The sequence below is a fragment of the Tachypleus tridentatus genome, unplaced genomic scaffold (genome assembly GCF_004210375.1).
Source record: "Tachypleus tridentatus isolate NWPU-2018 unplaced genomic scaffold, ASM421037v1 Hic_cluster_2, whole genome shotgun sequence".
NCBI classification, from domain to species: Eukaryota; Metazoa; Arthropoda; class Merostomata; order Xiphosura; family Limulidae; genus Tachypleus; species Tachypleus tridentatus.
The window spans coordinates 52,865,416-52,937,504 of record NW_027467782.1 but is presented as its reverse complement, the minus strand read 5'-3'; the positions used below and the strand labels follow the sequence as shown (position 1 = coordinate 52,937,504).

Genomic DNA, 72,089 nt, shown 5'->3' with positions numbered 1-72,089 from the left:
AATAATGAATGTTAATTTTTTAAAGTAACAAAACAATGCTAATTATTAAAAGTAACTTTTAGAAAGTAACAACACAACGTTAATTATTAATAGTAACTTTTTTTAAAGTAATAACACAACCTTAATTATTAATAGTAACTTTTATAAAGTAATAACACAACATGAATTATGAGTAGTAACTTTTATAAAGTAACAACTCAACGTTAATTATTAATAGTAACTTTTATAAAGTAACAATACAACCGTAATTTTTAATAGTAACTTTTAGAAAGTAACAATAGAAAATGAATTATTAATAGTAACATTTGTAAAGTAACAACACAACGTTAATTATTAATTGTGACTTTTGAAAAGTAACAACACAACATGAATTATTAATAGTAACTTATATAAAGTAACAACACAACGTTAATTATGAATAGTAACTTTTATAAAGTAACAACACAACGATAATTATTAATATTAACTTTTATAAAGTAATAAGACAACATGAATTATCATTAGTAACTTTTATAAGGTAACAACACAACATTAATTATTAATAGTAACTTTTGTAAAGTAACAACACAATGATAATCATTAATAGTAACTTTTATAAAGTAACAACACTATGTTAATTATTAATTGTGACTTTTATAAAGTAACAACACACCATGAATTATTAATATAACTTTTAATAAAGTAATAACACAACGTTAATTATGAATGTTAACTTTTTAAAGTAACAAAACAATGCTAATTATTCATTGTAACATTTTATAAAGTAATACACAACATGAATTATTAATAGCATCTTTTATAAAGCAACAACACAACATGAATTATTAATAGTAACTTTAATAAAGTAACAACACAACGTTAATTATTAATAGTAACTTTTATAAAGTAACAAAACAATATGAATTATTAATAGCAACTTTTATAAAGTAATAACACAACGTTAATTATTAACAATAACTTTTATAAAGTAACAACACAACTATAATTATTCATTGTAACATTTTATAAAGTAATACACAACATGAATTATTAACAGCATCTTTTATAAAGCAACAACACAACATGAATGATTAATAGTAACTTTAATAAAGTAACAACACAACCTTAATTATTAATAGTAACTTTTATAAAGTAACAACCAAACATGAATTATTAATAGTAACTTTTATAAAGTAACAAAACAATATGAATTATTAATAGCAACTTTTATGAAGTAATAACACAACGTTAATTATTAATATTAACTTTTATAAAATAACAAAACAACGTTAATTATTAATAGTAACTTTAATAAAGTAATAACACAACGATAATTATTAATAGTATCTTTTATAAAGTAACAACACTATGTTAATTATTAATTGTGACTTTCATAAAGTAATAACACACCATGAATTATTAATATAACTTTTTATAAAGTAACAACACAATGCTAATTATTAATATTAACTTCAATAAAGTAATAACACAACGTTAATCATGAATGTTAACATTTTAAAGTAACAAAACAATGCTAATTATTAAAAGTAACTTTTGGAAAGTAACAACACAACGTTAATTATGAATAGTAACTTTTATAAAGTAAGAACAGAACGTTAATTATGAATGTTAACTTTTATAAAGTAACAACACAACGTAAATTATGAATAGTAACTTTTATAAAGTAACAACACAACGATAATTATTCATTGTAACATTTTATAAAGTAATACACAACCTTAATTATTAATAGTAACTTTTATAAAGTAATAACACTATGTTAATTATTAATAGCGTCTTTTATAAAGCAACAACACAACATGAATGATTAATAGTAACTTTAATAAAGTAACAACACAACGATAATTATTAATAGTAACTGTTATAAAGTAACAACACAACCTTGATAATGAATAGTAACTTTTATAAAGTAATAACACAACGTTAATTATTATTAGTAACTTTTATAAAGTAATAACGAAACGTTAATAATTAATAGTAACTTTTAGAAAGTAATAACACAACGATAATTATTAATAGTAATTCTTATGAAGTAACAACACAACGTTAATAATTAATAGTAACTTTTATAAAGTAATTACACAACGTTAATTATTAATAGTAACATTTATAAAGTAATAATTCAACGTTAATTATTAATAGTAACTTTTATAAAGTAACAACACAACTTTAATTATTAATAGTAACTTTTAGAAAGTAACAATAGAAAATTAATTACTAACAGTAACTTTTATAAAGTAATAACACAACATGAATTATGAGTAGTAACTTTTATAAAGTAACAACTCAATGTTAATTATTAATAGTAACTTTTATAAAGTAACAATACAACCGTAATTTTTAATAGTAACTTTTAGAAAGTAACAATAGAAAATGAATTATTAATAGTAACATTTGTAAAGTAACAACACAACGTTAATTATTAATTGTGACTTTTGTAAAGTAACAACACAATATGAATTATTAATAGTAACTTTTATAAAGTAACAACACAACGTTAATTATGAATAGTAACTTTTGTAAAGTAACAACACAACGATAATTATTAATATTAACTTTTATAAAGTAATAAGACAACATGAATTATCATTAGTAACTTTTATAAGGTAACAACACAACATTAATTATTAATAGTAACTTTTATCAAGTAACAACACAATGTTAACTATTAATAGTAACTTTTATAAAGTAACAACACTATGTTAATTATTAATTGTGACTTTTATAAAGTAACAACACACCATGAATTATTAATATAACTTTTTATAAAGTAACAACACAACGTTAATAATGAATGTTAACTTTTTAAAGTAACAAAACAATGCTAATTATTAAAAGTAACTTTTAGAAAGTAACAACACAAGGTTAATTATTAATAGTAACTTTTTTAAAGTAATAACACAACCTTAATTATTAATAGTAACTTTTATAAAATAACAAAACAACGTTAATTATTAATAGTAACTTTAATAAAGTAATAACACAACTATAATTATTAATAGTAACTGTTATAAAGTAACAACACAACCTTAATTATTAATAGTAACTTTATAAAGTAACAACACAACCTTAATTATTAATAGTTACTTTTATAAAGTAATAACACAACATGAATTATGAGTAGTAACTTTTATAAGGTAACAATACAACATTAATTATTAATAGTAACTTTCATAAAGTAACAACACTATGTTAATTATTAATTGTTACTTTTATAAAGTAATAACACACCATGAATTATTAATATAACTTTTTATAAAGTAACAACACAATGCTAATTATTAATAGTAACTTTTAGAAAGTAACAACACAACGTTAATTATCAATAGAAACTTTTATAAAGTAACAACACAACGTTAATTATTAATAGTAACTTTTTTAAAGTAATAACACAACCTTAATTATTAATAGTAACTTTTATAAAGTAATAACACAACATGAATTATGAGTAGTAACTTTTATAAAGTAAGAACTCAACGTTAATTATTAAAAGTAACTTTTATAAAGTAACAATACAACCGTAATTTTTAATAGCAACTTTTAGAAAGTAACAATAGAAAATGAATTATTAATAGTAACATTTGTAAAGTAACAACACAACTTTAATTATTAATTGTGACTTTTGTAAAGTAACAACACAACATGAATTATTAATAGTAACTTTTATAAAGTAACAACACAACGTTAATTATGAATAGTAACTTTTATAAAGTAACAACACAACGATAATTATTAATATTAACTTTTATAAAGTAATAAGACAACATGAATTATCATTAGTAAGTTTTATAAGGTAACAACACAACATCAAATATTAATAGTAACTTTTGTAAAGTAACAACACAATGATAATCATTAATAGTAACTTTTATAAAGTAACAACACTATGTTAATTATTAATTGTGACTTTTATAAAGTAACAACACACCATGAATTATTAATATAACTTTTTATAAAGTAATAACACAACGTTAATTATGAATGTTAACTTTTTAAAGTAACAAAACAATGCTAATTATTCATTGTAACATTTTATAAAGTAATACACAACATGAATTATTAATAGCATCTTTTATAAAGCAACAACACAACATGAATGATTAATAGTAACTTTAATAAAGTAACAACACAACCTTAATTATTAATAGTAACTTTTATAAAGTAACAAAACAATATGAATTATTAATAGCAACTTTTATAAAGTAATAACACAACGTTAATTATTAATAATAACTTTTATAAAGTAACAACACAACGATAATTATTCATTGTAACCTTTTATAAAGTAATACACAACATGAATTATTAATAGCATCTTTTATAAAGCAACAACACAACATGAATGATTAATAGTATCTTTAATAAAGTAACAACACAACCTTAATTATTAATAGTAACTTTTATAAAGTAACAACCAAACATGAATTATTAATAGTAACTTTTATAAAGTAACAAAACAATATGAATTATTAATAGCAACTTTTATGAAGTAATAACACAACGTTAATTATTAATATTAACTTTTATAAAATAACAAAACAACGTTAATTATTAATAGTAACTTTAATAAAGTAATAACACAACGATAATTATTAATAGTAACTGTTATAAAGTAACAACACAACGTTGATAATTAATAGTAACTTTTATAAAGTAATAACACAACGTTAATTATTAATAGTAACTTTTATAAAGTAATAACGAAACGTTAATAATTAATAGTAACTTTTAGAAAGTAATAACACAACGATAATTATTAATAGTAAATGTTATAAAGTCACAACACAACGTTAATAATTAATAGTAACTTTTATAAAGTAATAACACAACGTTAATTATTAATAGTAACATTTATAAAGTAATAACACAACGTTAATTATTAATAGTAACTTTTATAAACTAACAATAGAACCTTAATTATTAATAGTAACTTTTATAAAGTAACAATAGCAAATTAATTATTAATGGTAACTTTTATGAAGTAAGAACACATTTTAATTATTAATAGTAACTTTTATAAAGTAGCAACACTACCTTAATTATTAATAGTAACTTTTATAAAGTAACAACACAACCTTAATTATTAATAGTAACTTTTATAAAGTAATAACTCAACGTTAATTATTCATAGTAACTTTTATAAAGTAACAATACAGCCGTAATTTTTAATAGTAACTTTTAGAAAGTAACAATAGAAAATGAATTATTAATAGTAACATTTGTAAAGTAACAACATAACGTTAATTATTAATTGTGACTTTTGTAAAGTAACAATACAACCGTAATTTTTTAAAGTATATTTTATAAAGTAATAATACATTAATTATTATTAAAGTAAACGTTCATAGTGCAAGCATAATTGTTATAATTAATATAAAATTTTAGAAAGATGTATCTCAGGTCTGATAACTTTTTTATTGTAAGTGATTATTTAGTTTTAATTGAATAGAAGATAATACTCTGATGTATGTTTATGATAGTGTTGTGATGTATGTTGATAATTTTGTTGTGATGTATGTTGATGATACTGTTGTGATGTATGTTGATAATACTGTTGTGGTGTATGTTGATACTGTTGTGATGTATGTTGATAATACTGTTGTGATCAACATACATCACAACAGTATTATCAACATACATCACAACAGTAACATCAACATACATCACAACAATATGATCAACATACATCACAACAGTATCATCAACATACATTACAACAGTATTATCAACATACATCACAACAGTATTATCAACATACATCACAACAGTATCATCAACATACATCACAACAGTATTATCAACATATATCACAACAGTATCATCAACATACATCACAACAGTATTATCAACATACATCACAACAGTATTATCAACATACATCACAACAGTATTATCAACATACATCACAACAGTAACATCAACATACATCACAACAGTATTATCAACATACATCACAACAGTATCATCAACATACATCACAACAGTATTATCAACATACATCACAACAGTATTATCAACATACATCACAACAGTATTATCAACATACATCAAAACAGTATTATCAACATACATCACAACAGTATTATCAACATACATCACAACAGTAACATCAATATACATCACAACAGTATTCTCCTCAACATACATCACAGCAATTGTTATTAACATACATCACAACAGTAACATCAACATACATCACAACAGTATCATCAACATACATTACAACAGTATCATCAACATACATTACAACAGTATCATCAACATACATTACAACAGTATTATCAACATACATCACAATAGTATTATCAACATACATGACAACAGTATTATCAACATACACCACAACAGTATTATCAACATACATCACAACAATATCATCAACATACATCACAGCAGTATTATCAACATACACCACAACAGTATCATCAAGACACATCACAACAGTATCATCAACATACATCATAACAGTATTATCAACATACACCACAAACAGTATCATCAACATACATCACAAACGGTGTATCATCAACATACATCACAAAGCAGTATTATCAGCATACATCACAACGGTATCATCAACATACATCACAACAGTATTATCAACATACATCACAACAGTATCATCAACATACATCGCAACAGTATCATCAACATACATCACAACGGTATCGTCATTAGCATACGTCATCACAACGGTATTATCAACATACATCACAACAGTATCATCAAGCATACATCACAACAGTATTATCGGCATACGCATCACAGCGGTTATCATCAGCATACATCACAACAGTATTATCAACATACATCACAACAGTATCATCAACATACATCACAACAGTATTATCGGCATACATCACAACAGTAACATCGGCATACATCACAACAGTAACATCAACATATATCACAACAGTATAATCAACATACATCACAACAGTATTATCAACATACATCACAACAGTAACATCAATATACATCACAACAGTATTATCAACATACATCACAACAGTATTATTAACATACATCACAACAGTAACATCAACATACATCACAACAGTATCATCAACATACATTACAACAGTATCATCAACATACATTACAACAGTATCATCAACATACATTACCACAGTATTATCAACATACATCAAAACAGTATTATCAACATACATCACAACAGTATTATCAACATACATCACAACAGTAACATCAATATACATCACAACAGTATTCTCAACATACATCACAACAGTATTATTAACATACATCACAACAGTAACATCAACATACACATCCGCAACAGTATCATCAACATACATTACAGCAAATAGTATCATCAACATACATTACAACAGTATCATCAACATACATTACAACAGTATTATCAACATACATCACAATAGTATTATCAACATACATCACAACAGTATTATCAACATACATCACAACAGTAACATCAACATACATCACAACAGTAACATCAACATATATCACAACAGTATAATCAACATACATCACAACAGTATTATCAACATACATCACAACAGTAACATCAATATACATCACAACAGTATTATCAACATACATCACAACAGTATTATTAACATACATCACAACAGTAACATCAACATACATCACAACAGTATTATCAACATACATCACAACAGTATCATCAACATACATCACAACAGTATTATCAACATACATCACAACAGTATCATCAACATACATCACAACAGTATCATCAACATACATCACAACAGTATCATCAACATACATCACAACAGTGTTATCAACATACGTCACAACAGTATCATCAACATACATCACAACAGTATTATCAACATACATCACAACAGTATCATCAACATACATCACAACAGTATTATCAACATTTATCACAACAGTATCATCAACATCATCACAACAATATTATCAACATACATCACATCACAACAACAAAGTAACATCAACATATCACACATATAATCATACATCACAACAGTTATTATCAACATACATCACAACAGTAACATCAAATACATACATCACAACACTCACACAGTATTATTAACATCAACAACATAACATCAACATACATCACAACAGTAATCATCAACATACATCACAACGGTATCATCAATTTACAACATCATCATCACATTACCACAGCATTATTATCAACATACATCACAACAGTATTATCATCACAACAGTGTTATCAATCACACCACAACGGTATCATCAACATACATTACAACGTGTATCATCAACATAGTATTATCACATACATCACAACAGTATTATCAGCATACATCACAACAGTATCATCAACATACATCACAACAGTACGGTACATCATCAATCATACATCATCACAACGGTGTATTATGGACATACACCACAACGGTATCCATCATCAACATACATTATCACAACAGTATCATCAATTATCAACATACATCACAGTAGTATCATACACCACATACATCACAATATCACAACAGTTATCAACATACATCACAATTGTTACAATCAACATACATCACAACAGTATTATCAACATACATCACAACAGTATCATCAACATACATTACAACAGTATTATCAACATTTTTATTACATATTTTACTGGTAAATCTCTACTTTCCTTCTTCTGGTAAACTATTACGTATTTTTGCTGGTAAATCTCTACTTTCATTCTTCTGGTAAACTATTACGTATTTTACTGGTGAAATCTCTACTTTCATTCTTCTGGTAAACTATTATGTATTTTACTGGTGGAAATCTCTACTTTCATTCTTCTGGTAAACTATTGCGTATTTTACCTGGTAAATTTCTCTTTCATTTCATTCTTCTGGTAAACTATTATATATTTTACTGGTAAATCTCTACTTTCATTCTTCTGGTAAACTATTACGTATTTTTGCTGGTAAAATCTCTACTTTCATTCTTCTGGTAAACTATTACATATTTTACTGGTGAATCTCTACTTTCATTCTTCTGGTAAACTATTACGTATTTTACCTGTAAATCTCTACTTTCATTCTTCTGGTAAACTATTATATATTTTACTGGTAAATCTCTACTTTCATTCTTCTGGTAAACTATTACGTATTTTGCTCTACTTTCATTCTTCTGGTGAAATCTCTACTTTCATTCTTCTGGTAAACTATTACGTATTTTACTGGTGAATCTCTACTTTCATTCTTCTGGTAAACTATTACGTATTTTACTGGTGGTAAATCTCTACTTTCATTCTTCTGGTAAACTATTACGTATTTTACTGGTAAATATCTACTTTCATTCTTCTGTAAACTATTATGTATTTTACTGGTGAAATCTCTACTTTCATTCTTCTGGTAAACTATTACGTATTTTACCTGTAAATCTCTACTTTCTTTCTTCTGGTAAACTATTATATATTTTACTGGTAAATCTCTACTTTCATTCTTCTGGTAAACTATTACGTATTTTACTGTAAATCTCTACTTTCATTCTTCTGGTAAACTATTACGTATTTTACTGGTAAATCTCTACTTTCATTCTTCTGGTAAACTATTACATATTTTACTGGTGAATCTCTACTTTCATTCTTCTGGTAAACTATTACGTATTTTACTGGTAAATCTCTACTTTCATTCTTCTGGTAAACTATTACGTATTTTACTGGTAAATCTCTACTTTCATTCTTCTGGTAAACTATTACGTATTTTTGCTGGTGAAATCTCTACTTTCATTCTTCTGGTAAACTATTACATATTTTGCTGGTGAATCTCTACTTTTATTCTTCTGGTAAACTATTATGTATTTTGCTGGTGAAATCTCTACTTTCATTCTTCTGGTAAACTATTACGTATTTTACTGGTGGAAATCTCTACTTTCATTCTTCTGGTAAACTATTGCGTATTTTACCTGTAAATCTCTACTTTCTTTCTTCTGGTAAACTATTATATATTTTACTGGTAAATCTCTACTTTCATTCTTCTGGTAAACTATTACGTATTTTTTACTGTAAAATCTCTACTTTCATTCTTCTGGTAAACTATTACGTATTTTACTGGTAAATCTCTACTTTCATTCTTCTGGTAAACTATTACGTATTTTTTACTGGTGAATCTCTACTTTCATTCTTCTGGTAAACTATTATGTATTTTACTGGTGAAATCTCTACTTTCATTCTTCTGGTAAACTATTACGTATTTTTTACTGGTAAATCTCTACTTTTATTCTTCTGGTAAACTATTACGTATTTTACTGGTAAATCTCTACTTTCATTCTTCTGTAAACTATTACGTATTTTACTGGTAAATCTCTACTTTCATTCTTCTGGTAAACTATTACGTATTTTACTGGTGAAATCTCTACTTTTATTCTTCTGGTAAGCTATTGCGTATTTTACCTGTAAATCTCTACTTTCCTTCTTCTGTAAACTATTACGTATTTTACCTGTAAATCTCTACTTTCATTCTTTTGGTAAACTATTACGTATTTTACTGGTAAATCTCTAATTTCATTCTTCTGGTAAACTATTACATATTTTACTGGTGAATCTCTACTTTCATTCTTCTGGTAAACTATTACATATTTTACTGGTGAATCTCTACTTTTATTCTTCTGGTAAACTATTATGTATTTTACTGGTAAATCTCTACTTTCATTCTTCTGGTAAACTATTACATATTTTACTGGTGAATCTCTACTTTCATTCTTCTGGTAAACTATTACATATTTTACTGGTGAATCTCTACTTTTATTCTTCTGGTAAACTATTACGTATTTTACTGGTAAATCTCTACTTTCATTCTTCTGTAAACTATTACGTATTTTATTGGTAAATCTCTACTTTCATTCTTCTGGTAAACTATTACGTATTTTACTGGTAAATCTCTACTTTTATTCTTCTGGTAAACTATTACGTATTTTACCTGTAAATCTCTACTTTCATTCTTCTGGTAAACTATTACGTATTTTAGCTGGTAAATCTCTACTTTCATTCTTCTGGTAAACTATTACGTATTTTACTGGTAAATCTCTACTTTCATTCTTCTGGTAAACTATTACATATTTTACTGGTGAATCTCTACTTTCATTCTTCTGGTAAACTATTACGTATTTTACTGGTGAATCTCTACTTTTATTCTTCTGGTAAACTATTACGTATTTTACTGGTAAATCTCTACTTTCATTCTTCTGGTAAACTATTACGTATTTTACTGGTAAATCTCTACTTTTATTCTTCTGGTAAACTATTACGTATTTTACTGGTAAATCTCTACTTTCATTCTTCTGTAAACTATTACGTATTTTACTGGTAAATCTCTACTTTCATTCTTCTGGTAAACTATTACGTATTTTACTGGTAAATCTCTACTTTTATTCTTCTGGTGGCTATTACGTATTTTGCTGGTAAATCTCTACTTTCCTTCTTCTGTAAACTATTACGTATTTTACCTGTAAATCTCTACTTTCATTCTTTTGGTAAACTATTACGTATTTTACTCGTAAATCTCTAATTTCATTCTTCTGGTAAACTATTACATATTTTACTGGTGAATCTCTACTTTCATTCTTCTGGTAAACTATTACGTATTTTACTGGTGAAATCTCTACTTTTATTCTTCTGGTAAACTATTACGTATTTTACTGGTAAATCTCTACTTTCATTCTTCTGGTAAACTATTACGTATTTTACTGGTGAATCTCTACTTTTATTCTTCTGGTAAACTATTACGTATTTTACTGGTAAATCTCTACTTTCATTCTTCTGATAAACTATTATGTATTTTACTGGTAAATCTCTACTTTCATTCTTCTGGTAAACTATTACGTATTTTACTGGTGAATCTCTACTTTTATTCTTCTGGTAAACTATTATGTATTTTACTGGTGAAATCTCTACTTTCATTCTTCTGGTAAACTATTACGTATTTTACTGGTAAATCTCTACTTTTATTCTTCTGGTAAACTATTACGTATTTTACTGGTAAATCTCTACTTTCATTCTTCTGGTAAACTATTACGTATTTTACTGGTAAATCTCTACTTTTATTCTTCTGGTAAACTATTACGTATTTTACTGGTGAAATCTCTACTTTCATTCTTCTGGTAAACTATTACGTATTTTACTGGTAAATCTCTACTTTTATTCTTCTGGTAAACTATTACGTATTTTACTGGTAAATCTCTACTTTCATTCTTCTGATAAACTATTATGTATTTTACTGGTGAAATCTCTACTTTCATTCTTCTGGTAAACTATTACGTATTTTACTAGTAAATCTCTACTTTTATTCTTCTGGTAAACTATTACGTATTTTACTGGTAAATCTCTACTTTCATTCTTCTGTAAACTATTACGTATTTTATTGGTAAATCTCTACTTTCATTCTTCTGGTAAACTATTACGTATTTTACTGGTAAATCTCTACTTTTATTCTTCTGGTAAACTATTACGTATTTTACCTGTAAATCTCTACTTTCATTCTTCTGGTAAACTATTACGTATTTTACTGGTAAATCTCTACTTTCATTCTTCTGGTAAACTATTACGTATTTTACTGGTAAATCTCTACTTTCATTCTTCTGGTAAACTATTACGTATTTTACTAGTGAATCTCTACTTTCATTCTTCTGGTAAACTATTACATATTTTACTGGTGAATCTCTACTTTTATTCTTCTGGTAAACTATTACGTATTTTACTGGTAAATCTCTACTTTCATTCTTCTGGTAAACTATTACGTATTTTACTGGTAAATCTCTACTTTCATTCTTCTGGTAAACTATTACATATTTTACTGGTGAATCTCTACTTTTATTCTTCTGGTAAACTATTACGTATTTTACTGGTAAATCTCTACTTTCATTCTTCTGGTAAACTATTACGTATTTTACTGGTAAATCTCTACTTTTATTCTTCTGGTAAACTATTACGTATTTTACTGGTAAATCTCTACTTTCATTCTTCTGGTAAACTATTATGTATTTTACTGGTAAATCTCTACTTTCATTCTTCTGGTAAACTATTACGTATTTTACTGGTGAATCTCTACTTTTATTCTTCTGATAAACTATTATGTATTTTACTGGTAAATCTCTACTTTCATTCTTCTGGTAAACTATTACGTATTTTACTGGTAAATCTCTACTTTTATTCTTCTGGTAAACTATTACGTATTTTACTGGTAAATCTCTACTTTCATTCTTCTGGTAAACTATTACGTATTTTACTGGTAAATCTCTACTTTCATTCTTCTGATAAACTATTATGTATTTTACTGGTAAATCTCTACTTTCATTCTTCTGGTAAACTATTACGTATTTTACTGGTAAATCTCTACTTTTATTCTTCTGGTAAACTATTACGTATTTTACTGGTAAATCTCTACTTTCATTCTTCTGTAAACTATTACGTATTTTATTGGTAAATCTCTACTTTCATTCTTCTGGTAAACTATTACGTATTTTACTGGTAAATCTCTACTTTCATTCTTCTGGTAAACTATTACATATTTTTTGCTGGTGAATCTCTACTTTCATTCTTCTGGTAAACTATTACATATTTTACTGGTGAATCTCTACTTTTATTCTTCTGGTAAACTATTACGTATTTTACTGGTAAATCTCTACTTTCATTCTTCTGGTAAACTATTACGTATTTTACTGGTAAATCTCTACTTTCATTCTTCTGATAAACTATTATGTATTTTACTGGTAAATCTCTACTTTCATTCTTCTGGTAAACTATTACGTATTTTACTGGTGAATCTCTACTTTTATTCTTCTGGTAAACTATTACGTATTTTACTGGTAAATCTCTACTTTCATTCTTCTGGTAAACTATTATGTATTTTACTGGTAAATCTCTACTTTCATTCTTCTGGTAAACTATTACGTATTTTACTGGTGAATCTCTACTTTCATTCTTCTGGTAAACTATTACGTATTTTACTGGTGAATCTCTACTTTTATTCTTCTGGTAAACTATTACGTATTTTACTGGTAAATCTCTACTTTCATTCTTCTGGTAAACTATTACATATTTTACTGGTGAAATCTCTACTTTCATTCTTCTGATAAACTATTATGTATTTTACTGGTAAATCTCTACTTTCATTCTTCTGGTAAACTATTACGTATTTTACTGGTAAATCTCTACTTTTATTCTTCTGGTAAACTATTACGTATTTTACTGGTAAATCTCTACTTTCATTCTTCTGATAAACTATTATGTATTTTACTGGTAAATCTCTACTTTCATTCTTCTGGTAAACTATTACGTATTTTACTGGTAAATCTCTACTTTTATTCTTCTGGTAAACTATTACGTATTTTACTGGTAAATCTCTACTTTCATTCTTCTGGTAAACTATTACGTATTTTACTGGTAAATCTCTACTTTCATTCTTCTGGTAAACTATTACATATTTTACTGGTAAATCTCTACTTTCATTCTTCTGGTAAACTATTACATATTTTACTGGTGAATCTCTACTTTTATTCTTCTGGTAAACTATTACGTATTTTACTGGTGAAATCTCTACTTTTATTCTTCTGGTAAACTATTACGTATTTTACTGGTAAATCTCTACTTTCATTCTTCTGGTAAACTATTACGTATTTTACTGGTAAATCTCTACTTTTATTCTTCTGGTAAACTATTACGTATTTTACTGGTAAAATCTCTACTTTCATTCTTCTGGTAAACTATTACGTATTTTACTGGTAAAATCTCTACTTTCATTCTTCTGGTAAACTATTACATATTTTACTGGTGAAATCTCTACTTTTATTCTTCTGGTAAACTATTATGTATTTTACTGGTAAAATCTCTACTTTCATTCTTCTGGTAAACTATTACATATTTTACTGGTGAATCTCTACTTTCATTCTTCTGGTAAACTATTACATATTTTACTGGTGAATCTCTACTTTTATTCTTCTGGTAAACTATTACGTATTTTACTGGTAAATCTCTACTTTCATTCTTCTGGTAAACTATTACGTATTTTACTGGTAAATCTCTACTTTCATTCTTCTGGTAAACTATTACATATTTTACTGGTGAATCTCTACTTTTATTCTTCTGGTAAACTATTACGTATTTTACTGGTAAATCTCTACTTTCATTCTTCTGGTAAACTATTACGTATTTTACTGGTAAATCTCTACTTTTATTCTTCTGGTAAACTATTACGTATTTTACTGGTGAAATCTCTACTTTCATTCTTCTGGTAAACTATTATGTATTTTACTGGTAAATCTCTACTTTCATTCTTCTGGTAAACTATTACGTATTTTACTGGTGAAATCTCTACTTTTATTCTTCTGGTAAACTATTATGTATTTTACTGGTAAATCTCTACTTTCATTCTTCTGGTAAACTATTACGTATTTTGCTGGTGAAATCTCTACTTTCATTCTTCTGGTAAACTATTACGTATTTTACTGGTGAAATCTCTACTTTCATTCTTCTGGTAAACTATTACGTATTTTACTGGTAAATCTCTACTTTCATTCTTCTGGTAAACTATTGCGTATTTTACTGGTGAAATCTCTACTTTTATTCTTCTGGTAAACTATTACGTATTTTACTGGTAAATCTCTACTTTCATTCTTCTGATAAACTATTATGTATTTTACTGGTAAATCTCTACTTTCATTCTTCTGGTAAACTATTACGTATTTTACTGGTAAATCTCTACTTTTATTCTTCTGGTAAACTATTACGTATTTTACTGGTAAATCTCTACTTTCATTCTTCTGTAAACTATTACGTATTTTACTGGTAAATCTCTACTTTCATTCTTCTGGTAAACTATTACGTATTTTACTGGTAAATCTCTACTTTCATTCTTCTGGTAAACTATTACATATTTTACTGGTGAATCTCTACTTTCATTCTTCTGGTAAACTATTACGTATTTTACTGGTGAATCTCTACTTTTATTCTTCTGGTAAACTATTACGTATTTTACTGGTAAATCTCTACTTTCATTCTTCTGGTAAACTATTACGTATTTTACTGGTAAATCTCTACTTTCATTCTTCTGGTAAACTATTACGTATTTTACTGGTAAATCTCTACTTTCATTCTTCTGGTAAACTATTATGTATTTTACTGGTAAATCTCTACTTTCATTCTTCTGGTAAACTATTACGTATTTTACTGGTAAATCTCTACTTTTATTCTTCTGGTAAACTATTACGTATTTTACTGGTAAATCTCTACTTTCATTCTTCTGGTAAACTATTATGTATTTTACTGGTAAATCTCTACTTTCATTCTTCTGGTAAACTATTACGTATTTTACTGGTAAATCTCTACTTTTATTCTTCTGGTAAACTATTACGTATTTTACTGGTAAATCTCTACTTTCATTCTTCTGGTAAACTATTACGTATTTTACTGGTAAATCTCTACTTTCATTCTTCTGGTAAACTATTACGTATTTTACTGGTGAATCTCTACTTTTATTCTTCTGGTAAACTATTACGTATTTTACTGGTAAATCTCTACTTTCATTCTTCTGGTAAACTATTACATATTTTACTGGTAAATCTCTACTTTTATTCTTCTGGTAAACTATTACGTATTTTACTGGTAAATCTCTACTTTTATTCTTCTGGTAAACTATTACGTATTTTACTGGTAAATCTCTACTTTTATTCTTCTGGTAAACTATTACATATTTTACTGGTAAATCTCTACTTTTATTCTTCTGGTAAACTATTACGTATTTTACTGGTAAATCTCTACTTTTATTCTTCTGGTAAACTATTACGTATTTTACTGGTAAATCTCTACTTTTATTCTTCTGGTAAACTATTACATATTTTACTGGTGAATCTCTACTTTTATTCTTCTGATAAACTATTATGTATTTTACTGGTAAATCTCTACTTTCATTCTTCTGGTAAACTATTACGTATTTTACTGGTAAATCTCTACTTTTATTCTTCTGGTAAACTATTACGTATTTTACTGGTAAATCTCTACTTTCATTCTTCTGATAAACTATTACGTATTTTACTGGTAAATCTCTACTTTTATTCTTCTGGTAAACTATTACGTATTTTACTGGTAAATCTCTACTTTTATTCTTCTGGTAAACTATTACGTATTTTACTGGTAAATCTCTACTTTCATTCTTCTGGTAAACTATTACGTATTTTACTGGTAAATCTCTACTTTTATTCTTCTGGTAAACTATTACGTATTTTACTGGTAAATCTCTACTTTCATTCTTCTGATAAACTATTACGTATTTTACTGGTAAATCTCTACTTTTATTCTTCTGGTAAACTATTACGTATTTTACTGGTAAATCTCTACTTTCATTCTTCTGGTAAACTATTACGTATTTTACCTGTAAATCTCTACTTTCATTCTTCTGGTAAGCTATTACGTATTTTACTGGTAAATTTTTACTTTCATTCTTCTGGTAAACTATTACATATTTTACTGGTGAATCTCTACTTTCATTCTTCTGGTAAACTATTACGTATTTTACTGGTAAATCTCTACTTTCATTCTTCTGGTAAACTATTACGTATTTTACTGGTAAATCTCTACTTTCATTCTTCTGGTAAACTATTACATATTTTACTGGTGAATCTCTACTTTCATTCTTCTGGTAAACTATTACATATTTTACTGGTGAATCTCTACTTTCATTCTTCTGGTAAACTATTACGTATTTTACTGGTAAATCTCTACTTTCATTCTTCTGGTAAACTATTACGTATTTTACTGGTAAATCTCTACTTTTATTCTTCTGGTAAACTATTACATATTTTACTGGTGAATCTCTACTTTCATTCTTCTGGTAAACTATTACATATTTTACTGGTGAATCTCTACTTTTATTCTTCTGGTAAACTATTACGTATTTTACTGGTAAATCTCTACTTTCATTCTTCTGGTAAACTATTACGTATTTTACTGGTAAATCTCTACTTTCATTCTTCTGGTAAACTATTACGTATTTTACTGGTAAATCTCTACTTTCATTCTTCTGATAAACTATTATGTATTTTACTGGTAAATCTCTACTTTCATTCTTCTGGTAAACTATTACGTATTTTACTGGTAAATCTCTACTTTCATTCTTCTGGTAAACTATTACGTATTTTACTGGTAAATCTCTACTTTTATTCTTCTGGTAAACTATTACGTATTTTACTGGTAAATCTCTACTTTCATTCTTCTGTAAACTATTACGTATTTTATTGGTAAATCTCTACTTTCATTCTTCTGGTAAACTATTACGTATTTTACTGGTAAATCTCGACTTTTATTCTTCTGGTAAACTATTACGTATTTTACTGGTAAATCTCTACTTTCATTCTTCTGGTAAACTATTACGTATTTTACTGGTAAATCTCTACTTTCATTCTTCTGGTAAACTATTACGTATTTTACTAGTAAATCTCTACTTTTATTCTTCTGGTAAGCTATTACGTATTTTACCTGTAAATCTCTACTTTGATTCTTCTGTAAACTATTACGTATTTTACCTGTAAATCTCTACTTTTATTCTTCTGGTAAACTATTACGTATTTTACTGGTAAATCTCTACTTTGATTCTTCTGTAAACTATTACGTATTTTACCTGTAAATCTCTACTTTCATTCTTCTGTAAACTATTACGTATTTTATTGGTAAATCTCTACTTTCATTCTTCTGGTAAACTATTACGTATTTTACTGGTAAATCTCGACTTTTATTCTTCTGGTAAGCTATTACGTATTTTACCTGTAAATCTCTACTTTCCTTCTTCTGTAAACTATTACGTATTTTACCTGTAAATCTCTACTTTCATTCTTTTGGTAAACTATTACATATTTTACTGGTAAATCTCTACTTTTATTCTTCTGGTAAACTATTACGTATTTTACTGGTAAATCTCTACTTTTATTCTTCTGGTAAACTATTATATATTTTACTGGTAAATCTCTACTTTCATTCTTCTGTAAACTATTACGTATTTTACTGTTGAATCTCTACTTTCATTCTTCTGGTAAACTATTACGTATTTTACTGGTAAATCTCTACTTTCATTCTTCTGTAAACTATTACGTATTTTACTGTTGAATCTCTACTTTCATTCTTGTGATAAACTATTACATATTTTACTGGTAAATCTCTACTTTTATTCTTCTGGTAAACTATTACGTATTTTACTGGTAAATCTCTACTTTCATTCTTCTGATAAACTATTACATATTTTACTGTTAAATTTCTACTTTCTTGAGAATTCATAGAGTGATGTTTTGTGCGAAGGTGTTTTGATTTTCCACATGTGAAGATTCGACACTCGACTGAATGAAAAGTTGTTCTTAGGAACACTGCTCGTGATTTGTGAGACACTCATAACATGGAACAAAAGAACATTATAATTCCAATCACCTAAACCTGGTGGTATTGGTTGGTCATGCTCTCGTTTGATCATTCGGACATCTTGGTGCAGGTGAGATCCGGTAATCCACTTTCTTTCAGAGATTCCCTCGTACTTTGAGTGGTGGGCTTGTTTGTCGAGCAGCCCTACTGAACGCAGAGCTTTGCTTCGGGCTACATTGGATACCCGACGAATGTAAACAACGTGGACAAAGTAAAGAGTTTTAGACGTAATTAGCGAGAATTAAAACACAAGGAGAAGTTTAAAAAAAAAACAACAACTCACACGGTCTATGATCCCGCCCCGTGGGACAGCGCCGCCTCTAACGTTTGCCCAGCAACCAGAGATTGGTAGGACTGGTCGTCCAAAGGGACTTCCTTCCGATGTATCTTACAGAAACTTTTCTCGATAGGTAAGTTTATTTTTCATTACAGTAAGAGAAGTTTCTTTAACGCTTAGTTTTGAGTAAAACTAAAAGTTTTCACTGTTTTTATAATTCTGATACTTTTTATTGTTACGAAAAATGTGTTTTCATAAACTTTAAATGTGTAAGATAAATTGTTATTATGTGCACAAGAAGTAATACCACATTAAACAAATTAGCTTCGCAGTGCTAATATTTTCTCTTATCACACATCAGACATTAAGATTCCTTCTTCCCTATCTGTATGGAGGACGGGTCCTCAACAAACTAACGTGGACTGGGTGGTCTTTCTCAGGTGGCGCGCCTCTCAGTGGCTGATTTAGTGACTGAAGAGAAAGTGTTGGTCATCAGTGGGTCATTTGACCAATCTTGAACGTAAGAGAATTACGTGAAAACAGCTATTTGGACGAGCAGATTTGGTCAGGTAAGGACCTCTCTTGGAAGCCTTCAATTTATTTTATAGAGCTGTTAAAGTACTGTAAGGTTGCTCCTAAAAATCAACAACACCGGTTTTATGGGCACTTTAAGTTATTATGTGGCTATCTTTCCCGACCCGGTCTCTTTCTCTGATATCGCTTGCCACGTAACATTTCTGACCGTATCATTCTAAAGGACTTAATACGTCACAACCACCCCTAAAGCAGAGCCTTTGTGGTCACTGTTAACGTTAATGGTTGTCCTGGGTTACATAAGAGAGTGACTAGAAGCAGTTGCGGACATGTTCAAAACAACGGGATAATTGTAGTTTTATAGACGTTAGAAACGTCCGAAAATAAGAATTGTTTCTTTAAATGTAGGACAGCTGTAATAAAAGTACTTCTTAAGACTATTTATTATGACGTAATATTATTCTAAATATAAATTCAAAATATCAGTGAAGAGAGTCGATCACATAGCAAGAATAGAATAGAGCGTCGTGAAGTCACCAATGGCTTCAAACCTTATCTCTCCAACACCGATCTGTTGGATTGTTTGTCCCTTCAGAATGGGTGTTTTGGTTCATAGAATAGAAAACAACAACTTTTGTGTTTTCCCCATGAGCCGATAGTGCAAAATCTCTCAAAGTTAATTTGTATCGCTCTAAAACAAACTAAAATAAATCTTTACGCGTTTTGACGGCTGATAATGCTACATTGTAGTTGTCTTTATACCTGCCTATAGTCGGTTTGTGAACCGATTTCTGTGACGATAAAAATTTATGTGATATTTGATTTCAAGTGTGGTTAATTTTTAATATTATTCTGTCTTTTAGCAGCGATTTAAATAACTTTTAAATCAGTTTTTATGCCACTTAGAAAGTTGCATCTTTTTAACACAACACACTTTTAAACTCTAACAAAGGTTGAGTGTGACACGTCGATTGTTACAAGACACTTCCATTGTTAACATTACCCCTCTGTTTCCGTAGTTCGTGTACACCCTAGATAAAAATGCAACTTGCCCAGTAGTACAGTACAAATAATAGTTAAACAAGGTACGTTTAACATTTTAAATAGGGTATTCATGTTTAAGGAAGGAAAAGGCACGGACACGCAGACTTATTTTCTTTATTACGTTTATTAAAACAACACAAAACTCGATATAAATCAATTACGTTTAATAAAAGTCTGCTATGGAATAACCTCCTTAACCACATATTCCAAATCAGATGAAGTGTACATTCTGTAATGACTGTAAGCCTGTAATTTTAGGGGTAATTTTTACACCATAAACCCTCGCGAAAAACCTCGTTAAAATGTCTTTTGTACAGATAAGACCGTAAAGCGAGACCCGTGACAGACGCGCTACCTTCCCCAGCTGCCAGAGTTATCACGAAGAACTTTAAATGAAATTGAGCGAATGAAAGTATTTTATCTCTCTACGCATTTACCTCGTGCGTCTGGATCAGGTAATGTTTATAATCACTTGCATTATTGCCGGCGACATTACAAAGTTATATTTTGATAAATAAACTCGCAGCCTGCTGTCTGATTGTCACTGACAAATAGCATTCTCAATGATTCTTGCACATGGTGGAATGCAGTTACAGACACGACACTGTTAAATAATACCAGTTGTGTCCTGTTTCATGTTATAAGATACTATAGTTAAATAATACAACTTCTGTCTTGTTTCATGTTATAAGATACTATTGTTAAATAATACCAGTTGTGTCCTGTTTCATGTTATAAGATACTATAGTTAAATAATACCAGTTGTGTCCTGTTTCATGTTATAAGATACTATTGTTAAATAATACCAGTTGTGTTCTGTTTCATGTTATAAGATACTATAGTTAAATAATACCTCTTCTGTCCTGTTTCATGTTATAAGATACTATAGTTAAATAACACCAGTTGTGTTCTGTTTCATGTTATAAGATACTATAGTTAAATAATACCAGTTGTGTTCTGTTTCATGTTATAAGATACAAGAGTTAAATAATACCAGTTGTGTTCTGTTTCATGTTATAAGATACAAGAGTTAAACAATACCAGTTGTGTTCTGTTTCATGTTATAAGATACTATGGTTAAATAATACCACTTCTGTCCTGTTTCATGTTATAAGATACTATAGTTAAATAATACCAGTTGTGTTCTGTTTCATGTTATACGATACTATAGTTAAATAATACCAGTTGTGTCCTGTTTCATGTTATAAGATACTATAGTTAAATAATACCAGTTGTGTTCTGTTTCATGTTATAAGATACTATAGTTAAATAATACCACTTCTGTCTTGTTTCATGTTATAAGATACTATTGTTAAATAATACCAGTTGTGTCCTGTTTCATGTTATAAGATACTATAGTTAAATAATACCACTTCTGTCTTGTTTCATGTTATAAGATACTATTGTTAAATAACACCAGTTGTGTCCTGTTTCATGTTATAAGATACTATAGTTAAATAATACCAGTTGTGTCCTGTTTCATGTTATAAGATACTATTGTTAAATAATACCAGTTGTGTTCTGTTTCATGTTATAAGATACTATAGTTAAATAATACCTCTTCTGTCCTGTTTCATGTTATAAGATACTATAGTTAACTAACACCAGTTGTGTTCTGTTTCATGTTATAAGATACTATAGTTAAATAATACCAGTTGTGTTCTGTTTCATGTTATAAGATACAAGAGTTAAACAATACCAGTTGTGTTCTGTTTCATGTTATAAGATACTATGGTTAAATAATACCACTTCTGTCCTGTTTCATGTTATAAGATACTATAGTTAAATAATACCAGTTGTGTTCTGTTTCATGTTATACGATACTATAGTTAAATAATACCAGTTGTGTCCTGTTTCATGTTATAAGATACTATAGTTAAATAATACCAGTTGTGTTCTGTTTCATGTTGTAAGATACTATAATTAAATGATACCAGTTGTGTCCTGTTTCATGTTATACGATACTATTGTTAAATAATACCAGTTGTGTCCTGTTTCATGTTATAAGATACTATAGTTAAATAATACCAGTTGTGTCCTGTTTCATGTTATAAGATACTATAGTTAAATAATACCAGTTGTGTTCTGTTTCATGTTATACGATACTATAGTTAAATAATACCAGTTGTGTCTTGTTTCATGTTATACGATACTATAGTTAAATAATACCAGTTGTGTTCTGTTTCATGTTATACGATACTATAGTTAAATAATACCCCTTCTGTCTTGTTTCATGTTATAAGATACTATAGTTAAATAATACCAGTTTTGTCCTGTTTCATGTTATAAGATACTATAGTTAAATAATACCAGTTGTGTCCTGTTTCATGTTATAAGATACTATAGTTAAATAATACCAGTTTTGTCCTGTTTCATGTTATAAGATACTATTGTTAAATAATACCAGTTGTGTTCTGTTTCATGTTATAAGATACTATAGTTAAATAATACCACTTCTGTCCTGTTTCATGTTATAAGATACTATAGTTAAATAATACCACTTCTGTCCTGTTTCATGTTATAAGATACTATAGTTAAATAATACCAGTTGTGTTCTGTTTCATGTTATACGATACTATAGTTAAATAATACCACTTCTGTTCTGTTTCATGTTATAAGATACTATAGTTAAATAATACCAGTTTTGTCCTGTTTCATGTTATAAGATACTATTGTTAAATAATACCAGTTGTGTTCTGTTTCATGTTATAAGATACAAGAGTTAAATAATACCAGTTGTGTTCTGTTTCATGTTATAAGATACAAGAGTTAAACAATACCAGTTGTGTTCTGTTTCATGTTATAAGATACTATGGTTAAATAATACCACTTCTGTCCTGTTTCATGTTATAAGATACTATAGTTAAATAATACCAGTTGTGTTCTGTTTCATGTTATACGATACTATAGTTAAATAATACCAGTTGTGTCCTGTTTCATGTTATAAGATACTATAGTTAAATAATACCAGTTGTGTTCTGTTTCATGTTATAAGATACTATAGTTAAATAATACCACTTCTGTCTTGTTTCATGTTATAAGATACTATTGTTAAATAATACCAGTTGTGTCCTGTTTCATGTTATAAGATACTATAGTTAAATAATACCACTTCTGTCTTGTTTCATGTTATAAGATACTATTGTTAAATAATACCAGTTGTGTCCTGTTTCATGTTATAAGATACTATAGTTAAATAAAACCAGTTGTGTCCTGTTTCATGTTATAAGATACTATTGTTAAATAATACCAGTTGTGTTCTGTTTCATGATATAAGATACTATAGTTAAATAATACCTCTTCTGTCCTGTTTCATGTTATAAGATACTATAGTTAACTAACACCAGTTGTGTTCTGTTTCATGTTATAAGATACTATAGTTAAATAATACCAGTTGTGTTCTGTTTCATGTCATAAGATACAAGAGTTAAATAATACCAGTTGTGTTCTGTTTCATGTTATAAGAAACAAGAGTTAAACAATACCAGTTGTGTTCTGTTTCATGTTGTAAGATACTATAATTAAATGATACCAGTTGTGTCCTGTTTCATGTTATACGATACAATTGTTAAATAATACCAGTTGTGTCCTGTTTCATGTTATAAGATACTATTGTTAAATAATACCAGTTGTGTCCTGTTTCATGTTATAAGATACTATAGTTAAATAATACCACTTCTGTCCTGTTTCATGTTATAAGATACTATAGTTAAATAATACCAGTTGTGTTCTGTTTCATGTTATACGATACTATAGTTAAATAATACCACTTCTGTTCTGTTTCATGTTATAAGATACTATAGTTAAATAATACCAGTTTTGTCCTGTTTCATGTTATAAGATACTATTGTTAAATAATACCAGTTGTGTTCTATTTCATGTTATATGATACTATAGTTAAATAATACCACTTCTGTCCTGTTTCATGTTATAAGATACTATAGTTAAATAATACCACTTCTGTCCTGTTTCATGTTATAAGATACTATAGTTAAATAATACCACTTCTGTCCTGTTTCATGTTATAAGATACTATAGTTAAATAATACCAGTTGCGCCTTGTTTCATGTTATAAGATACTATAGTTAAATAATACCAGTTGTGCCTTGTTTCGTGTTTTTAGATACTATAGTTAAATAATACCAGTTGTGCCTTGTTTCATGTTATAAGATACTATTGTTAAATAATACCAGTTGTGTTCTGTTTCATGTTATATGATACTATAGTTAAATAATACCACTTCTGTCCTGTTTCATGTTATAAGATACTATAGTTAAATAATACCACTTCTGTCCTGTTTCATGTTATAAGATACTATAGTTAAATAACACCACTTCTGTCCTGTTTCATGTTATAAGATACTATAGTTAAATAATACCACTTCTGTCCTGTTTCATGTTATCAGATACTATAGTTAAATAATACCACTTCTGTCCTGTTTCATGTTATAAGATACTATAGTTAAATAATACCACTTCTGTCCTGTTTCATGTTATAAGATACTATAGTTAAATAATACCAGTTGTGCCTTGTTTCGTGTTATAAGATACTATAGTTAAATAATACCAGTTGCGCCTTGTTTCGTGTTATAAGATACTATAGTTAAATAATACCAGTTGTGCCTTGTTTCATGTTATAAGATACTATAGTTAAATAATACCAGTTGTGCCTTGTTTCGTGTTTTTAGATACTATAGTTAAATAATACCAGTTGTGCCTTGTTTCTTGTTATAAGATACTATTGTTAAATAATACCAGTTGTGTTCTGTTTCATGTTATATGATACTATAGTTAAATAATACCACTTCTGTCCTGTTTCATGTTATAAGATACTATAGTTAAATAATACCACTTCTGTCCTGTTTCATGTTATAAGATACTATAGTTAAATAACACCACTTCTGTCCTGTTTCATGTTATAAGATACTATAGTTAAATAATACCACTTCTGTCCTGTTTCATGTTATAAGATACTATAGTTAAATAATACCACTTCTGTCCTGTTTCATGTTATAAGATACTATAGTTAAATAATACCAGTTGTGCCTTGTTTCGTGTTATAAGATACTATAGTTAAATAATACCAGTTGTGCCTTGTTTCGTGTTATAAGATACTATAGTTAAATAATACCAGTTGTGTTCTGTTTCGTGTTATAAGATACTATAGTTAAATAATACCACTTCTGTCCTGTTTCATGTTATAAGATACTATTGTTAAATAATACCAGTTGTGTCCTGTTTCATGTTATAAGATACTATTGTTAAATAATACCAGTTGTGTCCTGTTTCATGTTATAAGATACTATAGTTAAATAATACCAGTTGTGTCCTGTTTGATGTTATACAATACTATAGTTAAATAATACCAGTTGTGTCCTGTTTCATGTTATACAATACTATAGTTAAATAATACCACTTCTGTCCTGTTTCGTGTTATAAGATACTATAGTTAAATAATACCAGTTGTGTTCTGTTTCATGTTATAAGATACTATAGTTAAATAATACCAGTTGTGTCTTGTTTAGAGCTAGTGAAAAGTCCACCTGTCTTTCTGATCTATATATATTCAACATTCACGATCTAATTTATACATTGTTATTAGTTCTGACTGAGACAATGAAAACATTGATGAAATTTTTAAAATTAAATTTCTGAGAACTTCTGGGTATTAGTGAAAAACTTTGACAAAAAGTCGTTTACGAAAAGTAAATGTAATTTAATTACAATTAATTAATTTTAATCTAATTACAACTTTCTCTCTACATAATACTGTTTGAATTCTGATCCACGAATGACAAAAAATAACGTATAACCGAAGACGATAGCTGTACTACTATTGGCCAACCACCTAAAAGGAAATCCAACTGTCAAGTGACAGAGATAATCCCTAGTGGTGGATAGAAGAACCTTCGAATGTCAAATTTTTATAATTTTTTCCAAGACATAATTACTAATTAGTTATACAAATTTATTACATCAATTAATCTACGACAAACTCTAAAGGTTCAACACAGAATCGTGATGTTTCATGTTGAGGTTTGTGTTTTCGTTGAAACACGCCCACAGTAAGAGTAACACTTATTTCTTCATGCTATCTTCTTTTAATAGTATAGGACGTTAAGTTAAACTGGTAAGACATTATGTGTTCACTTAATAAGAACTGAAACCATCGTAAGGAACGTTTTGAAAGACAAAAAGTTTGGAAGGAAGGTGCAAAACTGAACCCTATAAATAACTTATTTCAAATATTACAAAAACAGAATATTTTAGTTGTAATAAGAATGTTTCAACTGACATGCCGACCATTGGTCAAGAGAAAGACCGTTCAACTCACTGTTAGATAGATCGACAGACAAAAATGATAGTTAGATAAATAACTAGTTAGGTAGATAAATAGATAGAGAGACAGATATTTAGTTAGATAGATCGATAGATAAATACAGATAGACAGACAGTTAAAATGATAAATAGCCAGATAGATGCCTGATTTTAAACGAACACGTAGTTTAGCGAATTCTTGATAGACAAGAAATAAAACCTTATAACCAGAGCGCATTCAAGGGGTGAAATATTTATCTTTAGTTTGCTCTTGAAGAAAAAAAGTCTATATTTCGAAAGAGCTTGGGTTATCGGGTTTTTATTTCATTTCTAGTTAGTGGGATAGATAAATAGTTAGATAAATAGCTAGTTGGTTAAATAGATAGACAGATAGAAGGGTGGGACTGTACTTAAAGTGAATGTCTTATTTTGGAAAGTATTACATTGATCTGCGAGTGAAAGTGACACTTGGTACAGTCATATTGTCTGTTTCTTTGATTAGAGCTTTCAGAGTCAATCAGAATGATCAGATTTGATAACAACCAATGACATTCTTTTCCAAGTCAGGCGGGAATAATTAACGTCTATTTAGTAGAATGTTTTCTTTCTTTCAACTCGCTGGGTGGCCGAAAATCTCTGAAGAAAGGCGGAAGGTTTTTAGTGGTAATTAGGAAAAAGAAAGTTGAACTAGACCAGAAGTTGTCACGTGCCTCCTTTATTAAAGCGCATGTTTGTAGTTCTGATATTACGTGAGAGAAACGACCACGACTTCCCTTAGGATATTTTCTGTTTCATCTTTGAAAAAAAAAAAGAAGATACATTTTAAACGTAGTAAGTCTTAGCATGTTTGTACCAAATACTTGACACGGCACATGGCGTTATTTTAGGACAAACAGTATCAGAACATTCGAAGCTTGACACAAGTAATAATGACGAACCGAAAGCAAATGAGGACCTCTCGTCAACCCAGCTGAGTTACATCATGTTTACGTTTGACAATGAGCTACCAAAGTTCACAACAATTCTATTGATCAGTTTTAACATTAAAGAATGATTGGCCCCTACGTATAGGTCCTAACATATAAACATGCTAATTTCTACTGATTAATTTTAACATTTGAAACACTGATTTTTATCGACAATTTCTAACACATAAAACACTGAATCTCAACGATAATTGATGACATTTGAAAATATGACATCCTACTGACAATTCTGATGTGCGAATTCACCGATAACCCAGTCCTAGTTCAGATATTATATATTTTATAAGAGACATGAATTGCTTTCCCTACGGTATACTTCATAATGCGTGATACGATGCGGTCTATAACGTAACATAGTGAACGACTGACACTTGTACATAGCTCCTCTTGGAGTCTTGATGTTACAAGTAGACATTAGAGGAATATATAATATCTTTATCACATATGCACACAAACAACTTATTATTTCACGATACAACAGGTTTGTAGGAAACAGTAATTACAGTTACATACACTTCTGATATCGATTCATTTTCAACAGTAACTACAACTGTCCAAAGCACTTAGAATATTCATCCACATTACATCAAGGAAAATAAAAACAAAATAACCGTATTTTGACACAGGATGTCACGTAAAGTATTATTGAATACGTTTCGGTAAAGTAACACGTGTATTGAATACAAGCGTCAGGATGTGTACCATATTTGTTTTGTATGTCATCTCTTCGTGATATGATTGATCATTTCTGATTGTAAACAGAATACATCGTCTCCAGTAACGAAATAAATCCTCTCGTCACAAGATCATACACGTCTGTTCGTCCTATTCACGTAAGTAGTTATTTAACAATAGAATAAGTAGCGGGTTATATAGTTAGTGGTGAGTGTAGATATAAGTAGCGGGTTATATAGTTAGTGGTGAGTGTAGATAGAGGATGTTGGACTAACGAAATAAATCCTCTCGTCACAAGATCATACACGTCTGTTCGTCCTATTCATGTAAGTAGTTATTTAACAATAGAATAAGTAGCGGGTTATATAGTTAGTGGTGAGTGTAGATATAAGTAGCGGGTTATATAGTTAGTGGTGAGTGTAGATATAAGTAGCGGGTTATATAGTTAGTGGTGAGTGTAGATATAAGTAGCGGGTTATATAGTTAGTGGTGAGTGTAGATATAAGTAGCGGGTTATATAGTTAGTGGTGAGTGTAGATATAAGTAACGGGTTATATAGTTAGTGGTGAGTGTAGATATAAGTAGCGGGTTATATAGTTAGTGGTGAGTGTAGATATAAGTAGCGGGTTATATAGTTAGTGGTGAGTGTAGATATAAGTAGCGGGTTATATAGTTAGTGGTGAGTGTAGATATAAGTAGCGGGTTATATAGTTAGTGGTGAGTGTAGATATAAGTAGCGGGTTATATAGTTAGTGGTGAGTGTAGATATAAGTAGCGGGTTATATAGTTAGTGGTGAGTGTAGATATAAGTAGCGGGTTATATAGTTAGTGGTGAGTGTAGATATAAGTAGCGGGTTATATAGTTAGTGGTGAGTGTAGATAGAGGATGTTGGACTCGAACTATCCGTACATGTAGCCGTGATTTCAGCTCTCTGGGCCTCTAAGATTTACCTATTGCCAAGTGTTTGAAAATAACTGTTAAATCAATCCAGATAAAATTCACACAATTTAAATAAAGAAAATTAGAATGCTAATGATTACGTGAGAAAAGAAACAGTGATCAGACACACGTCCTAAAGTTTCCAATCCATACAATGAATACAAGGTCTTAAAGCCAGTTCTGCGAGTTTATTGTACAACAAACAGAATTGTGTGTCGTTTTAACTAGGATCGTGTTTTGGAGAAGATACTCTCATGGGTATTTGATCCAAGAGAAGAAACATACACCGTATTTTTTACCTTTGACCCTTGTGTAGAAGAATGGGTTTCCATCATATGTTTCATTTTTATTCGTATCAAATCCACGTGTTTAAATAAACCTCGTAAGACTTTAATCAATTTCTTTTCTTGTATTTATCGACGTGGCTGTTTGATCTTTTGTTAAACCAGTGAGTTATTCTAAAGAGGACTTTATCATGTATTTGTGAGTTTAATTATGACAAAACGAGTGGAAAGACAGACGTAAAAAATAACCCGAGTTTGTAACCCAACAACCCAGTGTCTGTCAAATATTGTTAGACGTAAAAATAACCAACTCATAACAAGAAACCCACTTGAAGTAAAAATGTATTCTCAGGACGGCTGGTGCAGGTATTACAACTTTAATTAAAGTAAAGTACAGAACAACGTTTCGACCTTCTTAGGTCATCTTCAGATTAAAAAAGGGCGAAACGTTTTGTACTTTGTTTCAGTTAAAGTTTTGTTAATTAACAAACATCACGCGTTAACATCGGTAAACACAACTAGCATCAACACACGTTAACATCGGTAAACACAACTAACATCAACACACGTTAACATCGGTAAACACAACTAACATCAACACACGTTAACACCGGTAAACACAACTAACATCAACACACGTTAACATCGGTAAATACAATAAACATCAACACACGTTAACATCGGTAAACACAACTAACATCAACACACGTTAACATCGGTAAATACAATAAACATCAACACACGATAACATTGGTAAACTTAACTAGCATCAACACACGTTGACATCGGTAAACACAACTAACATCAACACACGTTAACATCGGTAAATACAATAAACATCAACACACGTTAACATCGGTAAATACAATAAACATCAACACACGATAACATCGGTAAACACAACTAACATTAACACACGTTAACATCGGTAAACACAACTAACATCAACACACGTTAACATCGGTAAATACAATAAACATCAACACACGTTAACATCGGTAACTACAACTAACATCAACACACGTTAACATCGTTAAATACAACTAACATCAACACACGTTAACATCGGTAAACACAACTAACATCAACACACGTTAACATCGGTAAATACAATAAACATCAACACACGTTAACATCGGTAAATACAATAAACATCAACACACGTTAACATCGGTAAATACAATAAACATAAACACACGTTAACATCGGTAAATACAATAAACATCAACACACGTTAACATCGGTAAATACAATAAACATCAACACACGATAACATCGGTAAACACAACTAACATCAACACACGTTAACATCGGTAAACACAACTAACATCAACACACGTTAACATCGGTAAACACAACTAACATCAACACACGTTAACATCGGTAAATACAATAAACATCAACACATGTTAACATCGGTAAATACAACTAACATCAACACACGTTAACATCGGTAAATACAATAAACATCAACACACGTTAACATCGGTAAATACAACTAACATCAACACACGTTAACATCGGTAAACACAACTAACATCAACACACGTTAACATCGGTAAACACAACTAACATCAACACACGTTAACATCGGTAAACACAACTAACATCAACACACGTTAACATCGGTAAATACAATAAACAAACAATAGAAGACGATCGGATGGTTGTGTTTCTTCCAAACAATGGAAGACGATCAGATGGTTATTTCTTCATTAACTATAACAGATCTCTAGATAAATGTATATCGTGTGCGTCGCGAGTCGTGCTTTAGTCGGCTGTTTGTTTTCACATATATTTAGTCTTAACAAATATTATCTCCTTCCAGTTTACTTTTGACTTTTATTTGAAGTTTACTTTCGATAAAATGCCGATAAATTTCTTCCGACAGTCGGCCGTTAGGAGCCGCTACCTCGTCGCTCGCTGCCACTCAGCTCCGATTGGAGGTTGAATCGTAAAGTTTAATTGGAAAGTGTTTTGTGTCAGTCACAGGTGTAGAAGTGAAGTAGATAAGAGGAACGTTACTTACCTACAACAAACATACAAGATTTTATAGCAGAGTTCGTGCAACCCGAGAAGCCAACCGCGATTATGTACGAGGGAAATCGTATTACTTCCCCGTGAAGTTTCTAATTCACTCACGATTATTCGCCGTACTGTTTCGTACATTCATCCCGTCTGTACTTCGGTGTACTCTTTGGGTTGTCGACATTTTACGGCAGAGCTAGCCGTATTGACTTTTAGACTCACGTTTCTTGTCAAGAACGAACTGACGGTGAAAAAAAAACGCCCAAACAAAACACTTCGATGGAGGAAACGCGTTTATCACAATCGAAGTTACACGTATATCTAGATTATACGGAAAGCATCATAACACTCGACTAGCAAACAGTACAACGTGTAGAATAAAAATATTATATAACAATAATTGTATTGTTTACTAACAGATAAAACTCACACTCAAAAATGAAAACTAACTTTATTTTCTAGTTTTCAGTTTGGTTTAGACCGCACTACTTACTTGTCTGTGATACTTGTATCATATTTTCGATTTCGGGGCATTCCAAAACGTTTCGCCATTGTGTTCTTACAATTAATTAGGTAAAACAGTTCTGTCGTAACAATACAATAATTTATCAACATAATACACTGCAATTAAAACCAAATATTTAAATACAGGTCAAGAGCTGAGGTATAATTGACTTAGTGATGTGTGAAATCAAAAACGTATCTGTAGAACCAGCACTTGGTGATGTGTGAAATCAAAAACATATCTGTAGAACCAGCACTTGGTGATGTGTGAAATCAAAAACTTATCTGTAGAACCAGCACTTGGTGATGTGTGAAATCAAAAACTTATTTGTAGAACCAGCACTTGGTGATGTGTGAAATCAAAAACTTATTTGTAGAACCAGCACTTGGTGATGTGTGAAATCAAAAACTTATTTGTAGAACCAGCACTTGGTGATGTGTGAAATCAAAAACTTATCTGTAGAACCAGCACTTGGTGATGTGTGAGATCAAAAACTTATTTGTAGAACCAGCACTTGGGATGTGTGAAATCAAAACTTATCTGTAGAACCAGCACTTGGTGATGTGTGAGATCAAAAACTTATTTGTAGAACCAGCACTTGGTGATGTGTGAAATCAAAAACTTATCTGTAGAACCAGCACTTGGTGATGTGTGAGATCAAAAACTTATTTGTAGAACCAGCACTTGGTGATGTGTGAAATCAAAAACTTATCTGTAGAACCAGGACTTGGTGATGTGTGAAATCAAAAACTTATCTGTAGAACCAGCACTTGGTGATGTGTGAAATCTAAAACTTATTTGTAGAACCAGCACTTGGTGATGTGTGAAATCAAGGCATACGTTTTCTAGCTTAAATAATCAGGTCTCTTTTGTTTAGCAGCATAGCTTAACACTAAAACTTCGCTTTCATTTAAAAAATTCGTGTTGAGCCACATTAACTTCGGTTATTTACAAAAATAACAGTTCCATCTGATATATAAACACACACTGTAGACAGATACCTAACAGTATCATAATTTATTAGTACATATTTGGATATCTAAACACACACTGTAGACTGATACCTAACAGTACCATAATGTATTAGTACATATTTGGATATCTAAACACACACTGTAGACTGATACCTAACAGTATCATAATTTATTAGTACATATTTGGATATCTAAACACACACTGTAGACAGATACCTAACAGTACCATAATTTATTAGAACATATTTGGATATCTTGTTAGTGGTATTGGATGTAGTTCAATTCTTTAGGTTACTTTATGACATATCAAAATAAAGACATTAAGATAACTTAGCCGGTATGTTTTATCAAAGTTCTAACACATGACCTAATTTGTGAAAGGTGCTTTGCTGTCCGTTACCTGGTGTCAATAATGTGAAGCGGTCAGTAAAATCAAAAGACAACTTACGTTCAGAATACGGAATCCTATAACGTTCAGTGTTCTCGAGAACCTTCCTTTATTCACTATACAGAAGAAAGGAGAGAAGTGAAACATAAATCCGTATGAGACATTTAGTTACTACAATAATTTATTATTGTTCTGGACATACCCTAACTGTTATATCTAGACTTTCAGTGGTACTTTGTATTTGTGGAAATAGAAACAGTGGCTTGTCCGACAAGTCACGCTTTAGTTTATCTAGTTTCTTTAGGTTTAGGTTTCACTTTTTTTTGAACCGAGTACCTTCTTAGTTGTTGTGATGTAAGGTCGGCCATCTTGTTCTAAGACAGTTGCGGAGTGATACATTCACAGTGTCGGGCCCGAAAGGACGCTCATAAATATTGCTGAGGTGACGGCGGCCATCTCTAAAATAAATAAATAAAAAACACATAAATTGTAATTTTTCTTCTGGAGAAACAAAATACAAATAAAACCATCTGGAAACTTCTGCGCTTGTAAAACAGTATGAACTTAAGCCATAATTCTCTCAGCAACATACTGTATGTCTTTAACAGTTTGAAAACAACAACTTCATGTTATTAAACAACAGATGTCCGTTCATCATACAGCTTTCACGTGCTGGAAAGAACGAGCAATATCGCTGTCGGTTCACTGACCACATGAAAATATAGCACGACGTTTTAGGTAAATTAGGCGAAACAGTAAGGGCTTTGATTTTCATTTTCCGCATGAAACGCCTCACCAACACGCGTCTTCCTATCTCTGTATGTTCCTGTTAATTCAATCAACATTTAGACACTCTACCTACCAAGATGTTGCTTTGTTTGTATTTCGCGCAAAGCTACACATGGGCTATCTGCGCTAGTTGTCTCTAATTCAGCAGTGTCAGACTAGAGGGAAGGCACCTAGTCATCTCTACCAACTGCCAACTTTTGAGCTACTCTTTTACCAACGAATAGTGGAATTGATCGTCACATTATAATGCCCACACGGCTGAAAGGGCGAACATGGCTGGTGTGACGGGAATTCGAACCCGTGACCCTCAGATTGCGAGTCGAATGCCTTATTTATCAAAAGATGTCTTTTTAACCATCGTCATAACGTCAGAAAGGAATTCTGGGAAGAAATCAACTTCCTGGTGATTCAAGTCCAGTGGACTGTAGGTACAAAAATGTCACTGGTTTTAACCTTTGTACAGGAAGAAGGTGGGTGTTTCAATGTGTTACATATCATCAGTACGGTAGTAACATCGGTTCGATGAGTTAGCATTTCACACATCATTAATACGGTAGTAATTTCTGTTTAATGTGTTAGTGGGTTACACATCATCAGTACGGTAGTAACATCGGTTCGATGAGTTAGCATTTTACACATCATTAATACGGTAGTAATTTCTGTTTAATGTGTTAGTGCGTTACATATCATCAGTACGGTAGTAACATCTGTTTGAAAGGACCAATGTAACATAGCTTAAACCCTTTCAAGATAATCACAGTTTTAAGGTAAGTAGTAACATGCTATTCAAAGACTGCAGCCTACATTATCTAGTCAATAATCGTTTCTTGTGTCTTTTAGTTCAATATTGACTGTTGTGTGCCACATGTTCATGGTTTATTTTAGTTTCTCAGTAACTGATGAAACCAGTGAATATTGAATGTTCTGTGCCACATGTTCATGGTTTGGTTTAGTTTCTCAGTAACTGATGAAACCAGTGAATATTGACTGTTCTGTGCCACATGTTCATGGTTTATTTTAGTTTCTCAGTAACTGATGAAACCAGTGAATATTGACTGTTCTGTGCCACATGTTCATGGTTTGGTTTAGTTTCTCAGTAACTGATGAAACCAGTGAATATTGACTGTTCTGTGCCACATGTTCATGGTTTGGTTTAGTTTCTCAGTAACTGATGAAACCAGTGAATATTGACTGTTCTGTGCCACATGTTCATGGTTTGGTTTAGTTTCTCAGTAACTGATGAAACCAGTGAATATTGACTGTTCTGTGCCACATGTTCATGGTTTGGTTTAGTTTCTCAGTAACTGATGAAACCAGTGAATATTGACTGTTCTGTGCCACATGTTCATGGTTTGGTTTAGTTTCTCAGTAACTGATGAAACCAGTGAATATTGATTGTTGTGTGTCCCAACAGTAAATATTTGGTTTTTAATTAATCATACACAAATCGTTTTGCTAATTACGAGTAATTAAGTAATAAAAATATATTAACTTTGATGACAAAAAACAAATTACGTAAACAGTATAATAAAATGGTTTTTAACCAAAGGGTAATTGAAGTCCTTGTTACAAACTATTAACATAGACTGCCTTAATAGCCAAAACTTCAAGTTCCTACTTAACATTCCACGGAGGTATAGGGTGTCTGCCATTACAGGGGTTCTATAATTATAGGGTGTCTGCCATTACAGGGGTTCTATAAGTATACGGTGTCTGCCATTACAGGGTTTCTATTAGTATAGGGTGTCTGCCATTACAGGGTGTCTATTAGTGTAGGGTGTCTGCCATTACAGGGGTTCTATAAGGATAGGGTGTCTGCCATTACAGGGTTTCTATTAGTATAGGGTGTCTGCCATTACAGGGGTTCTATAAGTATAGGGTGTCTGCCATCACAGGGTTTCTATTAGTATAGGGTGTCTGCCATTACAGGGTGTCTATTAGTGTAGGGTGTCTGCCATTACAGGGGTTCTATAAGTATAGGGTGTCTGCCATTACAGGGGTTCTATAAGTATAGGGTGTGTGGTATTATCAAGATATATCTTCTTCATGATTTCTTCCATACCGTCATAAGGTCCACCGCTTGTACAGCGATAAGTCTACGATTTTATAACGTTAAATCAGGGGTTTGTTTCCCCTCAGTGGACTCAGCATAGAGCCCAGTGTGGCTTTGCTATAAGAAAAACACACATACACATATTATCATCAAAATAAATTGTTCTGAATAAATGTGTTATATATTAGGTAACTGTGGTAATTGTTCAGCATTATATTAGGTAACTATGGTAATTGTTTGGTATTGTATTAGGTAACTATGGTAATTGTTCGGTATTGTATTGGGTAACTATGGTAATTGTTCGGTATTGTATTGGGTAACTATGGTAATTGTTCGGTATTGTATTAGGTAACTATGGTAATTGTTCGGTATTGTATTAGGTAACTATGGTAATTGTTCGGTATTGTATTGGGTAACTATGGTAATTCTTCGGTATTGTATTGGGTAACTATGGTAATTGTTCGGTATTGTATTAGGTAACTATGGTAATTGTTCGGTGTTGTATTGGGTAACTATGGTAATTGTTCGGTGTTGTATTGGGTAACTATGGTAATTGTTCGGTATTGTATTAGGTAACTATGGTAATTGTTCGGTATTGTATTGGGTAACTATGGTAATTGTTCGGTATTGTATTGGGTTACTATGGTAATTGTTCGGTATTGTATTGGGTAACTATGGTAATTGTTCGGTGTTGTATTGGGTAACTATGGTAATTGTTCGGTATTGTATTAGGTAACTATGGTAATTGTTCGGTATTGTATTAGGTAACTATGGTAATTGTTCGGTGTTGTATTAGGTAACTATGGTAATTGTTCGGTGTTGTATCAGGTAGCTATGGTAATTGTTCGGTGTTGTATCAGGTAGCTATGGTAATTGTTCAGTACACATTTGTGGAGAGAATACGTACAACTATTTCTTGAAGGGTATCCAGGTGTGTTGAGCTGATTGCTGCTCCGTGTTCATGAATTTCACTCTGAGGCTTGCCCTCTGCGTAGCGTGCCCTCACAGCCCCGTAGAGGGCGATTTTTTAATATCCTTTTAGATTTGCACTCACGGCAAACGTTTTAAAGATCTACTCGTATATTATTTTACTGTTTTTATGATGTAGTTAATAATTTCCAAACAACTAATGAGTTAACATTAAATAGTTTTAATATGTTATTATTAGTGGCTGTATTGAGTACAGCATAAGTTTGTTGTAAAACGTTCAACTTGTACAATAACATAAAACATGAGTTGATTTTCTACGTTAAGGGAAATACAGTAAGTACAGTAAAACCAACAATACTTCAACGTGTACAGTAAAACACTGGTTGACATTATTAGAATTTTAGAGTAACCCCGTGTTGTGCTGCTAATAACACCTAACTTGAATAACACTGGTTGACATCACTGAATGTTGTAATTCAGAATAATGTCATGTAGAACCCAACAGTAAGGCTAAACGAATTTATATAGATTTATATGGTATGAGCTTCAGAATAATGTCATGCGTTGTTTACTTAAGCTATAAAGACCTGGAGATGCGTTGTTTACTTAAGCTATAAAGTCCTGGAGATGCGTTGTTTACTTAAGCTATAAAGTCCTGGAGATGCGTTGTTTACTTAAGTTATAAAGTCCTGGAGATGCGTTGTTTACTTAAGCCATAACGTCCTGGAGATGCGTTGTTTACTTAAGCTATAAAGTCCTGGAGATGCGTTGTTTACTTAAGCCATAAAGACCTGGAGATGCGTTGTTTACTTAAGCTACAAAGTCCTGGAGATGCGTTGTTTACTTAAGCTATAAAGTCCTGGAGATGCGTTGTTTACTTAAGCTATAAAGTCCTGGAGATGCGTTGTTTACTTAAGCTATAAAGTCCTGGAGATGCGTTGTTTACTTAAGCTATAAAGTCCTGGAGATGCGTTGTTTACTTAAGCCATAAAGTCCTGGAGATGCGTTGTTTACTTAAGCTATAAAGTCCTGGAGATGCGTTGTTTACTTAAGTTATAAAGTCCTGGAGATGCGTTGTTTACTTAAGCTATAAAGCCCTGGAGATGCGTTGTTTACTTAAGCCATAAAGTCCTGGAGATGCGTTGTTTACTTAAGCTATAAAGTCCTGGAGATGCGTTGTTTACTTAAGCTATAAAGACCTGGAGATGCGTTGTTTACTTAAGCTATAAAGTCCTGGAGATGCGTTGTTTATTTAAGATATAAAGTCCTGGAGGTGCGTTGTTTACTTAAGCTATAAAGTCCTGGAGATGCGTTGTTTACTTAAGCTATAAAGTCCTGGAGATGCGTTGTTTACTTAAGCTATAAAGTCCTGGAGATGCGTTGTTTACTTAAGCCATAAAGTTCTGGAGATGCGTTGTTTACTTAAGCTATAAAGTCCTGGAGATGCGTTGTTTACTTAAGCTATAAAGACCTGGAGATGCGTTGTTTACTTAAGCTATAAAGTCCTGGAGATGCGTTGTTTACTTAAGCTATAAAGTCCTGGAGATGCGTTGTTTACTTAAGCTATAAAGTCCTGGAGATGCGTTGTTTATTTAAGCCATAAAGTCCTGGAGATGCGTTGTTTACTTAAGCTATAAAGTCCTGGAGATGCGTTGTTTACTTAAGCTATAAAGTCCTATTCTGGTTCCATGCTGTTACCAAGCATTACATTTGCGTGAAAATATGGACTCGTAGTTTTATTATTTAATGTTTACAGTACGTTCATTGTTGTATATGGACTCGTAGTTTTATTATTTAATGTTTACAGCACGTTCATTGTTGTATATGGACTCGTAGTTTTATTATTTAATGTTTACAGCACGTTTATTGTTGTATATGGACTCGTAGTTTTATTATTTAATGTTTATAGCATGTCCATTGTTGTATATGGATTCGTAGTTTTATTATTTAATGTTTATAGCATGTCCATTGTTGTATATGGATTCGTAGTTTTATTATTTAATGTTTACAGCACGTCCATTGCTGTATATGGACTCGTAGTTTTAATATTTAATGTTTACAGCCAGTCCATTGTTGTATATGGACTCGTAGTTTTATTATTTAATGTTTACAGCACGTTCATTGCTGTATATGGACTCGTAGTTTTATTATTTAATGTTTACAGCACGTTCGTTGTTGTATATGGACTCGTAGTTTTATTATTTAATGTTTATAGCATGTCCATTGTTGTATATGGATTCGTAGTTCTATTATTTAATGTTTACAGCACGTCCATTGCTGTATATGGACTCGTAGTTTTATTATTTAATGTTTACAGCCAGTCCATTGTTGTATATGGATTCGTAGTTTTATTATTTAATGTTCATACCACGTCCATTGTTGTTCCTTATTTTTATACGATCACTATTTGTAGGTTTTTTAATTTTTTATTTATCTTATTTGCTTACTTTTTAAACAAAAAAGTCCATTAAACTGTGGACAAAAGATTACTTGATATGGTAGCAAAATTTATACGTTGTAATCATAATAAACATGTGGTTCGTGATGATTTACTGTACCTATTGACTATTTGACCACATTAGTTCGAGATGTAAAAACAAATTAACTTTTCAATAGCGCTACGAACATTACAGTACCTTATTAAACAATCTACAAAAGGTTTGGGTACAATATTTTTGTTATAGGTTGCCAAAATAACAATAATTACAAACGGGGCCGTTTTGAGTGATTTTGTTTTCCTTGTAAATCTAACAAGTCTTTTTATGCATTTTTATATGTTTACAGCTTTTGCTGTCAATAGTAAAAGCTTTAAAGTGTATTTGCTGCATGGACTGAATCTTTATTTTTAAGATGTTTTTTGTCCGAACGTTCTCTTAGGGTTTTGTGCGCTTCTTTGCGACCCTTATTATGAACCACTATGATAGATTTGAAAGGAATATTGTATAGATAACTGAGTTGTTTCTACAACGTAACAATGGACACTGTTGTTTATTTAATTAGCACCACGTGAAACACGACCTTAACACGTGCTAAAAATCTGTTTTGTGTTTAGTTGAAGCTTGCACGTGTTAAAATAAGTGGCACTTCCTGGTGTTATAATTTTGTACTGAAACACAGCCCACTTTGTTACGTCTACAACTGATTGGTTGATAAAAGTTTTCATTAATTGATTAAGAAATAAAAACGTTTTAACATATCAGCTTCTTTAATTAAGCAAGAAGTGGCGAAACGTCGTTTGTATGGAACTTTCCTTAGTAAAGCAGGAAGTGGCGAAACGTTGTTTGTATGAAAGGTCTTACACTTAGTGAACTGGTGGAATGATTATGAAGAAACCCCATATTTAAAGTGATTATATGTTAAACTCAACACACGTTTTATTCAGGAATATTTGGATGATTGCCACATAATATCTTCATCATGCTCATGTCTAAATGAACACACTACGAACTAACATTTGTTGTTCAAATTTACATTCTCAATGTTGTTTTCAAATTCTACAAATTTCGTGTTCGATTCCACAAGATATGTCATTTGAAGATACCTCAAAACCAAAACATTTCTCGTGTATTATCAACACCTCTCGCTGGTCAGAAAGCAGGCGTCTGTTTTCTCTCGTATTATCAACACATCTCGCTGGTCAGAAAGCAGGTGTCTGTTTTCTCTCTGACCAAAGTGAAAGTCCCGTTATTTTGAAAACGCATGACTCAACTCGTTAACAGACACGTTATTCAAGTCAGCGACCCTTTGCTTTTGAACCCTTGTAAACATTCTGTAGTTTTTGTGCTAAATGACAAACATGTAGTAATGGGGCGCATGCGTAAAGTACAGCCACAAAATTAAGCTTAAAAATCATGAATTTTTACTTTTCATGAAATTCAGTTAATTATTTTTTATTAATAGATTTATACAGTGTGTGTATACACGTGTTTAAGTCTATGCCTATTGCGCCCTCTAGTGACGACTTCGTGTTTATCAGGTAGTAAAAATCCATTACTTACGTAACTGTGTCTTCAAATGTTTACAAATAACTTTTTCAAAGTCTTTTAAAAATGAACCAGAAGTAATTTACTTTTTGTTTGCCAGATCGACTGTAAACACGTCTGGTTTCAGTGTTTGTACTCAACTTTGACACAACCAATCGTCGTTTTAACCGAGGTAATAACAATTATATTTATCTACAATAATATTCAACTGTTTTTACTCGATCAGAGCCCGAGGAAATAATACAAGTTTACCATTGTTTTAAAACAATGTGTCATAAGTTATTTTCGTATTATTGTAGCAAGGCAGTAGAAATCTAATCTCTCTGAGTATTCACCTTATGAAAGAAAAAATAAATCCAGAAACGTTTAAATTTTGGTTTTGATTCTGTGTATCTTTCTGTATTCAGAGTAGGTTTGTGTTCTATACCGTTAGAGTTCTTCAACTGGTTTCTGTTTTCCTTTTTGTTCTACAATGATTAACTTATTATAATGTTTCTGGTGTTATTTTGTTCCTCAAGCGTTGTTCACACATCTCTCTGTACTATAAGACTGTGTGAAAACAAACAACCTGCAATAGTAATGTTCACACATCTCTCTGTACTACAAGACTGTGTGAAAACAAGCAACCTGCTTAGTGCTATTGTAGTAATGTTCACACATCTCTCTGTAATACAAGACTGTGTGAAAACAAACAACCTGCTTAGTGCTATTGTAGTAATGTTCACACATCTCTCTGTACTACAAGACTGTGTGAAAACAAACAACCTGCTTAGTGCTATTGTAGTAATGTTCACACATCTCTCTGTACTACAAGACTGTGTGAAAACAAACAACCAACTTAGTGCTATTGTAGTAATGTTCACACATCTCTCTATACTACAAGACTGTCTGAAAACAAACAACCTACTTAGTGCTATTGTAGTAATGTTCACACATCTCTCTATACTACAAGACTGTCTGAAAACAAACAACCTACTTAGTGCTATTGTAGTAATGTTCACACATCTCCGAATGCAAACCAACTCTAAGAACAAATAGCCTTCTTTAATCTGTGGCAGTACTGGGTTTAAAAAGACCTTTTTTTTTCTATCCTTAGAAACTTTAAAAGATACTAAACACTTGTGTAGCAAACCTGAGAGCAGTTCTGGAATGAAAACATGTTTTCCGGATAATAAAACATTCCATATTAATCATGTTCTGTCCAGTCAAATCAGTTTATATAAATGACAAATGAAAAGAACTTTATGTGGGAAATGTTGGACTAGACCTACAGTCCTAAATAACGTACGTAATCGCCACCTGAAGTAAAATCAAGGTAGAACATTTAACGTGTTTATCTTGTAATCTGAGCTTGAAATAAATCAAATTTAGGTTAAAAATTCTGATCTGTTACAAAATATGCTCTGATTATAAAAACACGTTCCGGTCTCGACAACACTGTATTCAACATAACTTTAAAGTTTGTTAAAAATTATTAAAATTCGTTCTGAATTTTCGTTTCATTAACTAATAACGGTTTTTTTTTTAAATAAAGAGAAAACGGATAAAGTGCTTTATCACATAAAGAAGGTTTTATAACGAGGACCTACAACAGATTAAGTTTGAAGGACATTCCGAAGTTTTGTTTTGTAACATCGAAGAACAGACTGTTGCAATTTCTATAGTGAACATCTTTGTTGAATTATTAAATTAATTTTAAAATATTTGCAAACACTGTTGCTATTTGTACTTAATTCAATATTAGCAGATTGGGCTGTAAAACACCACCTAGTGACAAATAACGCAACCACGTACAACTCTCATGTTTATCACAATTAATTGCACAATGCTGTTTTAATTACTGTCTGTTTCTCTGATAGGTTCTGATAACACCATGTTTCTTGTATATGTATATATAGACTTAAAAAGAAAATTTATATTGCTAAACAATTGTGACAAGTGGATATCGCAATAAGTGAACAAAATCTGCATGTGTTTATAAACAACTGCTTCATCGAATAGTTAATTAATTAATTAAAATTTGCATGTGTTTATAAACAACTGCTTCATCGAATAGTTAATTAATTAAAATTTGCACGTGTTTATAAACAACTGCTTCATCGAATAGTTAATTAATTCATTAAAATTTGGATGTGTTTATAAACAACTGCTTCATCGAATAGTTAATTAATTCATTAAAATTTGGATGTGTTTATAAACAACTGCTTCATCGAATAGTTAATTAATTAAAATTTGCATGTGTTTATAAACAACTGCTTCATCGAATAGTTAATTAATTAATTAAAATTTGCACGTGCTTATAAACAACTGCTTCATCGAATAGTTAATTAATTCATTAAAATTTGGATGTGTTTATAAACAACTGCTTCATCGAATAGTTAATTAATTAATTTATAGAATTCTCAGGAAAATTCGTTACACAACCGAAACGGATTCTTCCTCTTGCAGGAAGTTTTTCTCCATTTATTATTATTATTACGACTATCTTTTCTTATTTTAATGGCCGTATGGTGTGCATCCATGACGTCACACTTTAGGTAGAACTGATTTGTCAGTCTCTGTGAAGTGAGGTTTGATACAGGCACCTCACAGAAAGACACTTCTCTGAGTGTTAAACAACAAACTGAAACTATCATTCAGAATGTTGTTGGGCCCATATCGTGTTGTACGTTTACATTCAGCTTCTAATACGCTTCGTATTTCAGTAGAACAATTAAACAGAATACAGTCTAATATCCTCTTCTCCAAACAAACTGGCCAACAGCGGGAACGAAGCTGTATGTCTTAGATTTTAATTATCTATAGTTTTCATACTTTGTTTTTGTCCCGTTAAGTACAGTTAAATATCTCATTGTCTAATTTATATATAACGTTATTTACTGTGTTTTAACTAGATAACTCTTACGTTATTAAATGTAACTACAAAATGTAAACGAAACGCATTAATATCTTTGCACTTATTATGATATGGAAATACACCCTAGAAACTCGGAAGACATATCAATATTCATCTATATTAAAATTATCCAAACAATTGAGTAAAGCTTACCTTCAAAGGAAAGTCGTGTTTGGAATTCAAAGTCACATGTCATGGGAAGGATAAGTTCTGGTGTATCTGAAAACTGGAGTTCAGTAATAACAACAGAACTAAATGAGCATTAGTTTTGTAATAAAACTCAAAGCAGAAAGAATAAAATTATCCTTATACAACCAGCATTCAAATAGAATGGGTTTAAACCCGAAATATGAATGGATAATCTTACATTTAAATCGGATTAATATATAATAATCTTACAGTTTTTACAGAATCAACACATAATCCAAATTAGTCTTACATTTAAATTACACTAAGCTACACCGAATTCAAGAATTATATTTCCTATAAATGAAAAACATAAAACCTTCAACAATTGTTGAATTGTAGCTTTATCAGGTAAACCAACTGCAAGTTGTGTTTCATTTGTGTAAAATGTCTTACGTAATACACACATCACTAAAAACAACCGAGTCTGAAATTACGTCAAAACAAACATAAGAAATAATTTGATCTATTCGTGTTTATTGAGCAACCTATCAGTTTCATATTTGTATCGTAAACAACGTGTTGTTCGTATTGTAAACAATGTGCTGTTTCTATTGTAAACAATATAGTGATAGTAATTTTGTTGTGACTTAATGGCTATGTTTTCCAGAAAGCCATATTTCAAAGTTGTATATATATACATGTGTCTGTGTGTGTTCTTATAGCAAAACCGCATCGAGATATCTGCGGAGTCCATCGAGAGAAATCGAACCCCTGATTTTAGCGTTGTAAATCTATCAGAGTTGTAGAAAAATATTTTTTGTCATTTCTTTTAATTTTGACATAATTTAAAACGCACAACTTTCTAGGTTTTCAGTACCAGGAATCATTATGGTTTAGGTTTTAGTTTTGTTTGTTTTTACTTTAACTGAAGATTCACCTCAGAAATGGGTTCGTATTTTCTTTCTAAAAAGATGCGGAAAATTTGAAAAAAAATCCAAAGTAATAAGTTACATTTCAATATATTATTAACTTTTAATTTTCTTAGTAGATTTTCTCATTTATTGCATAGTTATTTCTCTGTAAAACAAGATAGTACGTGTGTTTGCTGATAGAGGACTCTGTAGTTGCTAAAATCTGTAAAATAATGTTAGTTCAGTCACGAAAGCAGGGTATATAGCGACCCCTTCCGGGCGGTGTGGATAACAGAAACTACTGTTCCACACAACAACGAATTGTCTTGTCCTCGGAGTGTGTCTGCGGGTTCTTTGTTGTTTTTACAACGCCTTCCCGCAGGCAACCAGCCCAGTTAGTCCAGTTAGTGCAGTGAACAGAAAATAATAATCGTCTCACGGTTTGACAATAATTAAGACTTCGGAGAGCACAGTTAGCACGAGTTCACGATTTGAGAAACGTAATGGAAGTTGACCACCGACCTTTAGGTCCAACCACACCATCGTTTCTAAGCTGTAATCCAGCCCAAAGTTTCGCTTTTGAAAGAAATAAGGGCTGTCGATTGCTGTTCCACTGTCTTCCACAACTATCACGAACGAAATATCGAATAATGTGTAGAAAAACTAAGTATTGGTCTTTTCTTCCACTCGGCTGGTCTCGACTGTACTGACAAACTACGAGTGTATTTGCCAGAACTACAGTTATGCTCTAAAATAAAAGTAAAATCAGGAAATGTAGAGGGCGCTATTGTTTTAAAAAAATACGCACAGAAAACGTATTTATAAGATTCACTCTGAAACCAATACAGGACACCTGGATGTACTCGGATAACGAACACTGCATGGTGGCGTGTCTGCAGACTTACAACACTAGAACCCGGGTTTTGATACTAGTGGTGGGCAGAGCACAGATAGCCCATGGTGTAACTTTGTGTTCCACTGGACACAAACACAAACACTGCTTATTTATAACAATAATTGTATATCGACTTTCTATTACTACACCCAACAGAACCATTCACAGAAGGTATTTCTCTATCTTTTAAAAAAATGTTTATCACTTGAGTTAAAAAAAACAAACTCCAAATAAACATTTAGTTATCAATTATTGTCATTAATTAATTTTAACGATAAAAACTAGAACCAACTTACAAAAGCATTATTAGTTTATAAGTTAATAACAGTATATCTCATTAATAGAGTTTTAAACATTTCGAAAGATTTATGTCGGGTGACAAAACAGTAAGATAAATGGGTCACTGTTTCAAGAGCCTGCGGTAGACAGAGTTGCTTTGTGCCGAAACACTATCCTAAATTTTCTTTGAAAAATACGCCCTCTTGTGGGTAAAAACGTAAAACATTTGGAAGACAACAAAAAAAAAACAACAGAAAATTCATGTCACGTGCGAAGTTTGTCGCAAACAAAAATAGTGAAATATGAAACAAAGAGGTCGAAAATTTGACACAAATATGTTTTTAATGAGTAAAAGATTATCCTCAGCTTATAGAATGGACACACTGACCACAGTAACAACTTTTTATAACACTTCCTAGAATCACTCAAATCTATCCTGACGTACATTATATGATCTGCCAGTCCGCTGTTACAGTTGATCTACCAGTCTACTTTAACAATCTACGTGCTTTCGCTCACTCACAAAATGATTCATTTTAAGTGAGACGAAAGAGACGCGGGTTTTCACTAAAGTCGCATCTGTCGGACGTTTCCTACACAAGTCCTGAAACAATGTGTGGAAAATGAACTTCCCAAATCTGTGAATTAGCAGGAATTGTAACAAGTGAAGAATCATCAGCTTATGTTTATAGGAAAAAGGCCTAACTTTCAAGATATGTGATTTAAAACAACTGTAAAAAAGATAGGTTGTGTAGTTTATCTAACAGAATCTAACTGAGACGTCTTATAAGTACATTAGTTAAGCAATACCTGGTTCATTGTAAGACTCACATGAACGTGTCAGTCAGACGGAGAGAACACATACCGATTATGTTGTGTGAGTTTATTTATATAAACATCACACGTAACATGACTGGGCTTAGTGTTTTCTGAACTTACGGATTAGAAGGAAGTTAATACAAATAGTGCCATCTACTGGGCTACTTTCTGTCTGATCAAACAGCACGATTTGACCAAATCCTATATATAGGGGGCCAACCACGGTCCCTAAATGCGGAATGAGTTTTTATGACAAAGGGACGCGAGCCATAAGCCCTCGTGTTTACAGTTAAGCATGTTAACAACACTCAGCTCTTTTTAAGTATTTCGACATGCGGTGTAGAACTTTGATATTTAATGTGGTTCAGGTTACATGAACATGCCGTTCATCAGTGTCACGGTTTTGCTCTCGTTGTTACGTTTGACTTTTCGCAGTATGTGATGCTACTAATCAGTATTTATCTGTAACTAAAACACTTTTCGAGAAGAAACAAAAAGTAAAGACGAGCTTTGATCAGCGGTGCTTGAGTGCTGGGCCGTATATCATGGCAAACAGTGCACGAGGTTGTGGTGTCTGGTGCAGAGTCAGAGAGCGAGCTCCTAGACCGGATGAGCCACGCAGACAGGATCAAAGTCTGTAGGATCAGAAAAAGGATTCACGACTCGGAGTGTGTATCAAAGTAAGCGGCACTGACCGTGTTTTTGATAAACGCTCCAGTGCAACAGATGTCAAAGAAACGTGTCTCCAACGTCCACGTCGAGTCGGGTAAGAGAGTGGTTGGGGCGGTGAAGGACTCGGTACCGTCGATTTGCCCCACAGACAAATGGAAGATAACTGGACGAATCAACAAACTTCACAGACGTCCTGAAACCTTGTTGTACGAAAGATAACCAAGCATTAATCATGGACAATATGTAACTGAGGGTAACTCAGTAACTCATTTGTAACTCCAGCGAGAAAGTTTCATGTTTATGTTCAACGTTCATCGCCTGTTAAAAGAACGAATTAACATCAGAAAGTTTTGAAGGTTTAGCTCCATGGAGTCGGAGCCTATTTAAATACACCAGAATGATCATCCAGCCTCTCCTTACTAAGGTAAGTTCTCCCTTCTAATTTACAGCTAGTATTTGCGGCCACTGTGTTGTCTGTGTCTAACATTAAAAAGACAATGAACAACACCGCACAGCTACGAACCCGGGAAGCTCTCTACTTACACGCGTTAGTCTGATCTTTGGAACAGAATGAAAGGATTTGATCTTTGATTTTTCTTCCTCGAACTGACTGTTTTAACCAGAACTTTGACACAGGTCAAAGGTAAGGTCACCAAGAGTGAACCTCCTTCGTTTTCACATAGGAGAAAATGGCTACCGTCGAGACCCCAACTAAAACGGTCCTTACTGTAGCTGACTGTTAGTTGTAAATAGTTTCGAGTCCAGTGAAACTGTGTTCCTCTAAGAGTAGAGACCACAACTAATACCACATTCTTCAGTGTCCACCACCCCTCTACCTAGAAGTAAAACTTACCTTCTTCCAGCAGACAAACAATTAGAGGGTCTGCACATCAAACGGTTACAATCAAACCCTCCTTCCCCTGGAGATTACAAGTATAACCAAGTATTAGTTTATTTATTATTATTATTTCTAAGGAGAGTTTAGTAATACAGATCTATACTATTGATTTTATATTGTTTGTTTATTTGTTGTTCTTCTGTGAAATTGTCGATTTGTTCAGTGAGTTAGCAAATAACATTAATACATTGATTTAAGAGCACGTGTAATTTGCATGGCTTTTATAGGCTTAGTTTCAAATCTCTCTCTGCCCTCGCAGTAAACCTATACATTTATTTGTCTTTCTTCTTTCTGCTTTTGTTCGAACGATATTTCTAAATTAGGACGTAGGTTCATGAAGATTTCTCCTTCACGTGTTTGGTAACCTGATGTGTTAGTCATGTCGAGTTATGGCCAATAAACCTGTCGGCCTCAGCTAGTGGTTAGCCTCTCACGTGGAGCAACCCCAGTTTATCAGTATTTTTGTCGGGTTGGGCTCACTTTCATCATTAAAAAATAAACATTTAGATTGATTTTAACCACCAGAATCACAGGTTCTTATACACTTTAACCATCAGAGTCATAGGTCCTACTTTAACCATCAGAATTACAGGCCCTTATATACTTTAACCATCAAAATTTTAAGTTCATATATACTTTAACCATCAGAATTATAGGTCCTTTTACACGTAAACAAAAAGAATCACAGATTCTTTTACACGTAAACAACCAGAATCACAGGTCCTTACATACTTCTATCTGAATCACAAGCCTGCGTATATTTTAACCTATAAAACCACAGGCCGTTGTATGCTGTGACCATTAGAATCCTCGTATGATTTAACCGCTAGCATTAAAGACATTCGTATACTTTAACGAGCACGGCTCGCAAGTTGTTGCTACAGATACATAGGTATCTTTTCTATTTGTAGAAGTCATGCCTTCTTTATATCTATACAGATAATTTATTATTTTTGGTGTACAAGTCATGTCTGTAATCACTTTATGTGTCAATAGCGGTCTACGTTGTGTGATTCCAGTGTTTGTATATCGGACAAACACTGACTGTACGTTTTGCGTCGTGAGTGAAGCCATAACCATGCAAGACGTTTGGTAAACTTTTATTCCTAACTGAAGATATAAAATATCATTGTACACACAACATATAACAGTGTATTTAAGAAACAATATTTACTCTAACCATTTGTAAGAATTATTCTCATATTTTAATTATGTGTAATAAGCACAATTAATACTAATTTTCTCTCCTTAAATAAAATATATTGGATCATCTTATACCGTCAGTGTAAGCCTACTTGTTCTATATTGTTTTACTACTTTTGTTGTCTTACCCTACATATTTTGTTACGTCACTATCTTATTGTCTTAATGAACCAATAAGAGAAACACTGAACGATAATAAAAATATTTGTGAAAAGTAGAAAGAGTAAACAAAATCTTATTAAATTTTTATTTTGTTTCATTTTGAGCCTCGCGCAAAGCTACACGAGGCCTATCTGTGCTAGCCGTCCCTAATTTAGCAGTGTAAGACTAGAGGGAAGGCAGCTAGTCATCACCACCCACCGGAAACTCTTGGACTATTCTCTTACCAACGAATAGTGGGATTAACCGTTACATTATAACGCCCCCACGGCTGAAAAGGCGAGCATGTTTGGTGTGACGGGGATTCGAACCCGAGACCCTCAGATTACGAGTTTAACTCCTTAACCACCTGGCCATGCCAGGCCTAATTTGTATTTTAAACTGTTACGTGTATAGATAACTTCATTTAATTGTACCATATTAGTGGTAAAGGTCTCAACTACTGGGGCTACTTTGTATTAAGTTGATTCATACCAGTAAACATCAGAGCGGTATATCAGATGGTATGAAAAAACAAAAATCGGTCATTGGTAGTTTGATAGAAAAGCAACATTGTACTGTGTACTCTGTCCACGCCAGGAAATAGAGCCCAGAATTTTAACACGTAAACTTACTGATGCCCAACCGAGGCGTAATTATAATCATTCCAAAATAAATGGAATAATAGAATACTTGTTTGTTTGTTTTTGAATTTCGCACAAAGCTACTCGAGGGCTACCTGTGCTAGCCGTCCCTAATTTAGCAGTGTAAGACTAGAGGGAAGGCAGCTAGTCATCACGACCCACCGCCATCTCTTGGACTACTCTTTTACTAACGAATAGTGAGATTAATCGTCACATTATAACGCCTCCACGGCTGGGAGGGCAAGCATGTTTGGCGCGACGGGGATGCGAACCCGCGACCCTCAGACTACGAGTCGCACGCCTTAACACGCTTGGCCATGTTAAGTTGTAAATTAAGTTTATAATGAAATAAAACTGACCAAGTTAAGTTGTAAAGTAAGTTTATAATAAGACAAAACTGACCAAGATAAGTTGTAAAGTAAGTTTATAATAAGACAAAACTGACCAAGTTAAGTTGTAAGTTAAGTTTATAATGAAATAAAACTGACCAAGTTAAGTTGTAAAGTAAGTTTATAATAAGACAAAACTGACCAGGATAAGTTGTAAATTAAATTTATAATAAGACAAAACTGACCAAGTTAAGTTGTAAAGTAAGTTTATAATAAGACAAAACTGACCAAGATAAGTTGTAAATTAAATTTATAATAAGACAAAACTGACCAATAAGTTGTAAATTAAGTTTATAATGAAATAAAACTGACCAAGTTAAGTTGTAAAGTAAGTTTATAATAAGACAAAACTGACCAAGTTTGTAAATGTAAATTTAAATGATCATGTTAAGTTGTAAATTAAGTTTATGATAAGATAAAACTGACCAAGTTAAGTTGTAAAGTAAGTTTATAATAAGACAAAACTGACCAAGATAAGTTGCACAAAACTGACCAAGTTAAGTTGTAAATTAAATTTATAATAAGACAAAACTGATCATGTTAAGTTGTAAAGTAAGTTTATAATAAGACAAAACTGACCAAGTTAAGTTGTAAAGTAAGTTTATAATAAGACAAAACTGAAGATAAGTTGTAAAAGACAAAACTGACCAAGTTAAGTTGTAAAGTAAATTAATAATAAGACAAAACTGACCAAGATAAGTTGTAAATTAAGTTTATAATGAAATAAAACTGGCCAAGTTAAGTTGTAAAGTAAGTTTATAATAAGACAAACTGACCAAGATTTGCAAATTAAGTTTATAATGAAATAAAACTGAAGTTGTAAATTAAGTTTATAATGAAATAAAACTGACTAATTGTAAATTAAGTTTATAATGAAATAAAACTAAAAATTAAATTTATAATAAGACAAAACTGACTGACCAAGTGTTAAGTAAGTTTATAATTGACCAAGTTTAAATTAAGTTTATAATAAATAAAACTGACCAAGTTAAGTTGTAAATTAAATTTATAATAAGAAGTTAAGTTGTAAATTAAGTTTATAATGAAATAAAACTGACCAAGTTAAGTTGTAAAGTAAGTTTATAATAAGACAAAACTGACCAAGTTAAGTTGTAAATTAAATTTATAATAAGACAAAACTGACCAAGTTAAGTTGTAAAGTAAATTTATAATAAGACAAAACTGACCAAGATAAGTTGTAAATTAAGTTTATAATGAAATAAAACTGGCCAAGTTAAGTTGTAAAGTAAGTTTATAATAAGACAAAACTGACCAAGATAAGTTGCAAATTAAGTTTATAATGAAATAAAACTGACCAAGTTAAGTTGTAAATTAAATTTATAATAAGACAAAACTGATCATGTTAAGTTGTAAAGTAAGTTTATAATAAGACAAAACTGACCAAGCTAAGTTGTAAATTAAGTTTATAATGAAATAAAACTGACCAAGTTAAGTTGTAAATTAAATTTATAATAAGACAAAACTGATCATGTTAAGTTGTAAATTAAGTTTATGATAAGATAAAACTGACCAAATTCAAAAGTAAGTTTATGATAAGATAAAACTGACCATGTTAAGTTGTAAATTAAGTTTATAATAAGATAAAACTAACCAAATTCAAAAGTAAGTTTATGATAAGAAAAAACTGACCAAATTTAAGTTGTAAAGTACGTTTATAATAAGATAAAACTGACTATGTTAAGTTGTAATTTAAATTTATAATAAGATAAAACTGATCATGTTAGCTTGCAATTTCAGTTTATAATAAGATAAAAAACATGTTAAGTTGTAATTTAAATTTATAGTAATATAAAACATACCATGTTAAGTTGTAATTTAAATTTATAGTAATATAAAACTTATCATGTTAAGTTGTAATTAAATTTATAGTAATATAAAACTTATCATGTTAAGTTGTAATTTAAATTTATAGTAATATAAAACTTACCATGTTAAGTTGTAATTTAAATTTATAGTAATATAAAACTTATCATGTTAAGTTGTAATTAAATCAGTAAAGAGAGAAATGATTAATAAATTTGAATTTAAAGAAATAAACTAGGAAAAGTCCACATTTTCTAAAGTTCGTTTACAATGTTGAACTAAAGCATGTTGATTGGTTGAAATAACTTATTCTTGTGCTCGTTTTGTGCCTAACATTTGCCATGTATTCCAGATCAGGAACGAACCATATAAATCATAAAATCATTATTGAAGTGACACACAACTGTATTGTTGTTCAGAGCGTGTGGCGTCTGCACAAATAATACGCGCGCGTTTATCTGCGTGGAACCTTTCTCCTGATCTGCGCAATCAAACGCTAAATGTCGTGTGAAAAGCAATTCTCCGGTGAATCCATATTGTATATTAGATTTTCAACTCAGACTCAACTCACGAGTACTTTGCTGACTCAAACGTTTTACTACAACGAGTATAGTACACAGTAGTAAACAAATCTGTTATCATCACTTGACAACTGCCTTCAACCTTTCATTTCTAAAGTACGTACTTTCCTGAAAAGAAATAACATTACAATAAATACGATTGCTATTGACTTTCCCGAAGTACTTAGGTCTAAAAGGCGCGTGCGCAGTTTGTTCAAAACCATATGGTGACCACTTTGTGAACACTCATGTAGGAAGAAGTCTACAGATCTACAGTGACCTAAAGCTCGATAGCGAAGCGAGGGCGGTCGAAGACGAGCCCTTATTCAGACGTTTCTGCATGCTCAGTTAGGTTTACCTTCCTTAAAACTTTACATGTACATCTCTTTGCAATAATTTAGCTTCGTTTCGTTTTATATAAACTCTTTAGAAACACGTTTTGCATAATGTTTTTCTTTAGAACGGGTTTTATTCTTCACTTTAGTAAACTTGTCTCAACCTGAGAAACGTACACTGAACGTCATGGTTGTTTAGTACTGTGTAGACTATTATACATACCGTTACTTTATTGTTTACTGTTGACAGACCTACTGTATAGTGACAACAGTTAATGTGATGCATTACAACACCACTACAGACTGTTGACAGACCTACTGTATAGTGACAACAGTTAATGTGATGCATTACAACACCACTACAGACTGTTGACAGACCTACTGTATAGTGACAACAGTTAATGTGATGCATTACAACACCACTACAGACTGTTGACAGACCTACTGTATAGTGACAACAGTTAATGTGATGCATTACAATACCACTACAGACTGTTGACAGACCTACTGTATAGTGACAACAGTTAATGTGATACATTACAACACTACTACAGACTGTTGACAGACCTACTGTATAGTAACAACAGTTAATGTGCTACATTACAACACTACTACAGACTGTTGACAGACCTACTATATAGTGACAACAGTTAATGTGATACATTACAACACCACTACAGACTGTTGACAGACCTACTGTATAGTGACAACAGTTAATGTGATGCATTACAACACTACTACAGACTGTTGACAGACCTACTGTATAGTGACAACAGTTAATGTGATACATTACAACACTACTACAGACTGTTGACAGACCTACTGTATAGTGACAACAGTTAATGTGATACTTTACAACACCAGTACAGACTGTTGACAGATCTACTGTATAGTGACAACAGTTAATGTGATACATAACAACACCACTACAGACTGTTGACAGACCTACTGTATAGTGACAACAGTTAATGTGATACATTACAACACTACTACACACTGTTGACAGACCTACTGTAGTGACAACAGCTAATGTGATACATTACAACACCACTACAGACTGTTGACAGACCTACTGTATAGTGACAACAGTTAATGTGATGCATTACAACACAACTACAGACTGTTGACAGACCTACTGTATAGTGACAACAGTTAATGTGATGCATTACAACACTACTACAGACTGTTGACAGACCTACTGTATAGTGACAACAGTTAATGTGATGCATTACAACACTCCTACAGACTGTTGACAGACCTACTGTATAGTGACAACAGTTAATGTGATGCATTACAACACCACTACACACTGTTGACAGACCTATTGTAGTGACAACAATTAATGTGATGCATTACAACACTACTACAGACTGTTGACAGACCTACTATATAGTGACAACAGCTAATGTGATGCATTACAATACCACTACAGACTGTTGACAGACCTACTGTATAGTGACAACAGTTAATGTGATGCATTACAACACTACTACAGACTGATGACAGACCTACTGTATAATGACAACAGTTAATGTGATACATTACAACACCACTACAGACTGTTGACAGATCTATTGTATAGTGACAACTGTTAATGTGATACATTACAACACCACTACAGACTGTTGACAGACCTACTGTATAGTGACAACAGTTAATGTGATACATTACAACACTACTACAGACTGTTGACAGACCTACTGTATAGTGACAACAGTTAATGTGATACATTACAACACCACTACAGACTGTTGACAGACCTACTGTATAGTGACAACAGTGACATTACAACACTACTACAGACTGTTGAATGTGATACATTACAACACTACTACAGACTGTTGACAGACCTACTGTATAGTGACAACAGTTAATGTGATACATTACAACACTACTACAGACTGTTGACAGACCTACTGTATAGTGACAACAGTTAATGTGATACATTACAACACTACTACAGACTGTTGACAGACCTACTGTATAGTGACAACAGTTAATGTGATACATTACAACACCACTACAGACTGTTGACAGACCTACTGTATAGTGACAACAGTTAATGTGATACATTACAACACTACTACAGACTGTTGACAGACCTACTGTATAGTGACAACAGTTAATGTGATACATTACAACACCACTACAGACTGTTGACAGACCTACTGTATAGTGACAACAGTTAATGTGATACATTACAACACCACTACAGACTGTTGACAGACCTACTATAAAGTGACAACAGCTAATGTGATGCATTACAACACCACTACAGACTGTTGACAGACCTACTGTATAGTGACAACAGTTAATGTGATACATTACAACACCACTACAGACTGTTGACAGACCTATTGTAGAGACAACAATTAATGTGATGCATTACAACACCACTACACACTGTTGACAGACCTATTGTATAGTGACAACAGTTAATGTGATGCATTACAACACCACTACAGACTGTTGACAGACCTATTGTAGTGACAACAGTTAATGTGATGCATTACAACACCACTACAGACTGTTGACAGACCTATTGTATAGTGACAACAGTTAATGTGATACATTACAACACCACTACAGACTGTTGACAGACCTATTGTAGTGACAACAGTTAATGTGATACATTACAACACTACTACAGACTGTTGACAGACCTACTGTATAGTGACAACAGTTAATGTGATACATTACAACACCACTACAGACTGTTGACAGACCTACTGTATAGTGACAACAGTTAATGTGATACATTACAACACTACTACAGACTGTTGACAGACCTACTATATAGTGACAACAGCTAATGTGATACATTACAACACTACTACACACTGTTGACAAAACTACTGTTTAAATTCATCTGTTTTTTGAAAGTTTATGTGTTTGTTCATGTATTGATGGAAGACACGTGACCGTATCATTCTGAACAAGAAATACATGATGCACTCTTCTCCGTGTAACTGAACTTCTGTTGTATTTATCTTTATTCAGATATCGCCAGCGGCTTTTAAGTATTATAAGTTTTGTTCACTTCCAACGATAGATACGTATGGTTAAAGAAAGCAACCGCTGAACAAAAATTAAAAGAAAACCAGCTTTATTTTATAATAAAATAAACCTTGATGTTGTGATGTAACCTCCTTCATTTTAATAACAAGTAGTTTATCTTCCTGCACTGTAACGGGTGATATCAACTGTTATTTTATAATAAAATAAACCTTGATGTTGTAATGTAACCTCCTTCATTTTAATAACAAGTAGTTTATCTTCCTGCACTGTAACGGGTGATATCAACTGGTATTTTATAATAAAATAAACCTTGATGTTGTAATGTAACCCCATTCATTTTAATAACAAGTAGTTTATCTTTCTCACTGTAACGGGTGATATCAAATGGTATTTTATAATAAAATAAACCTTGATGTTGTAATGTAACCCCTTCATTTTAATAACAAGTAGTTTATCTTCCTGCACTGTAACGGGTGTTATCAACTGGTATTTTATAATAAAATAAACCTTGATGTTGTAATGTAACCTCCTTCATTTTAATAACAAGTAGTTTATCTTCCTGCACTGTAACGGGTGATATCAACTGGTATTCACAACGTGTAATAACACAGATTGATGACCAAGTATGGACGAAGTATTTGGTTCTAATCCTCTCACGTGAGCAAATCAAGTTACTAGAAATGTTTTAAAAGGATCGGAAACATAGTGGTTGTTTTTTACATCAGCGACAAGGAAATATATCTTGCGGCTCAACTTGGTAAGTTAAATTGCGATTGGTTTCCAATAGATATCCTAAACGCTAGGTTGAACCATTTATCTAATTTATGGCCAATTTGGTACCTAATTAGGTACCTTAGGGGGACCTTAACAGCCCCAATCTTGAACAAGCCTTCCAAGTTGGGTTCTGCAGTCGAAACACGTGTAACGCTCGTAAATGGAATTCAAATGTATGTTAACTTTCTTGGGACTTTAGATGATTCAGATCTGAGGTTCGCCTGTATTTCAAGATAATACCTTGTCACGTGATCGTGAATAACCTGCAGTTGTCACGGTTACCAGTTCCTCTGTCTTGTGACCTCACAATGACGTTACACTTTACCTCCTATAGGTTGAAATTTTTTTATGAAATTGACGTTTCATGTACGTCGTAAAATTTTATTACTCATAAAGCCGTTTAAACTAGGTTTAAATGTTCAGTAATTGTCAGTATTATATAATATATAAAGGTGTGTTTAACTGTGAGTCTATTGGTATATCTGGATGAATGTTTATATAATAAAGGTGTGTTTAACTGTGGGTCTATTGGTATATCTGGATGATTGTTTATATAATAAAGGTGTGTTTAACTGTGGGTCTATTGGTATATCTGGATGAATGTTTATATAATAAAGGTATGTTTAACTGTGAGTCTATTGGTATATCTGGATGAATGTTTATATAATAAAGATATGTTTAACTGTGGGTCTATTGGTATATCTGGATGAATGTTTATATAATAAAGGTATGTTTAACTGTGGGTCTATTGGTATATCTGGATCAATGTTTATATAATAAAGGTATGTTTAACTATGGGTCTATTGGTATATCTGGATGAATGTTTATATAATTAAGGTGTGTTTAACTGTGGGTCTATTGGTATATCTGGATGAATGTTTATATAATAAAGGTATGTTTAACTGTGGGTCTATTGGTATATCTGGATGAATGTTTATATAATAAAGGTGTGTTTAACTGTGAGTCTGTTGGTATATCTGGGTAAATGTTTATATAATAAAGGTGTGTTTAACTGTGGGTCTATTGGTATATCTGGATGAATGTTTATATAATAAAGGTATGTTTAACTATGGGTCTATTGGTATATCTGGATGAATGTTTATATAATAAAGGTATGTTTAACTGTGGGTCTATTGGTATATCTGGATGAATGTTTATATAATAAAGGTATGTTTAACTGTGAGTCTATTGGTATATCTGGATGAATGTTTATATAATAAAGGTATGTTTAACTGTGGGTCTATTGGTATATCTGGATCAATGTTTATATAATAAAGGTGTGTTTAACTGTGGGTCTATTGGTATATCTGGATGAATGTTTATATAATAAAGGTATGTTTAACTGTGAGTCTATTGGTATATCTGGATGAATGTTTATATAATAAAGATATGTTTAACTGTGTGTCTATTGGTATATCTGGATGAATGTTTATATAATAAAGGTATGTTTAACTGTGGGTCTATTGGTATATCTGGATCAATGTTTATATAATAAAGGTATGTTTAACTATGGGTCTATTGGTATATCTGGATGAATGTTTATATAATTAAGGTGTGTTTAACTGTGGGTCTATTGGTATATCTGGATGAATGTTTATATAATAAAGGTATGTTTAACTGTGGGTCTATTGGTATATCTGGATGAATGTTTATATAATAAAGGTGTGTTTAACTGTGGGTCTATTGGTATATCTGGATGAATGTTTATATAATAAAGGTATGTTTAACTGTGGGTCTATTTGTATATCTGGATGAATGTTTATATAATAAAGGTGTGTTTAACTGTGGATCTATTGGTATATCTGGATGAATGTTTATATAATAAAGGTATGTTTAACTGTGAGTCTATTGGTATATCTGGATGAATGTTTATATAATAAAGGTATGTTTAACTGTGGGTCTATTGGTATATCTGGATGAATGTTTATATAATAAAGGTGTGTTTAACTGTGGGTCTATTGGTATATCTGGATGAATGTTTATATAATAAAGGTATGTTTAACTGTGAGTCGTTTATATAATAAAGGTATGTTTAACTATTGGTATATCTGGATGAATGGTTATATAATAAAGGTATGTTTCGCTGTGAGTCTATTGGTATATCTGGATGAATGTTTATATAATAAAGGTGTGTTTAACTGTGGGTCTATTGGTATATCTGGATGAATGTTTATATAATAAAGGTATGTTTAACTGTGGGTCTATTGGTATATCTGGATGAATGTTTATATAATAAAGGTGTGTTTAACTGTGGGTCTATTGGTATATCTGGATGAATGTTTATATAATAAAGGTATGTTTAACTGTGAGTCTATTGGTATATCTGGATGAATGTTTATATAATAAAGGTGTGTTTAACTGTGAATCTATTGGTATATCTGGATGAATGTTTATATAATAAAGGTATGTTTAACTGTGAGTCTATTGGTATATCTGGATGAATGTTTATATAATAAAGGTATGTTTAACTGTGAGTCTATTGGTATATCTGGATGAATGGTTATATACTAAAGGTGTGTTTAACTGTGAATCTATTGGTATATCTGGATGAATGGTTATATAATAAAGGCATGTTTCGCTGTGAGTCTATTGGTATATCTGGATGAATGGTTATATAATAAAGATATGTTTAACTGTGGGTCTATTGGTATATCTGGATGAACGTTTATATAATAAAGGTGTGTTTAACTGTGAGTCTATTGGTATATTTTAATCTATAATATTCCATCCAACAAGTGTAGCTGTTAATTTTTAATGTTAAATATAATCTATAAGTTATTGAAGTACTTTAACCCAAATTGTTTGTTTGTTTGTTTTGAATTTTTCGCAAAGCTACAGGAGGGCTATCTAGTCATCACCACCTACCACCAACTTTTGAGCTTCTCTTTTACCGTCGAATAATGGGATTGACTGTCACAGTATAACGCCCCCACGGCTGAAAGGGCGAGCATGTGTAACTCAGTCTCTGTTTTACTTCAATTCGTACACTGACTGGCCGGAGTTTTCATACAATAGTAAATAACTAGGAAAAGGAAAATATGGTTAAAGTTGACCAGTTTGTAATTCACGGATATTATTGTAATGACCATCTTATTCACGGATATTATTGTAATGACCATCTTAAAAATGGTAGATATAACGTTACCTACAACGCTCTGCACGTGCATAACTTTGAGTAAAGCAACACATATTTATGTTTCATTTCTTCTTAATAAATCATAAGAAACATTCCGGAAGAGGGCTCACCGATATTTTTAACATGGCATCTGTAACTGATAGCTAGAAAGAAAATTACCCTAAACCGTGTGTTACTGTAAGAGCCCTGTGGTTAGTACAAGACTGATTAGGAAAGTGTAATTGTATGTAAACAAAAGCACACTTATTAGAGACACGTGATCCATGGCCACCAATCACAGTTCGTGGGTGACATTCACCTTTGATATTTATTACTTAATTAATATTTCTCAACTTGAAAATACTGTATGATTGAACCCGTAACAACAATATGAAAAACAGACCAGATCCAGACTGATTGAACCCGTAACAACAATATGAGAAACAGACCAGGTCCAGGCTGATTGACCCGTAACAACAATATGAGAAACAGACCAGGTCCAGACTGATTGAACCCGTGACAACAATATGAGAAACAGACCAGGTCCAGACTGATTGAACCCGTAACAACAATATGAGAAACAGACCAGGTCCAGGCTGATTGACCCGTAACAACAATATGAGAAACAGACCAGGTCCAGACTGATTGAACCCGTAACAACAATATGAGAAACAGACCAGGTCCAGACTGATTGAACCCGTAACAACAATATGAGAAACAGACCAGGTCCAGGCTGATTGACCCGTAACAACAATATGAGAAACAGACCAGGTCCAGACTGATTGAACCCGTAACAACAATATGAGAAACAGACCAGGTCCAGGCTGATTGACCCGTAACAACAATATGAGAAACAGACCAGGTCCAGACAGTCTGAGCTGTTAACAGGGTTTTACGCTATAAGTCCAATTTTAACCTTGCGTTTTCCACGGATTTAAACACGAAATTGTTTTTATAAGACCAATACTTTGTAGACTACAGTAGAGTGTAAGACCAATACTTTGTGGACTACAAGTTGAGTGAGGAACTCATTTCTGTATGTGGAGAAACGTTGATTATAACACGTTGAATTTAAAATAAAATAATTTAAAGTGTTGAGGTTATCGTTGTAAGACAACAGGTGTTATTGTTGTAAGACGACAGTAGGTGTTAGGTGTTATTGGTGTAAGAACGACAGTAGGTGTTAGGTGTTATTGTATTATTTGGAAGTTTTATTTTGTCATTATTTTACGTCCTGTGTATTGTTGTCATAAGTAACTTTTGTTAGTAGATAAGACGCGTTACCAAAATAATTTCCGGTAATCTTTCTTTTATCTATTAAATTAGATTTTCTGTCCGGTTTACTGAGGACAAAACCAAACTAAAATGACAGAACAGGGTACTGTTAATTGTCGGTAAACCCAAACAATGCGAAACAAAATATAGTTCTCTGTCTGTTATTTCTTAGTGTTGCTACGTGAGTATTCAGCATAGAATTAAGTTACGTTTTCAAACCGTTAGGTTCTGCATCACGTGCAGATGAATTTCGATTTGTTGTTGTTGTTTTGAATTAAACACAAAGCTACACAATGGGCTATCTGTGCTCTGCCCACCACGGGCATCGAAACCCGCTTTTTTAGGGTTGGAAGTCCACAGACATACCGTTGAGCCGCTGGGGTTTTAATTTCGATTTGTGTAAAACTCTCTTTGTGGTAAATTACATAGTAGTATCAACAATTAGTTTAAAATTAGTTAGCAACTGTTCAATAATGTAGGAACTGAACGACAGGCTTGAATCTCACGTTTAATGATTAACGATTTCACTGAATGATTTTCTTATTTCGAACACATCAAGATAATTACTAGGTAGGTAGGGATCGAATCAACAATCTGAAGTTAGGGGAGTATTTTTCTCTTCCCCACCCTCGTGTTTTTCGATCAATGATTGGGGTGTCATGGGTCAACGCATGTTGTCAATAAACATCATTCCTTTTACTCCGACTAATCTATGTCATGTTTCTACTTTTATCTTTTTCAGAGGTGGATAACTGGAGAAATCCCATTGGTTGTTCTATTCAAGAACCAACGAATCTCAAGTCGTCGCTCTTGAACACTCGTCCCTCCGGGACCGCCTCGTTTAGTACGATTCTATCCACAAACCAGCAGATGATGAATTCATATTTTACAAACTCGTACATCGGTGATTTACGAGCTGGTGACCACTACAACAGCCAACAAGTCCACACTCAGCCTAACGGTGGTCTGTGCGAGCAAGCTCCGCGCCAGTATCTGGCCCCCTCACACTACGGGTCGTCCTCCACTCAAGGGGGAGGTACCTACCCACGTTTCCCTCCTTACGATCGTTTGGAAATTCGACCTATTACTTCGTCACCCAACTCTCCCAGCCCGACAGGACCTTACTATGGGAACCACTGTGGTCAACAGGCTCCTGGACCAACTGGACCACCCCACCCGCCACAGCCAGCTCACCAGCCAAATCCCCCTCATGGGCCAATAACTCACGCTAATACGTACGTTACACAAGACGGTCAGAACTGCAGGAGTTCATCTAATGATGAAACTCCGTACTGCAGAAGCTCACCTAATGATGAAACCCAGTATCCCAGCTGTAAGCTGCAAAGACAACCCTCACAACTCCATCACGTCCCGAACGGCGTGCCTAGGCCCCTGTCATCCGAATGCCCGGCGAATATCCACCAACAACCCTGCCAGAGCCCTCTTCATTCGGGCCCCTCTCCACAACAGATGTATACGTCACCGACGGCAAATCCACCCAACTCTCTCACCCCTACAGGTCAACCTCCTTCATCAGGGGCTCTTCCGAGCCCTCTCTACCCCTGGATGAGAAGTCAGTTTGGTAGGTACTGCTCAATACATTGATTAACTCTAGTTGTCAATAGCCGACTGTGAAACCAATCAGTCGTGTGGATAACAATTAGCTGTTTCAGTCTTGTTCTGTTATTTCCCATAATACACTGGTGTATAAGTACCTTGTAACAGCATATAGAGAAAACATATTATATAGGTTTTCTCCTGAATATGAAACTTGGGGGCTTTTTATGAATAGTTAAAACACAAGAAAATCATAAAAACGATAAAATAACCTGATGTAAAGAAACTTTAATAAATCATTCATCTAATTTCATCTCTTAAAACCCAAAAATACATAAATTTCATAAGGGCTAGAAGAAGGGGTGTAACTACTACAAACAATTAGGGTTGTACACAGCAGAGAGCATAATGTAGTTTAGCTCTAAATAAATAAACCACAAACAATTAGGGTTGTACACAGCAGAGAGCATAATGTAGTTTAGCTCTAAATAAACAAACCAAATATTAAATTAAACAATGACACATACCTAAATATTATAACACTAACAAACTGTATTATATACCTAAATATTATAACACTAACAAACTGTATTATATACCTAAATATTATAACACTAACAAACTGTGTTGTATACCTAAATATTATAACACTAACAAACTGTATTATATACCTAAATATTATAACACTAACAAACTGTATTATATACCTAAATATTATAACACTAACAAACTGTATTATATACCTAAATATTATAACACTAACAAACTGTATTATATACCTAAATATTATAACACTAACAAACTGTATTATATACCTAAATATTATAACACTAACAAACTGTATTATATACCTAAATATTATAACACTAACAAACTGTGTTGTATACCTAAATATTATAACACTAACAAACTCTATTATATACCTAAATATTATAACACTAACAAAGGCTGTATTATATACCTAAATATTATAACACTAACAAACTGTGTTGTATACCTAAATATTATAACACTAACAAACTGTGTTACATACCTAAATATTATAACACTAACAAACTGTGTTACATACCTAAATATTATAACACTAACAAAATGGTTTTATATACCTAAATATTATAACACTAACAAACTGTATTATATACCTAAATATTATAACACTAACAAACTGTGTTACATACCTAAATATTATAACACTAACAAAATGGTCTTATATACCTAAATATTATAACACTAACAAACTGTATTATATACCTAAATATTATAACACTAACAAACTGTATTATATACCTAAATATTATAACACTAACAAACTGCATTACATACCGAAATATTATAACACTAACAAACTGTATTACATACCTAAATATTATAACACTAACAAACTGTGTTGTATACCTAAATATTATAAATCTTACAACACTAACAAACTGTATTATATACCCAAATATTATAAATCTTATAACACTAACAAACTGTATTATATACCCAAATATTATAAATCTTATAACACTAACAAACTGTATTACATACCCAAATATTATAAATCTTATAACACTAACAAACTGTATTATATACCCAAATATTATAACACTAACAAACTGTATTACATACCTAAATATTATAACACTAACAAAATGGTCTTATATACCTAAATATTATAACACTAACAAACTGTATTATATACCTAAATATTATAACACTAACAAACTGTATTATATACCTAAATATTATAACACTAACAAACTGTATTACATACCTAAATATTATAACACTAACAAACTGTATTACATACCTAAATATTATAACACTAACAAACTGTGTTGTATACCTAAATATTATAAATCTTACAACACTAACAAACTGTATTATATACCTAAATATTATAAATCTTATAACACTAACAAACTGTATTATATACCCAAATATTATAAATCTTATAACACTAACAAACTGTATTACATACCCAAATATTATAAATCTTATAACACTAACAAACTGTATTATATACCCAAATATTATAACACTAACAAACTGTATTACATACCTAAATATTATAACACTAACAAAATGGTCTTATATACCTAAATATTATAACACTAACAAACTGTATTACATACCTAAATATTATAACACTAACAAACTGTGTTGTATACTTAAATATTATAAATCTTACAACACTAACAAACTGTATTATATACCTAAATATTATAAATCTTATAACACTAACAAACTGTATTATATACCTAAATATTATAAATCTTATAACACTAACAAACTGTATTATATATCCAAATATTATAAATCTTATAACACTAACAAACTGTATTATATACCCAAATATTATAAACCTTATAACACTAACAAACTGTATTATATACCCAAATATTATAAATCTTATAACACTAACAAACTGTATTACATACCTAAATATTATAAATCTTATAACACTAACAAACTGTATTATATACCCAAATATTATAAGTCTTATAACACTAACAAACTGTATTATGTACCCAAATATTATAAATCTTATAACACTAACAAACTGTATTATATACCTAAATATTATAAATCTTATAACACTAACAAACTGTATTATATACCCAAATATTATAAATCTTATAACACTAACAAACTGTATTATATACCCAAATATTATAAATCTTATAACACTAACAAACTGTATTATATACCCAAATATTATAACACTAACAAACTGTATTACATACCTAAATATTATAACACTAACAAAATGGTCTTATATACCTAAATATTATAACACTAACAAAATGGTCTTATATACCTAAATATTATAACACTAACAAACTGTATTATATACCTAAATATTATAACACTAACAAACTGTATTACATACCTAAATATTATAACACTAACAAACTGTATTACATACCTAAATATTATAACACTAACAAACTGTGTTGTATACCTAAATATTATAAATCTTATAACACTAACAAACTGTATTATATACCCAAATATTATAAATCTTATAACACTAACAAACTGTATTACATACCCAAATATTATAAATCTTATAACACTAACAAACTGTATTATATACCCAAATATTATAAATCTTATAACACTAACAAACTGTATTATATACCCAAATATTATAAATCTTATAACACTAAAAACTGTATTATATACCCAAATATTATAAATCTTATAACACTAACAAACTGTATTACATACCCAAATATTATAAATCTTATAACACTAACAAACTGTATTATATACCCAAATATTATAACACTAACAAACTGTATTACATACCTAAATATTATAACACTAACAAAATGGTCTTATATACCTAAATTTTATAACACTAACAAACTGTATTACATACCTAAATATTATAACACTAACAAACTGTGTTGTATACTTAAATATTATAAATCTTACAACACTAACAAACTGTATTATATACCTAAATATTATAAATCTTATAACACTAACAAACTGTATTATATACCTAAATATTATAAATCTTATAACACCAACAAACTGTATTATATACCCAAATATTATAAATCTTATAACACTAACAAACTGTATTATATACCCAAATATTATAAATCTTATAACACTAACAAACTGTATTATATACCCAAATATTATAAATCTTATAACACTAACAAACTGTATTACATACCTAAATATTATAAATCTTATAACACTAACAAACTGTATTATATACCTAAATATTATAGCACTAACAAACTGTATTATATACCTAAATATTATAAATCTTATAACACTAAAAAATGGTGTTACGTACCTAAACCTAATAAAGCCTGTAACACTAACAAAATGATGTTACGTACCTAAACACGAAAGAGCTAATAAACGTTCAAATGTATTAAAAAAATTATAAAATACGTCACTAATATTTGAAAGAGTTATCTGTCTATCTGTGTATATTTCATCTGTATATATATTTCCTGTACTTCAGACTATTTTAACATCTATTAATTTTTGTGTCTATCATGTGTCTGTTTATGTTATAACGTAAGATTAGTTTTATGTTAAAACGTAAGATCAGTTTTATGTTAAAACGTAAGATTAGTTACGTATTATAAATTATATGTAATTTTCGGGCCGTTTTTATGAGTGTATTACACTACTACACGTGTATGTATACAAATTGTCGTGTGTGAATACAGTAGTGTATGTCTAAAGTACGTAAACTGGCTGGTCGTTCACAAATTCTCTACTAGTTTCACGATATAAGAGTGTAATATGTTACTGGGTCGTCATGTCTGGTACATGTTGTTGTTTCCAACACTTAATTCAACACATAGCCTTGACAGCTTGACGACTTTTACATGACTTGAATATCGTAGCTTTTATTTAAATACAATTAAAATAATTCCTTACAAGAAGCCGAAAGTGTACATTCGTGTCTTAATAAAGAGAAATAAGATGTAAAATATATTAATATTTTCTATATGGTGAGGCTCAGTGCAATACGAAGTGCACTAGATTTCTATATGGTGAGGCTTAGTGCAATATAAAATGCACTAGATTTCTATATGGTGAGGCTTAGTGCAATATAAAGTGCACTAGATTTCTTTGTGGTGAGGCTTAGTGCAATACAAAGTGCACTAGAATCAAACGATATGCTAGAGGCAGATTGAACTGGTTTTGAAAGACATTTTCTGTGTTTTAAATAATATCTTTAAATCACTTCGCTGAGTGAAACGTTTAAGTTGTTAGACCGTTAACTGTCTTTGAAATAAAGGTTATATTTGCTATGTGAAACGGTTAGATTGTTAGACCGTTAACTGTCTTTGAAATAAAGGTTATATTTGCTATGTGAAACGGTTAGATTGTTAGGCCGTTAACTGTCTTTGAAATAAAGGTTATATTTGCTGTATGAAACAATTAGATTGTTAGACCGTTAACTGTCTTTGAAATAAAGGTTATATTTGCTATGTGAAACGGTTAGATTGTTAGATCGTTAACTGTCTTTGAAATAAAGGTTATATTCGCTGTATGAAACAGCTGGATTGTTAGATCGTTAACTGTCTTTGAAATAAAGGTTATATTCGCTGTATGAAACAGCTGGATTGTTAGATCGTTAACTGTCTTTGAAATAAAGGTTATACCATCGTGCCATACAGTTTCGAATGTTTTCTCGATATCGAGGAAGCAGGCGACAGTACATTCTTTATTGTTAAAGTTGTTTATTATTGTTTCAGTTAACCTAATTAAGTGATCTGTTGTTTGTCTATATTTTCTAAATCCGTTTTGTTCTTCTGGTAACTTAGAATTAATCTACAAAAATCCGGAGAGTCTATTGCTTATTATTCTTTCGAGAATTTTACCTACACAGCTGGTCAAGCTGATCGGTCAATAACTGTTTGGTTTATTGGCTGGTTTTCCTTCTTTGTGGAACATTAAAATATTAACTTGCTTCCAAGAAACTGGGATATATCCAGAGTATAGAGATAAGTTAAATATGGCTAATAGGTGGTTAAATAATTTTGGAGTGCATTTTTTGAGAAGTGTTGTTTGTATTCTATCATTTCTCGGTGCTTTGTTTTTTTGTATTTTTGATTGTTTGTTCAAGTTCAGTTAGTTTGATTTTTTTGGTGAGTAGTTGTGTATTGTAGTCATATGTATTGTTAGTGTTGCCGTTTTTAATGTTGACTGAAAAGTGTGGTTTACATAATTCTATGTTATTTGTTACGTGGTTATTTTGTTGTAATAATAGTAGTTCATGTCCGAGTCATTGTGTGTTTTGTAATGGATGTTTGAAGGCTTTTTATTTCTTGGTTTGTGCTAAGGTGTTGTTATATTTCAGTATTGGGTATTTTCTTGCGGTGGATTCACCTGTGAATCTTTTTAAGTGTAGCCAGAACTTACTAGGGTCGGTTTGTTCGTTTAGTTGGGAGCACAAGTTGTCTCATTTTTCTTGTTTAAGTTGTTTAATTTCTGCTCTAATTTTATTTCTAATGTTGTTAATTTGCGTTTTTATTTCTTGTTCTCTTGTTGCCATGAACTGTCTTCTTAATTGTCTTCGTTGTTTTATCATTGTTAATAGTTGTTTGGTTGGTTTCCATCCATTGTTTGTGGTTGTATATTGTTGTTTAGGTATCGCGTCCGTAGCTGCTTTCTGAAGGCACTCCATGATTATTTGACTGCATGAATCAATTTCAGATTTGTTGTTCGCTGTATGTTTAATTTTTTTCTGTTTACCACTTTTTGAAATACTTGCCAGCTAGTCTTTTTGTAATCAAATTTGTTCTCCCTACAGATTTTGTCTTTGTGGGAGTGAGATCGAAGAGACACCATATTGGCAGATGGTCGCTGTCAACATCTTTTCCCACATTAAAATTTATTAACATTTGCCTCATATTGTAAGAGGTGAAACATATGTCCAGGATATCTTTTGAGTTTGTTGCATAATTATTATGGGAAGGTGTATTATCATTAATAAGAGATATACTATTATTATCTATCAATTGTAATAGGTGTCTGTCATTGAAGTTTGTAGAATTACATCCAAAATTCTTATCTTTGCTATTCAGATCACCTATTACAATTGTATATTGGTTGTGGGAAGAGTTGTTGTATATTACATATATGTCTCTACACTTAGTTGGAGAACAGTATAAGTTGTATATTAGATATATGTCTCTACACATAGTTGGAGAACAGTATAAGTTGTATATTAGATATATGTCTCAACACTTAGTTGGAGAACAGTATAAGTTGTATATTAGATATATGTCTCTACACTTAGTTGGAGAACAGTATAAGTTGTATATTAGATATATGTCTCTACACTTAGTTGGAGAACAGTATAAGTTGTATATTAGATATATGTCTATACACTTAGTTGGAGAACAGTATAAGTTGTATATTAGATATATGTCTTTACACTTATTTGGAGAACAGTATAAGTTGTATATTAGATATATGTCTCTACACTTAGTGGGAGAACAGTATAAGTTGTATATTAGATATATGTCTATACACTTAGTTGGAGAACAGTATAAGCTGTATATTAGATATATGTCTATACACTTAGTTGGAGAACAGTATAAGTTGTATATTAGATATATGTCTCTACACTTAGTTGGAGAACAGTATAAGTTGTATATTAGACATATGTCTCTACACTTAGTTGGGGAACAGTATAAGTTGTATATTAGATATATGTCTGTACACTTAGTTGGAGAACAGTATAAGTTGCATATTAGATATATGTCTCTACACTTAGTTGGAGAACAGTATAAGTTGTATATTAGATATATGTCTCTACACTTAGTTGGACAACAGTATAAGTTGTATATTAGATATATGTCTCTACATTTAGTTGGACAACAGTATAAGTTGTATATTAGATATATGTCTTTACACTTATTTGGAGAACAGTATAAGTTGTATATTAGATATATGTCTCTACACTTATTTGGAGAACAGTATAAGTTGTATATTAGATATATGTCTATACTCTTAGTTGGAGAACAGTATAAGTTGTATATTAGATATATGTCTATACACTTAGTTGGAGAACAGTATAAGTTGTATATTATATATATGTCTGTACACTTAGTTGGAGAACAGTATAAGTTGTATATTAGATATATGTCTGTATACTTAGTTGGAGAACA

The 72,089-nt window shown here is 31.3% G+C and overlaps 1 protein-coding gene across 1 annotated transcript; it reads left to right on the top strand.

Moving 5' to 3' along the window:
• The first annotated feature begins 19,874 nt into the window (after nucleotides 1-19,874).
• Nucleotides 19,875-64,491, top strand: LOC143242328 (uncharacterized). The gene is made up of 2 exons (XM_076485688.1): nucleotides 19,875-20,251; nucleotides 63,629-64,491. Exon 2 carries the CDS (start codon nucleotides 63,757-63,759, stop codon nucleotides 64,489-64,491), a length of 735 nt encoding a protein of 244 aa, XP_076341803.1. The 5' UTR covers nucleotides 19,875-20,251; nucleotides 63,629-63,756.
• Nucleotides 64,492-72,089: the final 7,598 nt, after the last annotated feature.

Coding starts and splice junctions, on each gene's coding strand:
- LOC143242328 (XM_076485688.1), top strand. CDS start 63,757: ATGATGAATTCATATTTTACAAACTCGTACATCGGTGATTTACGAGCT.